The sequence below is a fragment of the Saimiri boliviensis genome, chromosome 2 (assembly GCF_048565385.1).
Source record: "Saimiri boliviensis isolate mSaiBol1 chromosome 2, mSaiBol1.pri, whole genome shotgun sequence".
In the NCBI taxonomy this organism is placed as follows: Eukaryota; Metazoa; Chordata; class Mammalia; order Primates; family Cebidae; genus Saimiri; species Saimiri boliviensis.
Window position 1 is genome coordinate 111,723,325 of NC_133450.1, and position 60,948 is coordinate 111,784,272.

General features: G+C 39.0%; 2 long non-coding RNA genes across 2 annotated transcripts; both read right to left on the reverse strand.

The window, feature by feature from the left end:
• Positions 1-27,614: 27,614 nt before the first annotated feature.
• Positions 27,615-30,365, reverse strand: LOC141582741 (uncharacterized). Its single transcript, XR_012515617.1, has 3 exons — positions 30,172-30,365; positions 28,883-29,028; positions 27,615-27,778 (listed from the first exon to the last, which is right to left on the reverse strand). It is a non-coding gene; the product is annotated as an uncharacterized LOC141582741 (long non-coding RNA).
• A 20,338-nt stretch (positions 30,366-50,703) lies between these two features.
• LOC141583644 (uncharacterized) lies at positions 50,704-60,679 on the reverse strand. Its single transcript, XR_012516403.1, has 5 exons — positions 59,352-60,679; positions 56,922-57,051; positions 52,922-53,035; positions 52,502-52,620; positions 50,704-50,803 (listed from the first exon to the last, which is right to left on the reverse strand). It is a non-coding gene; the product is annotated as an uncharacterized LOC141583644 (long non-coding RNA).
• Between the last annotated feature and the right edge of the window lie 269 nt (positions 60,680-60,948).

Consider the following 60,948-nt stretch of genomic DNA (forward strand, 5'->3'; position numbering starts at 1 on the left):
GTATTTGCATTATTTTCCAAGATACAGCTAAGGGTTGTATTGGTATTTTTGAAAATAACATAGCTTCGGGGTGTATTTGTTTTTTTTTTCCAAGATACAGCTAAGGATATTACTTGTATTTTGGAAAACATCACAGCTTCGGGGTTTATTTGTATTATTTTCAAAGATACAGCTAAGGGTCATATTTGTATTTTTGAAAATAACACAGCTTGGGGGTGTATTTGTATCATTTTCAAAGATACAGGTAATAGTTGTATTTGTATTTTTGAAAATAACACAGCTTGGGGGTGTATTTGCATTGTTTTCCAAGGTACAGCTTAGGGTTGTATTTGTATTTTTGAAAATAAAACAGCTTGGGGGTGTATTTGTATTATTTTCCAAGATACAGCTATGGGTTGTATTTGTATTCTTGAAAATAACACAGCTTGTGGGTGTATACGTATTATTTTCCAAGATACAGCTAAGGGTTTTATTTGTATTTTTGAAAATAACACAGCTAGGAGGTGTATTTGTATTATTTTCCAAGATACAGCTACAGACTATATCTGTGTTTTTGACAATTACACAGCTTTGGGGTGTATTTGTATTACTTTCCAAGATACAGCTAAGAGTTGTATATGTATTTTTGAAAATAACACAGCATTGGGTTGTATTTGTATTACTTTCCAAGATACAGCTAAGGATTGTATTTGCATTTTTGAAAATAAGTCGGCTTGGGGGTGTATTTGTATTACTTTCCAAGATACAGCTAAGGGTTGTATTTGTATTTTTGACAATAAGGCAGCTGGGGGGTGTATTTGTATTATTTTCCAAGATACAGCTACGGGTTTGGTTTGTATTTTTGAAACTAACACAGGTTGGGGGTGTATTTGTATTATTTTCCAAGATACAGCGAAGGGTTTTATTTGTATTTTTGAAAATAACACAGCTTGGGGTTGTATTTGCATTATTTTCCAAGATAAAGGTAAGGGTTGTATTGGTATTTTTGAAAATAACATAGCCTGGGGGTGTATTTTATTTTTTCCAAGATACAGCTAAGATTTGTACTTATATTTTGGAAAATAACACGGCTTGCGGGTGTAATTGTTTTATATTCCAAGATATAGCTAAGTGTCGTATTTGTATTCTTGAAAATAACACAGCTTGGGGGTGTATTTGTATTATTTTCCAAGATACAGCTAAGGGTCGTATTTGTATTTTTGAAAATAACACAGCTTTGGAGTGTATTTGTATCCTTTTCAAAGATACAGATAAGCATTGTATTTGTATTTTTGAAAATAACACAGCTTGGGGTTGTATTTGTATTATTTTCCAAGAAGCAGCTAAGGGTTGTATTTGTATTTTTTAATACAACACAGATTGGGGGTGTATTTGTATTATTTTCCAAGATACAGTGAAGGGTTGTATTTGTATTTTTGAAAATAACACAGCTTTGGGGTGTATTTTGTATTATTTTCCAAGACACAGTTAAGGGTTTTATTTGTATTTATGACAATAACACAGCATGTGAGTGTATTTGTATTATTTTCCAAGATACAGCTAAGTGTTGTATTTCAATTTTTGAGAATAACACAGCTTGGGTGTGTTTTTGCATTATTTTCAAAGATACAGCTAAGGTTTCTATTTGTATTTTTAAAATAACACGGCTTGTGGTTGTATTTGTATTATTTTCCAAGATACAGCTAAGTGTTGTATTTCAATTTTTGAGAATAACACAGCTTGGGTGTGTATTTGCATTATTTTCGAAGATACAGCTAAGGTTTCTATTTGTATTTTTGAAAATAACACAGCTTGTGGGTGTATTTGTATTATTTTCCAATATACAGCTAAGGGTTGTATTTGTATTTTTGAAAATAACACAGCTTGTGGGTGAGTTTGTATTATTTTCCAAAATAGAGCTAAGGGTTGTATTTGTATTCTTGAAAATAACACAGGTTGGAGGTGTATTTGTATTATTTTCCAAGATACAGCTAAGGGTTGTATTTGTATTTTTGAAAATAACACAACTTGGGGGTGTATTTCTATTATTTTCCAAAATACAGCTAAGGGTTGTGTATGTATTTTTGAAAATAACGCAGCTTGGCGGTGTATTTTTATTATTTTCCAAGATAGAGCTAAGTGTTGAATTTGTATTTTTGAAAATAACACAGCTTGGGTGTGTATTTGTATTATTTTCCAAGATAGAGGTAAGGGTTGTATTTGTATTTCTGAAAATAACACAGCTTGGTGGTGTATTTGTATTATTTTCCAAGATACAGCTAAGGGTTGTATTTGAGTTTTTGAAAATATCAAAGCTTGGGTGTGTATTTGAAATATTTTCCAAGATACAGCTATGGTTTGTATTTGTATTTTTGAAAATAACACAGCTTGGGGGTGTATTTGCATTATTTTACAAGATACGGCTAAGTGTTGTATTGGTATTTTTGAAAATAACACAGCTTTGGGGTTTATTTGTGTTATTTTTCAAGATACAGCTAACGGTTGTATTTGTATTTTTGACAATAACAGAGCTTGGGGGTTATTTGTATTATTTTCCAAGATGCAGCTAAGGGTTGTATTTTTATTTTTGACAATAATACAGCTTGGGTTTGTGTTTGTGTTATTTTCAAAGATACAGCTAAAGGTTTGTATTTGTATTTTGACAATAACACAGCTTGGGGTTGTATTTGTATTATGTTCAAAGATACAGCTAAGGGTTGTATTTGTATTTTTAAAAATAACACAGCTTGGTGGTGTATTTGTATTATATTCCAAGATACAGCTAATGGTTCTATACGTATTTTGGAAAATAACACAGCTTGTCGGTATATTTGTATTATTTTCCGAGATACAGCTAAGGGTTGTATTTGTATTTTTGAAAATAACACAGGAGGGGGCGTATTTGTATTATTTTCCAAGATACATCTAAGGGTTGTATTTGTATTTTTGAAAATAACACAGCTTGGGGGTGTATTTGTATTATTTTCCGAGATAAAGCTAAGGGTTTTATTTGTATTTTTGAAAATAACACAGCTTGGGGGTGTATTTGTATTATTTTCCAAGATACAGCTAACGGTTGTATTTGTGTTTTTGAAAATAACACAGGTTGGGGGTGTATTTGTATTATTTTTCGAGATAAAGCTAAGGGTTGTATTTGTCTTTTTGAAAATAACACAGCTTGGGGGTGTATTTGTATTATATTCCAAGATACAGCTAAGGGTTGTATTTGTGTTTTTGAAAATAACACAGCTTGGGGTTGTATTTGTATTATTTTACAAGATACAGCAAAGGGTTGTATTTGTATTTTTGAAAATAACACAGCTTACTGGTGTATTTGTATTATTTACAAAGACACAGCTAAGGGTGGTATCTGTAGTTTTGAAAATAATACAGCTTGGCGGTGTATTTGTATTATTTTCCAAGATACAGCTAAGGGTTGTATTTGTATTTTTCAAAATAACACAGCTTGAGTGTGTATTTGTATTATTTTCCGAGATACAGCTAAGGGTTGTATTTGTATTTTTGAAAATAACACAGCTTGGGGGTGTATTTGTATTATTTTCGGAGATAAAGCTAAGGGTTGTATTTGTATTTTTGAAAATAACACTGCTTGGGGGTGTATTTGTACTATTTTCCAAGATACAGCTAAGGGTGATATTTGTATTTTGGAAAATAACACAGCTTGGGGTTGTATTTGTATTATTTTCTGAGATACTGCGTTATTTTCAAAAATACAAATAAAACCCTTAGCTGTATCTTGGAAAATAATACAAATACCCCCCCCAGCTGTGCTTTTTTTCAAAAAGACAAATACAACCCTTAGCTGTATCTCAGAAAATAATACAAATACACGACCAAGCTGTGTTATTTTCAAAAATACAAATACAACCGTTAGCTGTAACTTGAAAAATAATACAAATACACCCCCAAGCTGTGTTATTCTAAAGAATACAAATACAACCCTTAGCTTTTTCTCGGAAAATAATACAAATACAATGCCAAGCTGTGTTATTTTCAAAAATACAAATACAACCCTTAGCTGTATCTTGGAAAATAATGCAAATACACCCGCAAGCTGTGTTATTTTCAAAAATACAAATACAACCCTTAGCTCTATCTTTGAAAATAACACAAATACACCCACAAGCTGTGTTATTTTCAAAAATACAAATAAAACCCTTAGCTGTATCTTTGAAAATAATACAAATACACCCCGAAATTGTGTTATTTTCAAAAATACAAATACAACACTTAGCTGTATCTTGGAATATAATACAAAAACACCCACAAGCTGTGTTGTTGTCAAAAATGCAAATACAACCCTTAGCTGTGTCTTCGAAAATAATACAAATACACCACAAAGCTGTGTTATTTTCCAAAATACCAATACAACCCTTAGCTCTATCTTGGAAAATAACACAAATACACCCACAAACTGTGTTATTTTCAAAAATACCAATACATCACTTAGCTCTGTCTTGTAAAATAATACAAACTCAGACACAAGCTGTATTATTTTCAAAACTACAAATACAACCCTTAGCTGTATCTTGGAAAATAATACAAATACACCCCCAAGCTGTGTTATTTTAAAAAATAAAGATACAACCCTTAGCTGTATCTTTGAAGATAACACAAATAAACCCACAATTTGTGTTATTGTCAAAAATACAAATACAACCCTTAGCTGTATCTTGGAAAATAAGACATATACAACCCCAAGCTGTGTTATCATTAAAAATACAAATACAACCCTTATTTCTATCTTGGAAAATAATACAAATACACCCCCAAGCTTTGTTATTGTCAAAAATACAAATACAACCCTTAGCTGTATTTTGGAAAATAATACAAATACACCCAAAAGCTGTGTTATTTTCAAAAATAAAAATACAACCCTTCGCAGTATGTTGGAAAATAATACAAATATATCCCCAAGCAGTGTTATTGTCAAAAATACAAATAAAACCCTTAGCTGTATCTTGGAAAATAATACAAATACATCCCCAAATTGTGTTATTTTCAAAAATACAAATACAACTCTTAGCTGTATCTTGGAAAATAATACAAAAACACCCACAAGCTGTGTTGTTTTAAAAAATACAAATGCAACTTTTAGCTGTATCTTGGAAAATAACACAAATACAACCCCAAGCTGTGTTATTTTCAAAAATACCAATACATCCTTTAGCTCTATCTTGGAAAATCATACAATTACAGGTGCAACCTGTGTTATTTTCAAAAATACAAATACAACCCTTAGCTGTATCTTGGAAAATAATACAAATACACCCCCAAGTTGTGTTATTTAGAAAAAGACAAATAAAACCCTAAGCTGTATCTTTGAAAATAATACAAATAAACCCCCAAGTTGTGTCATTTTCCAAAATACAAATACAACCCTTAGCTCTATCTTTGAAAATAATAAAAATACATCCCCAAGCTGTGTTATTGCCAAAATACAAATACAACCCTTAGCTGTATCTTTTAAAATAATACAAATACACCCCCAAGCTGTGTTATTGTCAAAAATACAAATACAACCCTTAGCTGTATCTTGGGAAATAATACAAATACACCCGCAAGCTGTGTTAATTTCAAAAATACTAATACAACCCTTAGCTGTATCTTTGAAAATAACACAAATACACACACAAGCCGTGTTTTTGTCAAAAATACAAATACAACCCTTACGTGTATGTTGAAAAATAATACAAATACACCCCCAAGCTGTGTTATTGTCAAAAATTCAAATACAACCCTTAGCTGTATCTTGGAAAATAATACAAATCCACCACCAAGCTGTGTTATTTTCAAAAATACAAATACATCTCTTAGCTGAATCTTGGAAAATAATTCATATACACGCCCAACACTGTTATTTTCAAAAATACAAATAAAACCCTTAGCTATATCTTGAAAAATAATACAAATACTACCCCAAGCTGTGTTATTTTCAAAAATACAAATACAACCCTTAGCTGAATCTTGGAGAATAGTACAAATACACCCCCAAGCTGTGTTATTTTTAAAAAGACAATTACAACCCTTAGCTTTATCTTGGAAAATAGTACAAATACACCCCCAATCTGTGTTATTTGCAAAAATACAAATACAAACCTTAGCTGTATCTTGGAAAATAATACAAATACACCCCCAAGCTGTGTTTTTTTTTTCAAAAAGACAAATACAACCCTTAGCTGTATCTCAGAAAATAATACAAATACACACACAAGCTGTGTTATTTTCAAAAATACAAATACAACCCTTAGCAGTATATTGGAAAATAATACAAATACACCCCAAGCTGTGATATTGTCAAAAATACAAATACAACCCTTAGCTGTATCTTGGGAAATAATACAAATACACCCCCAAGCTGTGTTATTTTCAAGAATACATATACAACACTTAGGTGTATCTTCGAAACTAATACAAATACACACCCAAGATGTGTGATTTTCAAAAATAAAAGTACAACCCGTAGATGTATCTTGGAAAATAATACAAATACACTCCCAAGCTGTGTTATTTTCAAAAATACAAATACAACCCTTAGCTGTATTTTGAAAATAATTCAAATAAAAGCCCAAGCTGTGTTATTGTCAAAAATTCAAATACAAACCTTAGCTGTATCTTTGAAAATAACAAAAAACACCCACAAGCTGTGTTACTGTCAAAAATACAAATACAATGCTTAGTTGTATCTTTGATAATAATACAAATACACCCCCAAGCTGTGTTATTGTCAAAAATACAAATACAACCCTTAGCAGTATCTTGGAAAATAATACAAATACACCCGCAAGCTGTGTTAATATCAAAAATACAAGTACAACCCTTAGCTGTATCTTTGAAAATAACACAAATACACACACAAGTTGTGTTATTGTCAAAAATACAAATAAAACCCTTAGGTGTATGTTGGAAAATAATACAAATACACCCCAAAGCTGTGTTATTGTCAAAAATTCAAATACAACCCTGAGCTGTATCTTGGAAAATAATACAAATACACCCCCAAGCTGTGTTATTTTCAAAAATACAAATACAACCCTTAGCTGTATCTTGGAAAATAATACAAATACACCCTTAAGCTCTGTTATTTTCAAAAATACAAATACATCCCTTAGCTGTATCTTGGTAAATAATACATATACTCCCCCAACTGTGTTATTTTCAAAAATACAACACTTATCTGTATCTTGGAAAATAATACAAATACACCCCAAAGCTGTGTTATTTTCAAAAATACAAATACAACCCTTAGCCGTATCTTTGAAAATGATACAAATACACCCCCAAGCTGTGTTATTTTCAAAAATAAAAATACAACCCTTCGCTGTATCTAGAAAAATGATACAAATACACCCACAAGCTGTGTTATTTTCAAAAATACAAATACGACCCTTAGCTGTATCTTGTAAAATAATACAAATACACCCCCAAGGTGTGTTATTTTAAAAAATACAAATACAACCCTTAGCTGTATCTTGGAAAATAATACAAATACACCCCAAAGCTGTGTTATTTTCCAAAATACCAATACAACCCTTAGCTGTATCTTTTAAAATAATACAAATACATCCCCAAGCTGTGTTATTTTCAAAAATACCAATACATCCCTTAGCTGTATCTAGGAAAATAACACAAATACACCCCCAAGCTGTGTTATTTTCAAAAATACAAATACCACCCTTAACTGTATCTTGGAAAATAATAGAAATACCACCCCAAACTGTGTTATTTTCAAAAATACAAATACAAACCTTGGCTGTATCTTGGAAAATAATACAAATACACCCCCAATCTGTGTTGTTTTCAAGAATACAAATACAAACCTTAGCTTTATCTTGGAAAATAATACAAATACACTACCAAGCTGTTTTATTTTCAAAAATACAAATACAACCCTTAGCTGTATTTTGGAAAATAATACAAGTACACCCCCAAGCTGTGTTATTTTCAAAAATACAGATACAACCCTTAGCTGTATCTTTGAAAATAACACAAATACATCCCCAAGCTGTGTTATTTTCAAAAATACATATACCACCCTTAGCTGTATCTTGGAAAATAATACAAATACTCCCCCAAGATGTGTTATTTTCAAAAATACAAATACAACTCTTAGTTTTATTTTTGAATATAATACAAATACACCCCCAAGTTGTGTTATTTTCAAAAATACAAATACGACTCTTAGTTGTGTTTTTGAATATAATACAAATACACCCCCAAGCTGTGAAATTTTCAAAAATACAAATACTAAATCACTTTAATCGGGGACCGTTTTAGCTGTTTATTCTGAAAAACTTGTCTAGCATTCAAAGCACGGACAATTTTAGCTGTGTATTTTCTTTTTTTTTTTTTTTTTTTTTTTTTATTGCATTTTAGGTTTTGGGGTACATGTGATGAACATGCAAGATTGTTGCATAGGTACACACATGGCAGTGTGCTTTGCTGCCTTTTGTCCCCTCACCTGTATCTGTCATTTCTCCCCATGCTATCTCTTCCCACCTCCCCACTCCCCGCCCCTCCCCCATTTCCCCCCAACAGACCCCAGTGTGTAGTGCTCCCCTCCCTGTGTCCATGTGTTCTCATTGTTCAACACCCGCCTATGAGCGAGAATATACGGTGTTTGATTTTCTGCTCTTGTGTCAGTTTGCTCATAGCTCTTGAAGTCAAAACGAGTGATCTGTGTCCCCTTGAGTTGAGCATTCTTTTCGTAAGAAAGGATTAAGTTCTATTTGAATTCTGGAAAACTGCTTCTCATCCTGTCAATCAACTGTCAGTTTTGTGTGTTAATTTCCAGGAGAGGTAATAGAGTCAATCCAAAATCAAAGGTGTATTCAACTCCAGATTGACAAGTCAAATCAAGAAAGCAGGCACTGAGTCAGAAGAGGTATCTTTTCCCAGTAGGCCTTAAGGCCCACATAAATCCCTGTGAAGGAATCGGGAAACAGAGACAGAAAGGGACTCACCTAAGGCTTGTCACTTGAAAGGGCCTGGCAGACTGACTGGCAGAGGGCTGGAAATCAAATCCAAATCTTCGGACGTGTAATTCCAAAGGGTGCAACGCCTCCCCCAGGCCCAGTGTGACACTTCAATGGCTTAACGAGAGCTTGAAGTGATGGATGTCAACATGAAGAGACATTTGATTCCATCGGACCTGTCTTTGGCTCATTGTCTCTAAGGAGAATGTGCCTGGTTCAAATTCTCACTTTGCTTCTCACCTGAGAGATGTGGCCTCAGTGGTCAATGGGAAATGAGCTGGTTTCAGTCACCACCCTCTCACTCATCATCAAGAAAATTTTCTTCAACCATACATGCATTGTGTTTTCAGGAGTGCTGGGCTTCATCCACAGTTCTGAGTAACATGCTAAAAGAGGAAAAAAGATTTGCTGCTCAGGAATGGAGACAGAAACACAGACACACAGACCCTCAGACAGACAGACAGACACACACACACACACACACACACACACACAGTGACACAAAAAACACCCAAACACAGGCCGCACAAACCACTTCTCGTGTTCAGCAAAATACTTAGTGGTTTGAGATGGGCTTTGAACCAGTCCATGCTCCAAAAAAACACACACCTTTCGCTATTTCAGCCATCTATTCTCGTAGGAAATGTGAATAATTCTTTCAGACACGGCTCATGATGACTGTGACCACTCTCATTTCACACTCAGAGGCAGACAAAAGGACTGCAAAGGACTCAGGTGTCGTCCCTGCTGACTGAAGAGGACTCCCATTTCCCCTCGAACCCAAAGTCACAGAAAAAGTAGCTTTCTCTTTGAAGAGCACGCCACTTTTAAAAATACACAGCAGTATTCTGAAAAACTTGTCTAGCATTCAAAGTACGGACAGTTTTAGCTGTGTATTTTCAAAAAGTTGTCTCTACCTGCCATAGCTCATGAATTCAAAACGAGTGATCTCTCTGCCCTTGAATTGAGCATTCTTTTATTAAGAAAGGATTAAGTTCAATTTGAATTCTGGAAAACTGCTTCTCATCTTGTCAATCAGCTCTCAGTTTTGTGTGTTAATTTCTAGGAGAGGTAATAGAGTCAATCCAAAACCAAAGGTGTATTCAGTCCAGATTGACAAATCAAATCAAGAAAGCAGGCACTAAGCCGGAAGAGGGATCTTTTCTTAGTGGGCCTTAAGGCCCACATAAATCCCTGTGAAAGAATTTGGAATCAGAGACAGAAATGGACTCGTCTAAGGCTTGTCGCTTGAAAGTGCCTGGCAGACTGACTGGCAGAGGGCTGGAAATCAAATCCAAATCTTCGGACTTGTAATTCCACAGTGTGCACCGCCTCCCCCAGACCCAATGTGACACTTCAATGGCTTAACGAGAGCTTGATGTGATTGATGTCAACATGAAAAGGCATTATATTCCATCGGACCTGTCTTTGGCCCATTGTCTCTAAGGAGAATGTGCCTGGTTCAAATTCTCACTTTGCTTCTCACCTGAGAGATGTGGCCTCAGTGGTCAATGGGAAATGAGCTGGTTTCAGTCACCACCCTCTCACTCATCATCCCATTTCCCCTCAAAGCCAAAGTCACAGCAAAAGTAGCTTTCTCTTTGAAGAGCACACAACTTTTTCAAAATACAGAGCTAAAGCTGGGACCGTTTTTGCTGTGTATTCTGAAAATCTTGTCTAGCATTCAAAGCACGGACAGTTTTAGCTCTGTATTTTCAAAAAGTTGTCTCTACCTCCCATAGCTCATGCAGTCAAAACGAGTGATCTGTGTCCCCTTGAGTTGAGCATTCTTTGAGTAAGTAAAGATCACGTTCTATTTTAATTCTAGAAAACTGCTTATCATCTTTTCAATGCACTGTCAATTTTGTGTGTCAATTTCCAGTTCAGGTAATAAAATTAGTTCAAAACCATAGGTTTATGAAAGTTCCGATTGATAAATTTACTCAACAATCCAGGCGCTGAGCTGGAAATGTGGTTAGACAAAATTCTGACTAGAATAACCAGCTTAGAGAAGAACATAAAAGACTTAATGGAGCTGAAAAACACAGCAGGAGAACTTCACAAAGCACACGCCAATTTTAGTAGTTTAATCAATTAAGTGGAAGGAGGAATATCAGAAATTGAAGATCAACTCTATGAAATAAAATGAGAAGGCCACATTAGAGGAAAAAAAAAGAGTGAACAAAAATGAATAAAGACTACAAGACCTATGGGATTATGTGAAGAAACCAAATCTATGCACGATCGACGTACCTGAATGTGACAGGGAGAATGAATCCGAGCTGGAAAACACACTTCAGAATATTACCCAAGAGAACTTCCCTAACCTCGCAAGGCAAGCTGACATTCAAATTCTGGAAATACAGAGAACACCACAAAGATATTTCTCAAAAAGTGCAACCCCAAGGCACATAATCATCAGACTGACCGGGGTTGAAATGAAGGAAAAAATGTTAAGGGCAGCTAGAAAGAGAAAGGTTGGGTCATCAACAAACGGAAGCCCATTAGACTTACAGTGGATCTCTCAGCAGAAACCCTACAGGCCGGAAGAGAGTGGGGGTCAATATTCAACACCCTTAAAGAAAAGAACTTTCAACACAGAATTTCATATCCAGTCAAACTAAGCTTCATAAGTGAAGGAGAAATAAAATCCTTTACAGACAAGCGACTGCTGAGAGATTTTATCACCACCAGACCTGCCTTACAAGAGTTCCTGAAAGACGCACTAAACACGGAAAGGAACAACCACTACCAGCCACTACAAAAACGTATCAAAAGGTAAAGACCGAGGACATAACGAATAAACTGCATCGACTAACGGGCAAAACCACCAACCAGTGACAAAATGGCAGGATAAAATTGGCATGTATCAATATTAATGTTACATATAAATGGTCTAAATGCACCCATTGAAAGACACAGACAAACTGGATAAAAAGTCAAGATCCTTTGTTGTTCTGTATTCAGGAGACCCATCTCATGTGCAAATATACACATGGACTCAAAATAAAGGGATGGAAGAAGATTTACCAAGCAAATGGAGAGCAAAAAGAAGCAGGGGTTGCAATCCTGGTCTGATAAAATGGACTTTCAACCAACAAAGATCAAAAGAGACAAGGTCTTTTACATAACGGTAAAAGGATCAATGCAAGAAGAGCTAAGTATCCTAAATATGTATGCACCCAATACAGAAGCACCCAGATACGTAAAGCATATCACTCCTTCTAAAACTCTTTGAAACAATACAAAAAGAAGGAATACTCCCTTTTTTTAAATTGCATTTTAGGTTTTGGGGTACATGTGAAGAACATGCAAGATTGTTGCATAGCTACAACATGGCAGTGTGATTTGCTGCCTTCTTCCCCTTCACCTGTATCTGGCATTTCTCCCCATGCTATCTCTCCCCAACTACCCACCCCCTGCTGTCCCTCCCCTGTTTCTCCCCGACAGACCCCAGTGCGTAGTGCTCCCCTCCCTGTGTCCATGTGTTCTCACTGTTCAACACCCGCCTATGCGTGAGAACATGCGGTGTTTTCAAAGACCCACAGAGAGACTTAGACTCCCAAACAATAATAGTGGGAGACTAACATTCCACTGTCACTATTTGACAGATCAACAAGACAGAAAATCAACAAGGATATCCGGGACTTGAACGCAGATCTGGACCAAGTGGACCTAACAGACATCTACAGAAATCTCCACCCCAAATCCACAGAATATATATTCCTCTCAGCACTGCATGATACCTAGTCTAAAACTGACCACATAATTGGAAGTAAGTCGCTCCTCAGCAAATGCAAAAGAACGAAAATCCTAACAATCTCTCAGAACACTGTGAAATCAAATTAGAACTCAGGATTAAGAAAGTCACTCAAAACGACACGAGTACGTGGAACCGGGACAATTTGCTCCAGAACAGCAACAGGATAAACAATGAAATGAAGGCAGAAATAAAGATGTTCTTCGAAACCAATGAGAACAAAGACACGACATACCAAAATTTCTGAGACACATTTAAAGCAGTGACTACGAGAAAAATTATAGCAATAAATGCCCACATTGGAAGTGAGGAAAGATGTAAAATCGTCACCCTATCATCAAAATGGAAAGAGCTAGAGAAGCAAGATCAAAAAAAGTTCAAAACCTAGCAGAAGACAGGAAGTAACTAAGATGAGAGCAGAAGTGGAGATAGAGGCAAAGAAAAACTCTTCAAGAAATCGGTAAATCAAGCAGCTGGTTTTTTGAAAAGGTCAACAAAATAGACAAGATAGCCATACTAATGACATAGAAAAGAGAGAAGACTCAAATGGATGCAATACAAAATGATAAAAAGGGTATCACCACCAATTCCAAAGAAATACAAACTACCATCAGAGATTACTACAAACAACTCTATGCATATAAACCAGTAAATCTGGAAGAAATGGATAAACTCCTGGACACTTACACCTTCCCAAGACTAAATCAAGAAGGAGTTAATCCCTTAATAGACCAACAATAAGGACTGACGTTGAGGCAGTAATTAATAGCCTACCAACCAAGATATTCCAGGCCCAGATGGATTTACAGCAGAATTCTACCAGATGTACAAAGAGGAGTTCATATCACTCCTTCTAAAACGCTTCGAAACAATACAAAAAGAAGGAATACTCCCTAACATATTTTACGAGACCATCATCATCCTCAGACAAAACCTGGCAGACATACAACTAAAAGAAAAAAATTCAGGCCAATAGCCATGATGAACATTGATGCAAAAATCTTCAATAAAATACTGGCAAACTGAATCCAACAGCACATCAAGACGCTTATCCATCACAATCAAGTAGGCTTCACCGCGGGGATGCAAGCCTGGTTCAGCATACGTAAATCTATAAATGTAATCCATCACATAAACAAAGAAAAAAAAAAACACATCATCTCAAAGGATGCAGAGAAGGCCTTCAACAAACTTCTACAGCCCTTGATGCAAAAAAAAAAAAAAAAAAAAACTCTCAATAAACTAGGTATCAATGGAACACATTTCAAAATAAAAAAAGCTATTTATGACAAACCCACAGCCAACATCTAACTTAATGAGCAAAAACTGGAAGCATTCCCTTTGAAAACTGGCACTAGGCAAAGGTGCTCTATCTCACCCTTTCTATTCAACATAGTATTGGAAGTTCTAGCTAGAGCAATCAGGCAAGAAAACGTCATAAAGGGTATTCGATTAGGAAAAAAAGAAGTTAAATTGTCTCTATTTGCAGATGACATGATTGTATATTTAGAAGATCCCATTGTCTCGGCCCAAAATCTCCGTAAGCTGCTAAGCAACTTCAGCAAAGTCTCACAATACAAAATCGATGTGCAAAAATCACAAGCATTCCTATACACCAGTAAAAGACAGAGAGCCAAATAATGAGTAAATTCCCATTTACGATTGCCACAAAGAAAATAAAATGCCTAGGAATACAACTAGCAAAGGCTGTGAAGGACCTCTTCAAGGAGGATTACAAACCACTACTCAAGGAAATAAGGGAGGACACAAACAGATGGAAAAACATTCCATGCTTATGGTCAGGAAAAATCGGTATGGTTAAAATGGCCCTACTTTCCAAAGTAATTTATAGATTCAGTGCTATCCCCATCAATCTACCACTGACCTTCTTCACAGAACTAGGAAAAAAAAAAAAAAAAAAAAAAAAAAACACTTTAAACTTCATATATAACCAAAAAAAAGAGCCCATAAAACGACAATCATAAGCAAAATAAACAAAGCTGGAAGCATCACGCTACCTGACTTCAAACCATTCTCAAAGCTACAGTAATCAAAACAGCATGGTACTGGTACCAAAAATGAGATATAGAGCAATGGAACAGAACCAAGACCTCAGAAGTAATGCCACACATCTACAACCATCTAATCTTTGACAAACTTGACAAAAACAAGCAATGGGGAAAGGATTCCATGTTTAATGAATGGTGTTGGGAAAACTGGCTAGCCATGTGCAGAAAACTGAAACTGGACCCCTTCCTTACACCTAATACAAAAATTAACTCCAGTTAGATTAAAGATTTAAACATAAGACCTAACACCATAAAAACCCTAAAAGAAAGCCTAAGCAAAGCCACTCAGGACATAGGCACAGGCAAGGACTTCATGACTAAGACATCAGAAGTACTGGCAACAAAAGCCAAAATAGACAAATGGGATCTAATTAAACTGAAGCGTTTCTGCATAGCAAAAGAAACAATCACTAGGGTGAACTGGCAACCAACAGAATGGGAAAGGAATTTTGCAACCTACCCATCTGACAAAGGACTGCTATCCAGAATCTACAAAGAACTAAAACAGGTTTACAAGAAAAAACGAACCTATTCAAAAGTGGACAAAGGATATAAACAGACACCTTTCAAAAGAAGACATAGATGAGACTAATAAATACCTGAAAAAATGCTCATCATCTCTGGTCATTAGAGAAATGCAAATCAAAACTACACTGAGATACCATTTCAGGCCAGTTAGAATGGTGATCATTAAAAAATCTGGAGACAACAGATCCTGGAGAGGATGTGGAGAAATAGGAACACTTTTACACTGTTGGTGGGAGTGTAAATTCGTTCAACCGTTGTAGAAAACAGTATGGCGATTCCTTAAGGATCTAGAAATCGAAATTCATTTTGACCCAGCAATCCCATTATTGAGTATATGCCCAAAGGATTATAAATCATTCTATTATAAATACCCATGCACACATACGTTCATGGATGAATCTGGAAACCATCATTCTCAGCAAACTGACACAAGAACAGAAAACCAAACACCCCATGTTCTCGCTCACAGGTGGGTGATGAACAATAAGCACACATGGGCACAGGAGGGGAACATCACACACTGGGTTCTGTTGGGGGGTGCAGAGTTAGGGGAGGGACAGCAGGGAGTGGGGAGGCTGGGTAGGCATAACATTGGGAGAAATGCCAGATGTGGGTGATGGGGGGATGGGGGCAGCAAACCACCATGGCACGTGTGCACCTTTACAACAATCCTGCAAGATCTGTACGTGTATCCCAGAACTTAAAGTACAATAAAATTAATAAATAAATAAAACAGGGATCAATGCAGAGCAAAAAAGACTTGTTTTCAAAGGTAAAACACATTTTTTATAGAAAAGATAGAAACCAAACACTGATTTGGCACATAATTCAGACATGTTATTGATCGATAAATATCTGAAAAATAAGGTACAAAAAAGTGAGTTACAGGGAACATTAAAATCTGAAAATTATTGTGCATTTAGCAATAGGACAGTACCACAGGGGCAAAGGAATCTCAAAGGCCCCCTATAATCTAACATAAGCTAGCTGAGTTCATCTTGTTCTCAAATTGGACCTTCGACTCCAGCTTATGTGGCCCACTTCCCTACACTCTGAATACAGCTTGCTCATTCATACGTCTTTGCCTTTGGTGACACCTTTTGATGTTCATGGAAAAATCCTCTAATTCCTAAATCATATGCCTCCGTTAAAATCCCTCCCTAGATACACCTTTTCCTCACAGTGTTCCCTAGATGACAATACTATTCTTGCAGAATTGAGAGAGGTCTCACTTAGATAAGATCAAGAAACAGTCCCGGACCTGCCACGTTCTCACACAAATATGTGTTACCATGAAATGACTCTCTCACTGTACCACACTTGTTTATTGTGCCCTGCCAAATTAGATCATAAACTATTCTGGAGGAAGAATGGTGTCCATTGTTCTCTTTGTTCCAAATCACCTGGTTGAATAAGAGGTTAATAAATGCTCATATACTTGCTATTTTAGACCTAAAAAAATTCTTCCTAAAAAAAAACAAAGTACTTAAAACAATTACTACAAAAGCAAGAGAAGAGGTTAATCTTCCTAATGTCTTTAATTTCAGTGGCCTAGGTAATGACTATTCTCTTCAAGTTTAAGTGCGATTCTTCGGAAGAGGTCGGAGGAAAGACGAGTGAGGAGAATGCAATTTTTTAATGTTCTAAGTACTACTCAAGAAGCAAAGAAGCAGATGTCCTTCGTTTCCATACAGACCAGAAATATGTGATGTAATAGGCTTCACACAGACCGAGAGAAAATTTGTTTATACGTGGGGAAGAATTTTTCACTGCACAGCTAACCACTGAAGCAAGCTTCTTAAAGGAAATTTCAAAAACCACGTAGACAACGATGTCTTTCCATTCGTTGGAACATTTTACTACTATAGGAACAATCGCTTTCTTGACTCTCCTCCCCCTGCCCTAGATCCATCATGAACAAGTGTCTTTGGAAAAATCTTACATTTAGAAAGTTGGATAGTCTTACTGGAGTGAAAGAAATAGTTCTTACCATTTTTATCCACAAATAACATAAAAATGTAACAATGATTGCAAGTAGGTACTGAAGAAATAGAGATTACACTGCAGGTTTATAGAAGACACAAAGTCAAAGCAAAAGCAAGCAAAACGTCATCAAATGGAGAAGAAATTGTTCAGCCTTTCTCTTTTCTTGATCTGTACTCTGAAGCTGGCATAAACCCTCATGTTTATTAGAAATGTCCTCAACAGGGAATCTTGAAGTAGGGATGTGTATCCTAGTCACTAATGGGATTATTTAATCTCCCTGAACCTCTGTTTTTCCGCCATTCATAAGATGAGAATGAGAATACTTATCTACCTATATAGGTGCGACCAGATGCTGTCATGAATATGAACATATTTGCTAAAGTAAAGTGAGCTATTACTGAAATGTATGATTATTATGGGAAATTTGGTGGGGAAAGTAGAATATGATTAGAATAGTATTTTACTCTATTATTATTATTTTACCACAGCACAATTGCCGATTTTCCGTTTAATACTTGTTGAGTACCAGGTTTCCAGGGTAGAGAAATAACAAAACAAATACTCCTGCAGTGATTGAAGGAAAGCAAACTCTTGTCAAATACATGTTTGTGCCTCAGTACAATACAGCTAACATTTCCTGAGTGCCGGCTAGACAACAAGTGCATGAATATTTTCATATAAACACTCAGAGCTCAATCATTTTGCTTAAACTATTTTCTGACATGGAAAGAGCCCAGGTTTTCTTTTAAAAAGATAGAAAATTTAGAATGCTCAGTAAAAGTTATGACATCAAATTAATAGAAATTGACTCAGTTTTTACAACTTAAATTTTACGGTGCTTGAACTAAATCAATATCGATTGAATTCTTTTGAGAAAACTTCAACCCTTACTAGTGTTGCTTCCTTCAGGTTGTTTCAACAGAACTTTAATCCACCCAAATCATATGTGCTGCGCCTGGATGTGCCTCTGGAGAGCATCGAACTCTCCCTGTACATGAACAGTTTTTCACTCAACTTTTAAATCCCACTTCAATATCATAGAATTTTAGAATTACAAAAGGAACTTAGAGGTTAAAATCTTCCACTCATTCTAGGAGTCTTACAAAATATTCATGGACAATTTTGACCTGTCTAAAAGCTAGACTCCCTTCTATTATGTAAACATCTAAAAAAAAAAAAAGGCATCATAGTCTTTCATTAGGTAGCCCAAACGATTATATCATTGGTAAAATATTAAGACAAAGTCCGTATTTCTGGAACACATTTAATGCCTCAATTTTGGGAAAAAAAAAAAGTCATTATTGTCCTCCATCAAAATTAGGTAGAACTGGAAAATTGTTTACATTATTAGCTGGACATAATGTATTTTTAGACCCTCAGAATAAAATACGTACATACTTGCTTTTTAACGCCTGAAATTATCATTAATGTTAGTAGTCTCCTCATCTCTTACATTATGTTAATACAGTATTTACTAATTAATTTACTCAAATATTTTACATTCTTAGTATGTGTCATGTAGATTACCAGTCCATGAAAAAGATCAAAATTCAATTCTTTATCGTAATTTTTATGTGTTACACAGGGGTGACTCTCTTGCCTCTTCTGTAGCATCTCAGAGGCAATTCTCCATGCCCAACAATCTTCCCTCTCCTTCCATATGTTACCCCAGACATATTTGAGGTTCATAAGTGGAGGACCACAACCCCTGGGCTACCTAAAATAAGCCCCTTACATGCACAGAAACGTTGGCCTGCAGGTTCGGTAGAATGTCCTTCTACCAGAGGACCCTGGATTCCAAAGGTGTTAAGCCATCTCCTGATGCACCTGGTAGAATTCTTTGCTGGCACTACAATTGTCTTTGGCTCTGACCTTCCTGAGCAGGGGTTCCTAACTCCCCAGGCCGTGGACTGAGACTGGTCTGCGGCCTGCTAGGAACTGGGCTGTACAGCAGGAGGTCAGTGGCAGGCAAGTGAGCATTACCACCTGAAACCTGCCTCCTGTTACATCAGCCAGCATTAGATTCTGACAGGAGCGTAAACTCTGTCATCAACTGCACATGTGAGGGATCTAGCTTGTGCACTCCATATGAGAATCTAACTATTGCCTGATGATCTGAAGTGGAACAGTTTCATCCAAAAACCATCCCAACTGGTTTTGGGGTAAAGCTGCCCAAGACGGAAACCAGTCTCTGTTGTCAAAAAGATTAGGGACAGCTCTTCCCAAGGATGGGACTTCCCAGTTGTGTTAGTCCATTCTGAAAAACTTGTCTAGCATTCAAAGCACGGACAGTTTTAGCTGTGTATTTTCAAAAAGTTGTCTCGGACTTTCAAGATGGCCGCCTAAGAACAGCTCAGGACTTCAGCTCCCAGTGAAAGTGCAGAGGGTGAGTGGACGCCGCATTTCCAGACGAACTCTTATTGCCCACAGACCAGGAGATACCCAGGCAGAGGGGTCGCCAGCGTCGCAGTCCCAGCCGGTGCGGCTGTTTTGGCCCCCGCGGGGCTGATTCCGCCCGCGCGGCTGCTGTGACCACTCCCTGTTGCTGCGGTTCTCCGTACAAAAGCCACTGGTCTGGGAGCCCTCTTAGCTGGCGAGCAGAGCCTTGAGATGGCAGAATAGCCCATTCGTCTGAAATAGCGAGCCAGGCCAGGAGATTCCTAGGCAAAAAATCCGCCAGGAGCCGGCGCCGCGGTTCGAGCCGACTCCGTGAGTCGCAGCACGGGAGATCCCGGCGCCTTTTCAACAAGCGACCGGAACGCGGGGTCGTTCAACTTAAAAGAAAAGACTCTGAGTCAGGGAGCCAGGTGATCAGGCTCGGTTGGTCCCACCCCTCCACCCCCAACAACAACGAAAACAAAAACAGTAATTGGAAACCCTCTGGGTTGAGCCCTTCAAACCAAGCACAGCTGAACCGGGATGGTCCGGCTCCGTGGGGGAGGGGCTTCCACCATTACTGAGACTCTCCACCACTACGGAGGCAGGCTGCCGTTGCCGAGGCAACCCGCCGTTGCCGAGGCAACCTGCCACAACAGAGAGAGTCCGCCATAACAGAGGCGGGGCCACCATTGCCCAGACAGTTCTAACTACGCCCATATAAAAAGGACTACAGGGAAGAGCTCAGGGCAGCTGGGCGGAGCCCACAGCAGCTCAGCAAAGCCCCTGCGGGCAGGCAGAGGCTAGGCGTGCTGCTAGCTGGGCGGGTCCGACCCGAAAAAAAAAAAAAAAATCAAAAAAGGCAGTAGTGCAACGGAAACTCATAAAGCTCCAACTCCCTGGGACAGAGACAGACAACAGGTGGATAAACCCACAAAAATGGGTAGAAACCAGCGTAAAAAGGAGGAAAACTCCAGAAACCAGAACACCTCTCCTCCTAAAAGTGATCACAACTCCTCACCAGCAAGGGAACCAGACCGGATGGAGAAGGAGGGTGATGAAATGACAGAATCAGACTTCAGAAGATGGGTAGTAAGAAACTACAATGAGCTAAAAGAACATGTTCTAACCCATCGCAAAGAAAATAGGAACCTTGAAAAAAGATTGGACAAACTGCTGACGAGAATGGACAGCATAGAGAGGAGAATAAGTGAATTGATGGAGCTGAAAAACGCAACACGAGAACTTCGTGAAGCATGCACAAGCTTCAACAGCCGAATTGACCAAGCAGAAGAAAGGATATCAGAGGTCGAAGACCAACTCAATGAAATAAAAAGAGAAGGCAAGAACAGAGAAAAAAGCGCAAAAAGGAATGAACAAAATCTTCAAGAAATGTGGGACTATGTGAAAAGACCTAATCTATGTCTGATAGGTGTACCTGAATGTGATGAAGAGAATGAATCCAAGCTGGAAAATACTCTTCAGGATATTATCCAGGAAAACTTCCCCAACCTAGCAAGGCAGACCAATATTCAAATCCAGGAAATACAGAGAACACCACAGAGATATTCCTCAAGAAGAGCAACCCCAAGGCACATAATCGTCAGATTCACCAGGGTTGAAATGAAAGAGAAAATGCTAAGGGCAGCCAGAGAGAAAGGTCGGGTTACCCACAAAGGGAAGCCCATTAGACTCACAGCAGATCTCTCAGCAGAAACCCTACAAGCCAGAAGAGACTGGGGGCCAATATTCAACATCCTTAAAGAAAAGAACTTTCAACCCAGAATCTCCTATCCAGCCAAACTCAGCTTCATAAGTGAAGGAAAAATAAAATCCTTTGTGAACAAGCAAGCACTCAGAGATTTCATCACCACCAAACCTGCTCTACAAGAACTCCTGAAAGAGGCTCTACACATATAAAGGAACAACCAGTACCAGCCACTCCAAAAACACACCAAATGGTAAAAAAGCAGCAACACAATCAAGAATCTGCATCAACTAACCAACAAAACAGCCAGGTAGCATCAAAATGACAGCATCAAATTCACACATAACAATACTATCCCTAAATGTCAATGGACTAAATGCCCCAATCAAAAGACACAGACTGGCAAATTGGATAAAAAGCCAAAACCCATCAGTGTGCTGTATCCAGGAAACCCATCTTACATGCAAGGATACACAAAGGCTCAAAATAAAGGGATGGAGGAAGATCTACCAAGCAAATGGAGAGCAAAAAAAGGCAGGAGTTGCAATTCTCATCTCTGATAAAATAGACTTTAAAGCAACAAAGATCAAAAGAGACAAAGAAGGACATTACATAATGGTAAAAGGATCACTGCAACAAGAAGAGCTAACGATCCTAAATATATATGCACCCAATACAGGAGCACCCAGATACATAAGGCAAGTTCTTAATGACTTACAAAGAGACTTAGACTCCCACACAATAATAGTGGGAGACTTTAACACCCCATTGTCAATATTAGACAGATCAACCAGACAGAAAATCAACAAGGATATCCAGGACCTGAACACAGACCTGGAACGAGCAAACCTAATAGACATTTACAGAACTCTCCACCCCAAATCCACAGAATATACATTCTTCTCAGCACCACATCACACCTACTCTAAAATTGACCACATAATTGGCAATAAATCACTCCTCAGCAAATGCAAAAGAACAGAAATCATAACAAACAGTCTCTCAGACCACAGTGCAATCGAGTTAGAACTCAGAATGCAGAAACTAACTCAGAACCGCACAGCTTCATGGAAACTGAACAACTTGCTCTTGAATGTTGACTGGATAAACAATGAAATGAAGGCAGAAATAAAGATGTTCTTCGAAACCAATGAGAACGAAGACACAACATACCAGAATCTCTGGGACACATTTAAAGCAGTCTCTAGAGGAAAATATATAGCAATGAGTGCCCACATGAGAAGAAAGGAGAGATCTAAAATTGACACCCTATCATCAAAATTGAAAGAGCTAGAGGAGCAAGATCAAAAAAACTCAAAACCTAGCAGAAGACAGGAAATAACTAAGATCAGAGCAGAACTGAAGGAAATAGAGACACAAAAAACTCTTCAAAAAATCAATAAATCCAGGAGCTGGTTTTTTGAAAAGATCAACAAAATAGACAGACCACTAGCCAGATTAATAAAAAAGAAAAGAGAGAATAACCAAATTGATGCAATAAAAAACGATAAAGGGGATATCACCACAGATTCCACAGAAATCCAAACCATCATCAGAGATTATTACAAACAACTCTATGCACATAAACTAGTAAACCTGGAAGAAATGGATAAATTCCTGGACACCTGCAACCTCCCAAGCCTAAACCTGGAAGAAGCCGAAACCCTGAATAGACCAATAACATGGTCTGAAGTTGAGGCAGCAATAAAGAGCCTACCACCCAAAAAAAGCCCAGGTCCAGATGGGTTCACAGCTGAATTCTACCAGACATACAAGGAGGAGCTGATACCATTCCTTCTGAAACTATTCCAGACAATCCAAAAAGAGGGAATCCTTCCCAAATCATTTTACGAGACAAACATCATCCTGATACCAAAACCCGGCAGAGACTCAACAAGAAAAGAAAATTTCAGGCCAATATCCATGATGAACATAGATGCAAAAATCTTCAATAAAATACTGGCAAACCGATTGCAACAGCATATCAAAAAGCTCATCCACCATGATCAAGTAGGATTCATCCCGGGGATGCAAGGCTGGTTCAACATACGCAAGTCCATAAACGTAATTCACCACATAAACAGAACCAAAGACAAAAACCACATGATTATCTCGATTGATGCAGAGAAGGCTTTTGACAAAATTCAACAACCCTTTATGCTAAAAACCCTCAATAAACTAGGTATTGACGGAACGTATCTCAAAACAATAAAAGCTATTTACGACAAACCAACAGCCAATATCATACTGAATGGGCAAAAACTGGAAGCATTCCCTTTGAAATCTGGCACTAGACAAGGATGCCCTCTCTCACCACTCCTATTCAATATAGTACTGGAAGTTCTAGCCAGAGCAATCAGGCAAGAAAAAGAAATAAAGGGTATCCAAATTGGAAAGGAGGAAATCAAATTGTCTCTATTTGCAGATGACATGATTGTATATCTGGAAGACCCCATCATCTCAGCCCAAAATCTCCTGAAACTGATAAACAACTTCAGCAAAGTCTCAGGATACAAAATCAACGTGCAAAAATCACAAGCATTCCTATACACCAGTAATAGACTTCAAGAGAGCCAAATCAAGAATGAACTGCCATTCACAATTGCTACAAAGAGAATAAAGTACCTAGGAATACAACTAACAAGGAACGTAAAGGACCTCTTCAAGGAGAACTACAAGCCACTGCTCAACGAAATAAGAGAGGATACAAACAGATGGAGAAACATTCCATGTTCATGGTTAGGAAGAATCAATATCGTGAAAATGGCCATACTGCCCAAAGTAATTTACAGATTCAATGCTATTCCCATCAAGCTACCAATGACCTTCTTCACAGAACTGGAAAAAAACACCTTAAACTTCATATGGAACCAAAAGAGAGCCCGCATAGCCAAGTCAATTCTAAGCAAAAAGAACAAAGCAGGAGGCATCACACTACCGGACTTCAAACTATACTACAAGGCTACAGTAATCAAAACAGCATGGTACTGGTACCAAAACAGAGATATAGACCAATGGAACAGACCAGAGGCCTCACAGGAAATACAACATACCCACAACCATCTGATCTTCGACAAACCTGACAAAAACAAGCAATGGGGAAAGGACTCCCTGTTTAATAAATGGTGTTGGGAAAACTGGCTAGCCATGTGCAGAAAGCAGAAACAGGACCCCTTCCTGACACCTTACACCAAAATTAACTCCAGATGGATTAAAGACTTAAACATCAGACCTAATACCATAAAAACCTTAGAAGAAAATCTAGGCAAAACCATTCAGGACATAGGTGTAGGCAAGGACTTCATGACCAAAACGCCAAAAGCAATGGCAACAAAAGCCAAAATAGACAAATGGGACCTAATCAAACTCCACAGCTTCTGCACGGCAAAAGAAACAGTCAGTAGAGTGAATCGGCAACCAACAGAATGGGAAAAAATTTTTGCAGTCTACCCATCTGACAAGGGGCTGATATCCAGAATTTACAAAGAACTAAAGCAGATCTACAAGAAAAAAACAAACAAGCCCATTCAAAAATGGGCAAAGGATATGAACAGATACTTTACAAAAGAAGACATACAGGAGGCCAACAAACATATGAAAAAATGCTCATCATCACTGGTCATCAGAGAAATGCAAATCAAAACCACATTGAGATACCATCTCACACCAGTTAGAATGGCGATCATTAAAAAATCGGGAAACAACAGATGCTGGAGAGGATGTGGAGAAATAGGAACACTTTTACACTGTTGGTGGGAATGTAAATTAATTCAACCATTGTGGAAGACAGTGTGGCGATTCCTCAAGGACCTAAAGATAGAAATCCCATTTGACCCAGCAATCCCATTACTGGGTATATATCCAAAGGATTATAAATCATTCTACTACAAGGACACGTGCACACGAATGTTCATTGCCGCACTGTTTACAATAGCAAAGACCTGGAACCAACCCAAATGCCCAACGATGATAGACTGGATAGGGAAAATGTGGTACATATACACCATGGAATATTATGCAGCCATCAAAAACGATGAGTTCACGTCCTTTATAGGGACATGGATGAACCTGGAAACCATCATTCTCAGCAAACTGACACAAGAGCAGAAAATCAAACACCGTATATTCTCGCTCATAGGCGGGTGTTGAACAATGAGAACACATGGACACAGGGAGGGGAGCACTACACACTGGGGTCTGTTGGGGGGAAATGGGGGAGGGGCGGGGGGTGGGGAGGTGGGAAGAGATAGTATGGGGAGAAATGACAGATACAGGTGAGGGGACGGAAAACAGCAAAGCACACTGCCATGTGTGTACCTATGCAACAATCTTGCATGTTCATCACATGTACCCCAAAACCTAAAATGCAATAAAAAAAAAAGAAAAAAAAAAAAAAAGTTGTCTCTACCTGCCATAAATCATGAAGTCAAAACGAGTGATCTGTGTCCCCTTGAGTTGAGCATTCTTTTAGTAAGAAAGGATTAAGTTCAATTTGAATTCTGGAAAACTGCTTCTCATCTTGTCAATCAGCTGTCAGTTTTGTGTGTTAATTTCTAGGAGAGGTAATAGAGTCAATCCAAAACCAAAGGTGTATTCAAGTCCAGATTGACAAGTCAAACCAAGAAAGCAGGCACTGAGCTGGCAGAGGGATCTTTTCCCAGTGGGCCTTAAGGCCCACATAAATCCCTGTGAAGGAATCGGGAAACAGAGACAGAAAGGGACTCGCCTAAGGCTTGTCACATGAAAGTGCCTGGCAGACTGACTGGCAGAGGGCTGGAAATCAAATCCAAATCTTCGGACGTGTAATTTCACAGGGTGCACCGCCTCCCCCAGGCCCAATGTGACACTTCAATGGCTTAACGAGAGCTTCACGGGATGGATGTCAACATGAAAAGACATTAGATTCCATCGGACCTGTCTTTGGCCCATTGTCTCTAAGGAGAATGTGCCTGGTTCAAATTCTCACTTTGCTTCTCACCTGAGAGATGTGGCCTCAGTGGTCAATGGGAAATGAGCTGGTTTCAGTCACCAACCTCTCACTCATCACCAAGAAAAATTCCTTCAACCATACATGGATTGTGTTTTCAGGAGTGCTGGGCTTCATCCACAGTTCTGAGTAACATGCTAAAAGAGGAAAAAAGATTTGGTGCTCCGGAATGGAGACAGAAATACAGACACACACACACAGACACACACACACACACACACACACACGTGACACAAAAAACACCCAAAACACAGGCCGCACACACAACTGCTCGTGTTCAGCAAAATACTTAGAGGTATGAGGTGGGCTTTGAACCCGTCCATGCTCCAAAGGAAGACACACCTTTTGCTATTTCACCCGTCTATTCTCGTAGGGAATGTGAATAATTCTTTCAGACATGGCTCATGATGACAGGGACCACTCTCATTTCACCCTCAGAGGCAAACAAGAGGACTGCAAAGGACTCAGGTGTCGTCCCTGCTGACTGAAGAGGACTCCCATTTCCCCTCGAACCCAAAGGCATAGCAAAAGTAGCTTTCTCTTTGAAGAGCACACAACTTTTTCAAAGTACACAGCTAAAACGGTCCCCGCTTTAGCTGTGTATTCTGAAAAACTTGTCTAGCATTCAAAGCACAGACAGTTTTAGCTGTGTATTTTCAAAAAGTTGTCTCTACATGCCATAGTTCATGAAGTCAAAACGAGTGATCTGTGTCCTTTTGAGGTGAGCATTCTTTTAGTAAGAAAGTATTAAGTTCAATTTGAATTCTGGAAAACTGCTTCTCATCTTGTCAATCAGCTGTCAGTTTTGTGTGTTAATTTCTACGAGAGGTAATAGAGTCAATCCAAAACCAAAGGTGTATTCAAGTCCAGATTGACAAGTCAAACCAAGAAAGCAGGCACTGAGCTGGAAGAGGGATATTTTCCCAGTGGGCCTTAAGGCCCACCTAAATCCCTGTGAAGGAATCGGGAAACAGAGACAGAAAGGGACTCGCCTAAGGCTTGTCACATGAACGTGCATGGCAGACTGACTGGCAGAGGGCTGGAAATCAAATCCAAATCTTCGGACGTGTAATTTCACAGGGTGCACCGCCTCCACCAGGCCCAATGTGACACTTCAATGGCTTAACGAGAGCTTCACAGGATGGATGTCAACATGAAAAGACATTAGATTCCATCGGACCTGTCTTTGGCCCATTGTCTCTAAGGAGAATGTGCCTGGTTCAATTCTCACTTTGCTTCTCACCTGAGAGATGTGGCCTCAGTGGTCAATGGGAAATCAGCTGGTTTCAGTCACCAATCTCTCACTCATCACCAAGAAAAATTCCTTCAACCATACATGGATTGTGTTTTCAGGAGTTCTTTGCTTCATCCACAATTCTGAGTAACATGCTAAAAGAGGAAAAAAGATTTGCTGCTCAGGAATGGAGACAGAAATACAGACACACACACACACAGAAACACACACACACACACACACACGTGACACAAAAAACACCCAAACACAGGCCGCACACACAACTGCTTGTGTTCAGCAAAATACTTAGTGGTATGACGTGGGCTTTGAACCCGTCCATGCTCCAAAGGAAGACACACATTTCGCTATTTCACCCGTCTATTCTCGAAGGGAATGTGAATAATTCTTTCAGACATGGCTCATGATGACAGGGACCACTCTCATTTCACACTCAGAGGCAGACAAGCGGACTGCAAAGGACTCAGGTGTCGTCCCTGCTGACTGAAGAGGACTCCCATTTCCCCTCGAACCCAAAGGCCCAGAAAAGTAGCTTTCTCTTTGAAGAGCACACAACTTTGTCAAAATACACAGCTAAAACGGTCCCCGCTTTAACTGTGTATTCTGAAAAACTTGTCTAGCATTCAAAGCACGGACAGTTTTAGCTATGTATTTCCAAAAAGCTTTCTCTATCTGCCATAGCTCATGAAGTCAAAACGAGTGATCTGTGTCCCCTTGAGTTGAGCATTCTTTTAGTAAGAAAGGATTAAGTTCAATTTGAATTCTGGAAAACTGCTTCTCGTCTTGTCAATCAGCTGTCAGTTTTGTGTGTTAATTTCTAGGAGAGGTAATAGAGTCAATCCAAAACCAAAGGTGTATTCAAGTCCAGATTGACAAGTCAAACCAAGAAAGCAGGCACTGAGCTGGCAGAGGGATCTTTTCCCAGTGGGCCTTAAGGCCCACATAAATCCCTGTGAAGGAATCGGGAAACAGAGACAGAAAGGGACTCGCCTAAGGCTTGTCACATGAAAGTGCCTGGCAGACTGACTGGCAGAGGGCTGGAAATCAAATCCAAATCTTCGGACGTGTAATTTCACAGGGTGCACCGCCTCCCCCAGGCCCAATGTGACACTTCAATGGCTTAACGAGAGCTTCACGGGATGGATGTCAACATGAAAAGACATTAGATTCCATCGGACCTGTCTTTGGCCCATTGTCTCTAAGGAGAATGTGCCTGGTTCAATTCTCACTTTGCTTCTCACCTGAGAGATGTGGCCTCAGTGGTCAATGGGAAATCAGCTGGTTTCAGTCACCAACCTCTCACTCATCACCAAGAAAAATTCCTTCAACCATACATGGATTGTGTTTTCAGGAGTTCTTTGCTTCATCCACAATTCTGAGTAACATGCTAAAAGAGGAAAAAAGATTTGCTGCTCAGGAATGGAGACAGAAATACAGACACACACACACACAGAAACACACACACACACACACAAACACACAAGTGACACAGAAAACACTCAAACACAGGCCGCACACACAACTGCTCGTGTTCAGCAAAATACTTAGTGGTATGAGGTGATCTTCGAACCCGTCCATGCTCCAAAGGAAGACACACCTTTCGCTATTTCACCCATCTATTCTCGTAGGGAATGTGAATAATTCTTTCAGACATGGCTCATGATGACACAGACCACTCTCATTTCACCCTAAGAGGCAGACAAGAGGACTGCAAAGGACTCAGGTGTCGTCCCTGCTGACTGAAGAGGACTCCCATTTCCCCTCGAACCCAAAGGCACAGCAAAAGTAGCTTTCTCTTTGAAGAGCACACAACTTTTTCAAAATACACAGCTAAAACGGTCCCCGCTTTAAGTGCTAAAGCACTTAAAGCGGGGACCGTTTTAGCTGTGTATTCTGAAAAACTTGTCTAGCATTCAAAGCACGGACAGCTTTAGCTGTGTTTTTTCAAAATTTGTCTCTACCTGCCATAGCTCATGAAGTAAAAACGAGTGATCTGTGTCCCCTTGAGTTGAGCATTCTTTTAGTAAGAAAGGATTAAGTTCAATTTGAATTCTGGAAAACTGCTTCTCATCTTGTCAATCAGCTGTCAGTTTTGTGTGTTAATTTCTAGGAGAGGTAATGGAGTCAATCCAAAATCAAAGGTGTATTCAAGTCCAGATTGACAAGTCAAACCAAGAAAGCAGGCACTGAGCTGGCAGAGGGATCTTTTCCCAGTGGGCCTTAAGGCCCACATAAATCCCTGTGAAGGAATCGGGAAACAGAGACAGAAAGGGACTCGCCTAAGGCTTGTCACATGAAAGTGCCTGGCAGACTGACTGGCAGATGGCTGGAAATCAAATCCAAATCTTCGGACGTGTAATTTCACAGGGTGCACCGCCACCCCAGGCCCAATGTGACACTTCAATGGCTTAACGAGAGCTTGACGGGATGGATGTCAAAATGAAAAGACATTAGATTCCATCGGACCTGTCTTTGGCCCACTGTCTCTAAGGAGAATGTGCCTGGTTCAAATTCTCACTTTGCTTCTCACCTGAGAGATGTGGCCTCAGTGGTCAATGGGAAATCAGCTGGTTTCAGTCACCAAACTCTCACTCATCACCAAGAAAAATTCCTTCAACCATACATGGATTGTGTTTTCAGGAGTGCTGGGCTTCATCCACAGTTCTGAGTAACATGCTAAAAGAGGAATAAAGATTTGCTGCTCAGGAATGGAGACAGAAATACAGACACACACACACACAGACACACACACACACACACACGTGACACAAAAAACACCCAAAACACAGGCCGCACACACAACTGCTCGTGTTCAGCAAAATACTTAGTGGTATGAGGTGGGCTTTGAACCCGTCCATGCTCCAAAGGAAGACACACCTTTCGCTATTTCACCCGTATATTCTCGTAGGGAATGTGAATAATTCTTTCAGACATGGCTCAAGATAACAGGAACCACTCTCATTTCACCCTCAGAGGCAGACAAGAGGACTGCAAAGGACTCAGGTGTCGTCCCTGCTGACTGAAGAGGACTCCCATTTCCCCTCGAACCCAAAGGCACAGCAAAAGTAGCTTTCCCTTTGAATACAACCCTTAGCTTTATCTCGGAAAATAATACAAATACACACCCAAGCTGTGTTATTTTCAAAAATACAGATACAACCCTTAGCTGTATCTCGGAAAATAGTACAAATACACACACAAGCTGTGTTATTGCCAAAATACAAATACAACCCTGAGCCCTATCTTGGAAAACAATACAAATACACCCCCAAGCTCTGTTACAGTTAAAAATGCACATAAAACCCTTAGCTGTAACTCGGAAAATAATACAAATAAAACCAAAAGCTGTGTTATTGTCAAAAACACAGATACAACCCTTAGCTGTATCTCAGAAAATAATACAAATACACCCCTAAGCTGTGTTATTGTCAAAAATACAGATACAACCCTTAGCTGTATCTCAGAAAATAATACAAATACACCCCTAAGCTGTGTTATTGTTAAAAATACAGATACAACCCTTAGCTGTATCTTAGAAAATAACACAAAAACACCCCCAAGCTGTATTATTTTCAAAAATACAGATACAACCTTTAGGTGTAACTCGGAAAATAATATAAATACACCCCCAAGCTGTGTTATTTTCAAAAATACAAATAAAACAATTGCCTGTATCTTAGAAAGTAATACAAATACATCCCCAAGCTGTGTTATTTTCAAAAATACGAATACAACACTAAGCTGTGTCTTCGAAAATAATGCAAATACACCCGCAAACTGTGTTATTTACAAAAATACAAATACAACCCTTAGCTGTATCTAGGAAAATAATACAAATACACCCCCAAGCTGTTTTATTTTCAAAAATACAAATACAACCCTTAGCTGTAATTTGGAAAGTAATACAAATGCACCCCCAAGCTGTGTTATTGTCAAAAATACAAATACAACCCTTAGCTGTATCTTTGAAAATAATACAAATAAACCCCCAAGCTCTGTTATTGTCAAAAATACAAATACAACCCTTAGGTGTATCTTTGAAAATAATACAAATACACCCCAAGCTGTGATACAGTCAAAAATAGAAATAAAACCCTTAGCTTTATCTTTGAAAATAATACAAATACACCCCCAAGCTGTGTTATTGTCAAAAATACAAACACAACACTTAGCTGTATCTTTGAAAATAATACAAATTCACCCCCAAGCTGTGTTATTTTCAAAAATACAAATACAACACTTAGCTGTTTCTTGGAAAATAATACAAATACACCCACAAGCTGTGTTATTTTCAAAAATACAACGCAACCCTTAGGTGTATCTTAGAAAATAATAGAAATACACACCCAAGCTCTGTTATTGTCAAAAATACAAATACAACCCTTAGTTGTATCTTGGAAAATAATACAAATACAAACCAAATCTGTGTTATTGTCAAAAATGCAAATACAACGATTAGCTGTATCTTGGAAAATAATTCAAATTCACCCCCAAGCAGTGTTATTGTCAAAAATACAAATACAACCCTTAGGTGTATCTTGGAAAATAATACAAATACACCCCCAAGCTGTGTTATTGTCAAAAATACAAATACAATCCTTAGTTGTATCTTGGAAAATAATACAAATAGACACCCAAGCTGTGTTATTGTCAATAATACAAATACAACCCTTAGCTGTATCTTGGAAAATAATACAAATACATCCCCAAGCTTTGTTATTTTCAAAAATACAAAAACAACCCTTAGCTGTATCTTGTAAAATAATACAAATACACCCTCAAGCTGTGTTATTGTCAAAAATACAATTAAAACCCATAGCTGTATCCTGGAAAGTAATACAAATACACCCCCAAGATGTGTCATTTTCAAAAATACAAATACAACCCTTAACTGTATCTTGGAAAATAATACAAATGCACCCCAAAGCTGTGTTATTTTCAAAAACACAAAAATACAGCCCTTAGCTGTATCTTGGAAAATAATACAAATAAACCCCCAAACAGTGTTATTTTCAAAAATACAAAAATACAGCACTCAGCTGTATCTCAGAAAATAATACAAATACACCCCCAAGCTGTGTTATTTTCCAAAATACAAATAAAACCCTTAGCTGTATCTTGGAAAATAATATAAATACACCCTCAAGCTGTGTTATTTTCAAAAATACAAAAACAACCCATAGCTGTATCTTGGAAAATAATACAAATACACCCCCAAGCTGTGTTATTGTCAAAAACAACAAATACAACCCTTAGCTGTATCTTGGGAAATAATACCAATACACACCCAAGCTCTGTTATTTTCAAAAATACAAATAAAACCCTTGGCTGTATCTTAGAAAATATTACAAATACACCCCCAAGCTGTGTTATTTTCAAAAATACAAATAGAACCCTGAGAAGTATCATGGAAAATAATACAAATAGACCACGAAGCTGTGTTATTTTCAAAAATACAAATACAACCCTTAGCTTTATCTTGGAAAATAATACAAATACACCACCAAGGTGTGTTATTTTCAAAAATACAAATAAAAAAACTTAGCTGTATCTTGGAAAATAATAGAAATACACACCCAAGCTGTACTATTCTCAAAAATACAGATACAAGCCTTAGCTGAATCTCGGAAAATAATACAAATACACCCCAAAGCTGTGTTACTGTCAAAAATACAGGTAGAACCCTTAAATGTATCTCGAAAAATAATACAAATACACACGCAAGCTGTGTTATTGTCAAAAAAACAAATACAACCCTTAGCTGTACCTCGGAAAATAATACAAATGCACCCCCAAGCTGTGTTATTTTCAAAAATACAAATACAACCCTTAGCTGTATCTTGGAAAATAATACAAATACACCCCCAAGCTGTGTTATTGTCAGAAATACAAATACAAACCTTAGCTGTTCTTGGAAAATAATACAAATACACCACCAAGCTGTGTTATTTTCAAAAATACAAATGCAAACCTTAGCTGTGCCTCCGAAAATAATACAAATACACACCCAAGCTGTGTTATTTTCAAAAATACAAATACATTTCTTAGCTGTATCTCGGAAAATAAGACAAATACACCCCCAAGCTGTGTTATTTTCAAAAATACAAATACAACCCTTAGGTGTATCTTGGAAAATAATACAAATACACCCACGAGCTGTGTTATTTTCAAAAATACTAAAATACAGCCCTTAGCTGTATGTTGAAAAATAATACAAATACACCCCCAAGCTGTGTTGTTGTCAAAAATACAGATACAATACTTAGCTGTATCTCGGAAAATAATACAAATACACCCCCAAGCTGTGTTATTGTCAAAAATTCAGATACAACCCTTAGCTATACCTCGGAATATAATACAAATACACCCCCAAGATGTGTTATTTTCAAAAATACAATTACAATTCGTAACTCTGTCTTGGAAAACAATACGAATACACCCCCAAGCTATGTTATTGTCAAAAATACAAATACAACCCTTAGCTGTATCTTGGAAAATAATACAAATACACCCCCAAGCTGTGTTATTGTCAAAAATACAAATACAACCCTTAGCTCTATCTTCGAAAATAATACAAATACACCCCCAAGCTGTGTTATTTTCAAAAATACAAATACCACCCTTAGCTGTATCTTGGAAAATAATACAAAGACCCCACCAAGCTGTGTTATTGTCAAAAATACAAATAAAACCCTTAGCTGTATCTTGGAAAATAATACAAAGACCCCACCAAGCTGTGTAATTTTCAAAAGTACAAATACAACCCTTAGCTGTATCTTGGAAAATAATACAAATACACCCCCAAACTCTGTTATTTTCAAAAATACAAGTAAAACCCTTAGCTGTATCTTGGAAAATAATACAAACATACCCCCAAGCTGTGTTGTTTTCAAAAATACAAATACAACCCTTAGTTGTATCTCGGAAAATAATACAAATACACCACCAAGCTGTGTTATTTTCAAAAATACAAACACAGCCCTTAGCTGTATCTTGGAAAATAATAGAAATACACACCTAAGCTGTGTTATTGTCAAAAATACAGATACAACCCTTAGCTGTATCTTAGAAAATAATAGAAATACACCCCAAAGCTTTGTTATTGTCAAAAATACAAATACAACGATTAGCTGTATCTTGGAAAATAATTCAAATTCACCCCCAAGCAATGTTATTGTCAAAAATACAAATACAACCCTTAGCTGTATCTTGGAAAATAATACAAATACACTTCCAAGCTTTGTTATGGTCAAAAATACAAATACAACCCTTAGCTGTATCTTGGAAAATAATACAAATACACCCACAATCTGTGTTATTGTCAAAAAGACAGATATAACCCTTAGCTGTATCTCGTAAAATAATACAAATACACCGCCAAGCTGTGTTATTGTCGAAAATACAAATACAACCCTAAGCTGTATCTTGGAAAATAATACAAATACACCCCCAAGCTGTGTTATTGTTAAAAATATAGATACAACCCTTAGTTGTATCTCCGAAAATAGTACAAATACACGCCCAAGCTGTGTTATTGTCAAAAATACAAATAAAGCCCTGAGCTGTATCTTGGAAAATAATAAAAATACACACCCAAGCTGTGTTATTCTCAAAAATACAAATACAAAACTTAGCTGTTCTAGGAAAATAATACAAATACACCACCAAGCTGTGTTATTTTCAAAAATACAAATGGAAACCTTAGCTGTATCTCGGAAAATAATACAAACACACCCACAAGCTGTGTTATTTTCAAAAATACAAATACAACCCTTAGCTGTGTCATGGAAAATAACACAAATACACCCCCGAGCTGTCTTATTTTCAAAAATACAAAAATACAGCCCTTAACTGTATCTTTAAAAATAATACAAATACACACCCAAGCTGTGTTATTGTCAGAAATACAGATACAATACTTAGCTTTATATCAGAAAATAATACAAATACACTCCCCAGCTATGTTATTGTCAAAAATTCAGATACATCCCTTAGCTGTACCTCGGAAAATAATAGAAATACACCGCCAAGCTGTGTTTTTGTTAAAAATACAGATAAAACCCTTAGCTGTATCTCGGAAAATAATACAAATACACACCCAAGCTGTGTTATTGTCAAAAATACTGATACAACCCTTAGCTGTATCTCGGAAAATAATAGAAATACACCCACAACCTGTGTTATTGTCAAAAATACAGATACAACCCTTAGCTGTATCTCGGAAAATAATACAAATACACCCCCAAGCTGTGTTATTGTCAAAAATACAAATACAACCCTTAGCTGTATCTCAGAAAATAATACAAATACACCCCCAAGCTGTGTTATTTTCAAAAATAGAAAGATAACGCTTAGCTGTATCTTAGAAAATAATACAAATACACCCCCAAGCTGTGTTACTGTCAAGAATACAAAAACAACCCTTGGCTGTATCATGGAAAATATTACAAATACACCCCCAAGCTGTTTTATTTTCAACAATACAAATACAACCCTTAGCTGTATCTTGGAAAATAATACAAATAGACCCTTAAGCTGTGTTATTTTCAAAAATACAAATAAAACCCTTAACTTTATCTTGGAAAATAATACAATTACACCACCAAGCTGTGTTATTGTCAAAAATACAAATACACACCTTAGCTGTATCTCGGAAAATAATAGAAATACACCCCAAAGCTGTGTTACTGTCAAAAATACAGATACAACCCTTAGCTGTATCTCGTAAAATAATACAAATACACACCCAAGCTGTGTTACAGTCAAAAATACACAAAAAACCCTTAGCTGTAACTCGGAAAATAATACAAATTCAACACCAAGCTGTGTTATTGTCAAAAATACAGATGCAACACTTAGCTGTATCCCGGAAAATAATACAAATACACCTCCAAGCTGTGTTATTCTCAAAAATACAGATACAACCCTTAGCTATATCTCAGAAAATAATACAAATACACCCCCAAGCTGTTTTGTTGTCAAAAATACAGATAGAACCCTTAGCTGTATCTCGGAAAATAATACAAATACACCCCCAAGTTGTGTTATTGTCAAAAATACAAGATAACCCTTAGATGTATCTCGGAAAATAATATTAATACACCACCAAGCTGTGTTGTTGCCAAAAATACAAACAAAACCATTAGCTGTATCTTGGAAAATAATACAAATACACCCCCAAGCTTTGTTATTTTCAAAAATACAAATAAAACCCTTGGCTGTATCTTAGAAAATATTACAAATACACCCCCAAGATGTGTTATTTTCAAAAATACAAATACAACCCTTAGCAGTATCTTGGAAAATAATACAAATAGACCACGAAGCTGTGTTATTTTCAAAAATACAAATACAACCCTTAGCTTTATCTTGGAAAATAATACAAATACACCAACAAGGTGTGTTATTTTCAAAAATACAAATAAAAAAACTTAGCTGTATCTTGGAAAATAATAGAAATACACACCCAAGCTGTGCTATTGTGAAAAATACAGATACAAACCTTAGCTGTATCTCGGAAAATAATACAAATACACACCAAAGCTGTGTTACTGTCAAAAATACAGGTACAACCCTTAAATGTATCTCGGAAAATAATACAAATACACACCCAAGCTGTGTTATTGTCAAAAAAACAAATACAACCCTTAGCTGTACCTCGGAAAATAATACAAATACACCCCCAAGCTGTGTTATTTTCAAAAATACAAATAAAACCCTTAGCTGTATCTTGGAAAAAAATACAAATGCACCACTAAGCTGTGTTATTGTCAAAAATACAGAAACTACCCTTAGCTGTATCTTGGAAAATAACACAAATACACCCCCAAGCTGTGTTATTGTCAAAAATACACATACAACCCTTAGCTGTATCTTGGAAAATAATACAAATACACCCCCAAGTAGTGTAATTGTCAAAAATACAAATACAAAGTTTAGCTGTACCTCGGAAAATAATACAAATACACCCCAAAGCTGTGTTATTGTCAAAAATTCAGATACAACCCTTACCTATACCTCGGAAAATAATACAAATACACCCCCAAGATGTGTTATTTTCAAAAATACAATTACAATTCTTAGCTGTGTCTTGGAAAATAATACGAATACACCCCCAAGCTCTGTTATTGTCAAAAATACAAATATAACCCTTAGCTGTATCTTGGAAAATAATACAAATACACCCCCAAGCTGTGTTATTGTCAAAAATACAAATACAACCCTTAGCCCTATCTTCGAAAATAATACAAATACACCCCCAAGCTGTGTTATTTTCAAAAATACAAATACCCCCCTTAGCTGTATCTTGGAAAATAATACAAATACACCCCCAAGCTGCGTTATTTTCAAAAATACAAATACAACCCTTAGCTCTATCTTGAAAAATAATACAAATACACCCACAAGCTGCGTTATTTTCAAAAATACAAATACAACCCTTAGCTGTATCTTGGAAAATAATATAAATACACCACCAAGCTGTGTTATTTTCAAAAATACAAATACAACCCTTAGGTGTATCTTGGAAAATAATACAAATACACCCACGAGCTGTGTTATTTTCAAAAATACTAAAATACAGCCCTTAGCTGTATGTTGAAAAATAATACAAATACACCCCCAAGCTGTGTTGTTGTCAAAAATACAGATACAATACTTAGCTGTATCTCGGAAAATAATACAAATACACCCCCAAGCTGTGTTATTGTCAAAAATTCAGATACAACCCTTAGCTATACCTCGGAAAATAATACAAATACACACCCAAGATGTGTTATTTTCAAAAATACAATTACAATTCGTAGCTTTGTCTTGGAAAACAATACGAATACACCCCCAAGCTATGTTATTGTCAAAAATACAAATACAACCCTTAGCTGTATCTTGGAAAATAATACAAATACACCCCCAAGCTGTGTTATTGTCAGAAATACAAATACAACCCTTAGCTCTATCTTCGAAAATAATACAAATACACCCCCAAGCTGTGTTATTTTCAAAAATACAAATACCACCCTTAGCTGTATCTTGGAAAATAATACAAAGACCCCACCAAGCTGTGTTATTGTCAAAAATACAAATAAAACCCTTAGCTGTATCTTGGAAAATAATACAAAGACCCCACCAAGCTGTGTTATTTTCAAAAGTACAAATACAACCCTTAGCTGTATCTTGGAAAATAATACAAATACACCCCCAAACTCTGTTATTTTCAAAAATACAAGTAAAACCCTTAGCTGTATCTTGGAAAATAATACAAACACACCCCCAAGCTGTGTTGTTTTCAAAAATACAAATACAACCCTTAGTTGTATCTCGGAAAATAATACAAATACACCACCAAGCTGTGTTATTTTCAAAAATACAAACACAGCCCTTAGCTGTATCTTGGAAAATAATAGAAATACACACCCAAGCTGTGTTATTGTCAAAAATACAGATACAACCCTTAGCTGATCTTGGAAAATAATAGAAATACACCCCAAAGCTTTGTTATTGTCAAAAATACAAATACAACGATTAGCTGTATCTTGGAAAATAATTCAAATTCACCCCCAAGCAATGTTATTGTCAAAAATACAAATACAACCCTTAGCTGTATCTTGGAAAATAATACAAATACACTTCCAAGCTTTGTTATTGTCAGAAATACAAATACAACCCTTAGCTGTATCTCGGAAAATAATACAAATACACCCACAATCTATGTTATTGTCAAAAAGACAGATATAACCCTTAGCTGTATCTCGTAAAATAATACAAATACACCGCCACGCTGTGTTATTGTCAAAAATACAAATACAACCCTAAGCTGTATCTTGGAAAATAATACAAATACACCCCCAAGCTGTGTTATTGTTAAAAATATAGATACAACCCTTAGTTGTATCTCCGAAAATAGTACAAATACACGCCCAAGCTGTGTTATTGTCAAAAATACAAATAAAGCCCTGAGCTGTATCTTTGAAAATAATAGAAATACACACCCAAGCTGTGTTATTCTCAAAAATACAAATACAAAACTTAGCTGTTCTAGGAAAATAATACAAACACACCCACAAGCTGTGTTATTTTCAAAAATACAAATACAACCCTTAGCTGTATCATGGAAAATAACACAAATACACCCCCGAGCTGTCTTATTTTCAAAAATACAAAAATACAGCCCTTAACTGTATCTTGGAAAATAATACAAATACACCCCCAAGCTGTGTTATTGTCAAAAATACAAATACAACCCTTAGCTCTATCTTCGAAAATAATACAAATACACCCCCAAGCTGTGTTATTTTCAAAAATACAAATACCACCCTTAGCTGTATCTTGGAAAATAATACAAATACACCCCCAAGCTGCGTTATTTTCAAAAATACAAATACAACCCTTAGCTCTATCTTGGAAAATAATACAAATACACCCACAAGCTGCGTTATTTTCAAAAATAAAAATACAACCCTTAGCTGTATCTTGGAAAATAATATAAATACACCACCAAGCTGTGTTATTTTCAAAAATACAAACAAAGCCCTTAGCTGTATCTTGGAAAATAATAGAAATACACACACAAGCTGTGTTATTGTCAAAAATACAGATACATCCCTTAGCTGTATATTGGAAAATAATAGAAATACACCCCAAACCTTTTTTATTGTCAAATATACAAATACAACGATTAGCTGTATCTTGGAAAATAATTCAAATTCACCCCCAAGCAATGTTATTGTCAAAAATACAATTACAACCCTTAGCTGTATCTTGCAAAATAATACAAATACACTTCCATGCTGTGTTATTGTCAAAAATACAAATACAACCCTTAGCTGTATTCGGAAAATAATACAAATTCACCCCCAAGTTTCGTTATTGTCAAAAATACAGATACTACACTTAGCTGTATCTCGGAAAATAATACAAATTCACCCACAATCTGTGTTATTGTCAAATAGACAGATACAACCCTTAGCTATATCGTGGAAAATAATACAAATACACCGCCAAGCTGTGTTATTGTCAAAAATACAAATACAACCCTAAGCTGTATCTCGGAAAATAATACAAATACACCCCCAAGCTGTGTTATTGTCAAAAATATAGATACAACCCTTAGTTGTATCTCCGAAAATAGTACAAATACACACCCAAGCTGTGTTACTGTCAAAAATACAAATACAGCCCTGGGCTGTATCTTGGAAAATAATAAAAATACACCCCCTAGCTGTGTTATTGTCAAAAATACAAATACAAACCTTAGCTGTTCTTGGAAAATAATACAAATACACCACCAAGCTGTGTTATTTTCAAAAATACAAATACAAACCTTAGCTGTATCTCGGAAAATAATACAAATACACCCCCAAGCTGTGTTATTTTCAAAAATACAAATACAACCCTTATGTGTATCATGGAAAATAATACAAATGCAACCCCGTCCTGTGTTATTTTCAAAAATACAAAAATACAGCCCTTAGCTGTATCTTGAAAAATAATACAAATACACACCCAAGCTGTGTTATTGTCAAAAATACATATACAATACTTAGCTGTATATCGGAAAATAATACAAATACACCCCCAGCTATGTTATTGTCAAAAATTCAGATACAACCCTTAGCTGTACCTCGGAAAATAATTGAAATACACCGCCAAGCTGTGTTTTTGTTAATAATACAGATAAAACCCTTAGCTGTATCTCGGAAAATAATACAAATACACACCCAAGCTGTGTTATTGTCAAAAATACTGATACAACCCTTAGCTGTATCTTGGAAAATAATACAAATACACCCACAAGCTGTGTTATTGTCAAAAATACAGACACAACCCTTAGCTGTATCTCAGAAAATAATACAAATACACCCACAAGCTGTGTTATTGTGAAAAATAAAGATACAACCCTTAGCTCTATCTCGGAAAATAATAAAAATACAACCCCAAGCTGTGTTATTGTCAAAAATACAGATAGAACCCTTAGCTGTTTCTCGGAAAATAATAAAAATACACCCGCAAGCTGTGTTATTGTCAAAAATAGAAAGATAACCCTTAGATGTATCTCGGAAAATAATACAAATACACCCCCAAGCTTTGTTATTTTCAAAAATACAAAGACCACCCTTGGCTGTATCTTGGAAAATATTACAAATACACCCCCAAGCTGTTTTATTTTCAATAATACAATTGCAACCCTTAGCTGTATCTTGGAAAATAATACAAATAGACCCCAAGCTGTGTTATTTTCAAAAATACAAATACAACCCTTAACTTTATCTTGGAAAATAATACAATTACACCCCGAAGCTGTGTTATTGTCAAAAATACAAATACAAACCTTAGCTGTATCTCGGAAAATAATAGAAATACACCCCCAAGCTGTGCTATTGTCAAAAATACAGATACAACCCTTAGCTGTATCTTGGAAAATAATACAAATACACCCCAAAGCTGTGTTATTGTCAAAAATACAAATAAAACCCTTAGCTGTATCTTGGATAATAATACAAATACATCCACAAGCTGTGTTATTGTCAAAAATACAAATAAAACGATTAGATGTATCTTGGAAAATAATTCAAATTCACCCCCAAGCAGTGTTATTGTCAAAAATACAAATAAAACCCTTCGCTGTGTCTTGGAAAATAATACAAATACGCCCCCAAGTTGTGTTAGTGTCAAAAATACAAATACAACCCATAACTGTATCTTGGAAAATAATACAAAAACACCCCCAAAATGTGTTATTGTCAAAAAAACAAATACAACCCTTAGCTGTACCTGGGAAAATAATACAAATGCACCCACATGCTGTGTTATTGTGAAAAATACAGATACAACCCTTAGCTGTATCTCGGAAAATAATACAAATGCACCCGCAAGCTGTGTTATCGTCAAAAATACAGATACAACCCTTAGCTGTATCTCGGAAAATAATACAAATACACCCCAAAGCTGTGTTATTGTCAAAAATACAGATACAACCCTAAGCTGTATCTCGTAAAATAATACAAATACATCCCCAAGCTGTGTTATTGTCAAAAATACAGATACAATCCTTAGCTGTATCTCGGAAAATAATACAAATACACCCCCACGCTGTGTTATTGTCTAAAATACAGATACAACCATTAGCTGTATCTCGAAAAATAATACAAACAAACCCCCAAGCTCTGTTATTGTCAAAAATACAGATACAACCCTTAGCTATATCACGGAAAATAATATAAATACACACCCAATCTGTGTTATTGTCAAAAATACAGATACAACCCTTAGCTTTATCTCGGAAAATAATACTAATACACCCCCAAGCTGTGTTATTGTCAAAAACACACATACAACCCTTAGCTTTATCTCGGAAAATAATACAATTACACCCTCAAGCTGTGTTATTTTCAAAAATACAGAAAAAACCCTTAGCTATATCTTGGAAAATAATACAAATACACCCCCAAGCGGTGTTATAATCAAAAATACATATACAACCCTTAGCTGTAAATCGGAAAATAATACAAATACACCCCCAAGCTGTGTTATTGTCAAAAATACAAATACAACCCTTAGCTGTATCTTTGAAAATAATACAAATACAACCCAAAACTCTGCTATAATCAAAAATACAGATACAACCCTTAGCTGTAAATCGGAAAATAATACAAATACACCCCCAATATGTGTTATTGTCAGAAATACAAATACAACGCTTAGCTCTATCTTGCAAAATAATACAAATACACCCCCAACCTGTGTTATTGTCAAAAATGCAAATACAACCCTTAGCTGTATCGTGGAAAATAATGCAAATACACCCCCAAGCTGTGTTATTGTCAAAAATACAAATACAACCCTTAGGTGTATCTTTGAAAATAATACAAATACACCCCCAAGCTGTGTTATTGTCAGAATTACAAATACAACCCTTAGCTCTATCTTTGAAAATAATACAAATACACCCCTAAGCTGTGTTATTGTCATAAATACAAATACAATCCTTAGCTGTATCTTTGAAAATAATACAAATACACCCCCTAGCAGTGTTATTGTCGAAAATACAAATACAACCCTTAGCTTTATCTTTGAAAATAATACAAATACACCCCCATGCTGTGTTATTGTCAAAAATACAAAAACAACCCTTAGTTGTATCTTTTAAAATAATACAAATACACCCCCTAGATGTCTTATTGTCAAAAATACAAACACAACCCTTAGCCTTATCTTTGAAAATAATACAAATACACTACCAAGCAGTGTGATTCTCAAAAATAAAAATACAACCCTTAGCTGTATCTTTGAAAATAATACTAATACACTCCCAAACTCTCTTATTGTCAAAAATACAAACACAACCCTTAGCTGTATCTTTGATAATAATACAAATACACCACCAAGCTGTGTTTTTGTCAAAAATAAAAATACAACCCTTAGCTGTATCTTGGAAAATAATACAAATACACCACCAAGCTGTGTTATTTTCAAAAATACAAATACATCCCTTAGCTGTATCTTGGAAATTAATACAAATACACCCCCAAGCTGTGTTATTTTCAAAATGATAAATATAACCATTAGCTGTATCTTGGAAAATAATACAAATGCACCCCTAAGCTGTGTTATTCTCAAAAATACAAATACAACCCTTATCTGTATCTTTGAAAATAATACAAATACACCCCAAAGCTATGCTAATGTGAAAAATACAAATACAACCCTTAGCTGCATATTTTAAAATAATACAAATACACCCCCAAGCTTTGTTATTACCAAAAATACAAATACAACCCATAGCTGTATCTTTGAAAATAATACAAATACACCCCCAAGCTGTGTTATCGTCAAAAATACAAATACAACCCTTAGCTGTATCTTTGAAAATAATACAAATACACCCCAAAGCTGTGTTATTGTCAAAAATACAAATACAACCCTTAGCTGAATCCTTGAAAATAATACAAATACACCCCCAAGCTCTGTTATTCTATAAAATACAAATACAACCCTTAGCTGTGTCTTTGAAAATAATACAAATACACCCAGAAGCTGTGTTAATGTCAAAAATACAAATACAAACCTTAGCTGTATATATGAAAATAGTACAGATACACCCCCAAGCTGTGTTATTTTCAAAAATACAAATACAACACATAGCTGTATCTTTGAAAATAATACAAATACACCCCCAAGCTGTGTTATTGTCAAAAATACAAATACAACCCTTAGCTGTATCTTGGATAATAATAAAAATACACCCCCAAGCTGTGTTATTGTCAAAAATGCAAATACAACCCTTAGCTGTATCTTTGAAAATAATACAAATACACCCCAAATCTGTGTTATTGTCAAAAATTCAAATACAACCCTAGGCTGTATCTTTGAAAATAATACAAATACACACCCAAGCTATGTTAGTGTCAAAAATACAAATAGAACCCTTAGCTGTATCTTGGAAAATAATACAAATACATCCCCAAGCTGTGTTATTGTCAAAAATACAAATACAACCCTTAGCTGTATCTTTGAAAATAATACAAATACACTCCCAAGCTGTGTTATTGTCAAAAATACATATACAACCCTTAGCTGTATCCTTGAAAATAATACAAATACACCCACAAGCACTGTTATTCTCAAAAATACAAATAAAACCCTTACCTGTATCTTTGAAAATAATGCAAATACACACCCAAGCTGTGTAATGTCAAAAATACAAATACAACCCTTGGCTGTATCTTTGAAAATAATACAAATACACCCCAAACTGTGATATTGTCAAAAATACAAATACAACCCTAGGCTCTATCTTTGATAATAATACAAATACACCCCCAAGCTGTGTTATTGTCAAAAATACAAATACAACCCTTAGCTGTATCTTGGAAAATAATACAAATACACCCCCAAGCTGTGTTATTGTCAAAAATAAAAATACAATCCTTAGCTGTATCTTTGAAAGTAATGCAAATACACCCACAAGCTGTGTTATTGTTAAAAATACAAATACAACCCTTAGCTGTATCTTTGAAAATAAGACAAATACACCCCAAAGCTGGGTTATTGTCAAAAATACAAATACAACCCTTAGCTGTATCTTTGAAAATCATACAAATACACCCCCAAGCTCTGTTATTGTCAAAAATACAAATACTACCCTTAGCTCTATCTTTGAAAATAATACAAATACACTCCCAAGCTGTGTTATTGTCAAAAATACAAACACAACCCTTAGCTGTATCTTTGAAAATAGTACAAATACACCCCCAAGCTATGTTATTGTCAAAAATAAAAATACAACCCCTAGCTGTATCTTGGAAAATAATACAAACACACCCCCAAGCTGTGTTATTTTCAAAAATACAAATACAACCCTTAGCTGTATCTTGGAAAATAATACAAATACACCCCCAGGCTGCGTTATTTTCAAAATGACAAATATAACCCTTAGCTCTATCTTGGAAAATAATACAAATGCACCCCCAAGCTCTGTTATTCTCAAAAATACAAATACAACCCTTAGCTGTATCTTGGAAAATAATACAAATACACCCCAAAGCTGTGTTAATGTCAAAAATACAAATACAACCCTTAGCTTTATATTTTAAAATAATACAAATACTCCCCCAAGCTGTGTTATTGCCAAAAATACCAATACAACCCATAGCTGTATCTTTCAAAATAATACAAATACACCCCCAAGCTGTGTTATTGTCAAAAATACAAATACAACCCTTAGCTGTATCTTTGAAAATAATACAAATACACCCCAAATCTGTGTTAATGTCAAAAATACAATTACAACCCTTAGCTGTATCCTTGAAAATAATACAAATACACCCCCACGTTCTGTTATTCTCAAAAATACAAATACAAACCTTAGCTGTATCTTTGAAAATAATACAAATACACCCCCAAGCTGTGTTATTGTCAAAAATACAAATACAACCCTTAGCTGTATCTTTCAAAATAATACAAATACTCCCCCAAGGTGTGTTATTGTCAAAAATACAAATAAAACCCTTACCTTTATCTTGGAAAATAATACAAATACACACCCAAGCTGTGCTATTATAATCCCAGCTACTCAGGAGGCTAAGGTGGGAGGACTGCTTGATCCTGGTAGTAAGAGGCTGCTGTGGGCTATGATTATACCACTGCACTGTAGGCTGAACAACACAGGAAGTCCCTAGTCCCTATCTATCTCTTAAAAAAGAAACAAAAAAGAAAAAAAAAGGGCTGGAGTTTGAGTTTGTGTTTTTGTTGTTGTTACTGTTGTTGTTGTTGTTGTTGTTGTCGTCTTTTTTTTTAGTCGGAGTTTCGCTCTTGTTACCCAGGCTGTAGTGCAATGGCAGGATCTCGGGTCACCGCAACGTCCGCCTCCTGGGTTCAGGCAATTGTCCTGCCTCAACCTCCTCAGTAGCTGGTATTACAGGCATGTGCCACCATGCCCAGCTAATTTTTTGTATTTTTAGTAGAGACAGGGTTTCACCATGTTGACCAGGATGGTCTCGATCTCTCAACCTCGTGATCCACCCGCCTCGGCCTCCCAAAGTGCTGGGATTACAGGCTTGAGCCACTGCGCCCAGCTCACCATCTGTTTTTATACAGCTCATATCTGCCCAAGAATGTTTATTGGTTTTATATTTTTAAATACTTGAAAAAAATCAGACTGGGCACAGTGGCTCACACCTGCAATCCCAGCACTTTGGGAGGCTAAAGTGGGAGGATCACCTGAGATCAGGAGTTGGAGACCAGCCTGGCTAACATGGTGAAACCCCATCTCTACTAAAATACAAAAATTAGCCAGGCCTGGTGGCACACACCTGTAATTTCAGACTATAGTGCAGTGGTTCAGTCTTGGCTCACTGCAATCTCTGCCTCCTGGGTTCAAGTAGTTCTCCTGCCTCAGCCTCCCAAGTAGCTAGGACTACAGGTGTGTACCACCATGCCCACCTTTTTTTTTATATATATATATTATTAGTAGAGATGGAGTTTCACCATGTTGGGGAGGATGGTCTCGATCTCCTGACCTCATGATCTGCCCACCACAGCCTCCCAAAGTGATGGGATTACAGGCATGAGCCCCAGCTTTTTTTGTTGTTGTTTTTGTTTTGTTTTGAGAGAGGGTCTCGCTCTGTGAAGTTGCAGGCTGTGCTGAGTTCTGACTGTACTACTGCACCCAGGCTGGAGTGCAGAAGTGACATAATGGCTCACTGCAGCCTCCACCTTCCCTGGATTCAAACGATCCTCCCCCTTCAGCCTCGTGAGTAGCTGGCTACAAGAACATGCCACCATGCCTGGCTAATTTTTTTGTGTTTTTTGTAGAGACTGGGTCCCTCTATGTTATGCACGCTGGTCTCAAACACCTGGCTTCAAGCAGTCCCCCTGCCTTAGCCTCCCAAAGTCCGGAATTCTGGATATTACAGCGGTGAGCCACTGTACTCAGTCTGTATTATCCTTACAAACGAATTTTTTTTTTCTTTTTTGAAGACAGGGTCTCAGTCTGTCATCCAGGCTCACTGCATCCAGGTGTAATTGTGGCTCACTGCAGCCTCCACCTCTCAGGCTCAACCAGTCCTCCTGCTTCAGCCTCCCAGTAGCTGGGACCACAGGTGCACCACCATGTGAGACTAACTTATTTTTTGTAGAGATGGGCTTTCACCCTCCTACCTGGGCTGATCTCAAACAGCTGGACTCAAATGATCCTCCAGCCTCAGCCTCCCAAAGTGCTGGGATTACAGATGAGAGCTGCCAAACCCAACCTGTTTTATTGCTTATAGTAGTTGCCTGTATTAGAAGACATTCCAAGCCGGGCGCAGTGGCTCAAGCCTGTAATCCCAGCACTTTGGGAGGCTGAGGCGGGTGGATCACGAGGTCAAGAGATCGAGACCATTCTGGTCAGCATGGTGAAACCCCGTCTCTACTAAAAAATACAAAAAATTAGCTGGGCATGGTGGCACGTGCCTGTAATCCCAGCTACTCAGGAGGCTGAGGCAGGAGAATTGCCTGAACCCAGGAGGCAGAGGTTGCGGTGAGCTGAGATGGCGCCATTGCACTCCAGCCTGGGTAAACAAGAGCGAAAACTCTGTCTCAAAAAAAAAAAAAAGAAGACATTCCATTGTGTTCAAGCCCCTGGCTGACCAAAAACTCCACGGCCATCACTCTGAGCCTGCTTATAGAGAAGACTAGTAGGGGTTGCATTGCCTTTTCTTTTTTCTTTTGAGATGGAGTCTTCTCTGGCCCCAGGCTTAAGTGCAGTGGCGTGATCTAAGCTCACTGCTAGCTCCACCTTCGGGGTTCAAGTGATTCTCCTGCCTCGGTCTCCCAATTAGCTGGGATTACAGGCACATGCAACCATACCCGGTTCATTTTTGTATTTTTAGTAGAGCCAAGGTTTTGCCATGTTAGCCAGGCTGATCTTGAACTCCTGACCTCAAGTGATGTGCCCACCTCAGCCTCCCAAAGTGCTGGGATTACAGGCATGCACCCCCATGCGTGGCAGAAGGATCGGATTTTCTCATTTTATTTTTTAGATGGAGTCTCACTCTGTCACCCAGGCTGGAGTACAATGGTGTGGTTCGGCTCACTGCAACCTCCACCTCCTGGGATTCTCAGGCCTCAGCCTCTTGAGTAGCTGGGACTACAGGCATGTGCCACCACACCTGGCTAATTTCTGTATTTTTAGTAGAGATGGGGTTTCTATGTTGGCCGTGATGGCCTCGAACTCCTGACCTCTGGTGATCTTCTCACCTCCACCTTCTAAAGTGCTGAGATTACAGGTGTAAACCACCGTGCTGAGCCATGGGTTTTCTTGAACCAAGGCATATTCCTTGTCATGTTTAACAAAATTGTGCCCCAGCCCTGTACTTTCCTTGATTCATCCTCCTTTGAGTAGCGAACCTCTCAAAAGCTGTAAGGAATATGGAAGATCCACTGGCCGGGTGGGCTGGGGTCCCAAGCAGTTGCCACCGCCTTTCCCAGGATGTACACGGGGTCTCATGTACCTGTCCTGTTATCTCTTAGGTCAGCTCGTCGACACCGTCTGGGTGAAAAAAGGAGACCAGACCTTGTTTTCTTCCATGTTCACAGCCAGTATCACCATCCACAACATTGCTGTCAGTGCATGCCTGACCCACCAGTAGCCTGGAAATATTTAGACCTGGTTTATTAACCACACACCTGCCAGATCCAACCCAGCCAAAACAATAAATCGACCGAACGCAGTGACCCACACCTGTAATCCCATCACTTTGGGAGGCCAAGGCCGGTGGATCTCCTGAGGTCAGGAGTTTCAGACCAGCCTGGCCAACATGGTGAAATCCCATCTCTACTGAAAATATAAAAATGAGCCGGGTGTGGGGGTGCACACCTGTAATCCCAGCTACTTGGGAGGCTGAGGTGGGAGAATCACTTGAACACAGGAGGTGGAGTTGCAGTGAGCTGAGATTGAACCACCGCACTCCAGCCCGGGCAGAGCATGACACTCCATCTCAAAAAACAACAGTAACGAGGCTGGGCCCGGTGGCTCACGCCTGTAACCCCAGCACTTTGGGAAGCCAAGGCGGGTGGATCACGAGGTCAAGAGATTGAGACCATCCTGGTCAACATGGTGAAAACCCGTCTCTACTAAAAAATATAAAAAAATAGCTGGGCATGGTGGCACATGCCTGTAATCCCAGTTACTCAGGAGGCTGAGGCAGGACAATTGCCTGAACCCAGGAGGCGGACGTTGCGGTGAGCCGAGATCCTGCCATTGCACTATAGCCTGGGTAACAAGAGTGAAACTCCGACTAAAAAAAAAGACGACAACAACAACAACAACAACAGTAACAACAACAAAAACACAAACTCAAACTCCAGCCCTTTTTTCTTTTCTTTTTTAAGAGATAGATAGGGACTTCCTGTGTTGTTCAGCCTACAGTGCAGTCGTATAATCATAGCCCTCTGCAGCCTCTTACTCCCAGGATCAAGCAGTCCTCACACCTTAGCCTCCTGAGTAGCTGGGATTACAGGTGAATGCTACCATGCCCAACTAATATTTGTGTGTGTGTGTGTGGAGATGGGGCCTCACCATGTTGGCCAGGCTGGCCTCGAACTCTGAGCTTCAAGTGATCCTCCCATCTCAGCCTTCCAAAGTCCTGGGATTACAGGTATGAGCCTCTGCTCCTGGCCAAAACCTAATTACACATTTGTGAATGACAGAGAGCATGAGCTTCTGTGTCCTTTAACAATGAAATGCAAAATCCATCGGTATGCTGCATCCAGACCCATCTCACATGCAGGGATACACAAAGACTCAACATAAATGGATGGAGAAAGATTTACCAACCAACTTGAGAGCAAAAATAAGTTAATTAATAAAAAGCAGGAGTTGGAATTCTCGCCTCTGATAAAATAAACTTTAAAGCAACAAAGATCAAAAGAGGCAAAGAAGGACATTACATAATGGTCAAAGGATCAATGCAACGAGAAGAGCTAACGATCCTAAATATATACGCACCCAATACAGGAACACCCAGATTACGTAAGACTTATAAAGAGACAGACTCCCACACAATAATAGGGGGAGACTTCAACATCAATATTAGACAGATCAACGAGACAGAAAATTAACAAGGATATCCAGGACTTGAACTCACATCCGGAACAAGTAAACTTAATAAACATTTATAGAACTCTCCATTTTAAATACACAAAATATACACTCTTATCAGTACCACATCATACCTACTTACAGGTTTAAATGAATTATTGGTTGGCTGCTTGTTTGTTATTTTCTTTCCTCATTTTTTTCCTGTCTCCATTATTAAGCAAAACTACTGGCATAAAAGACGTTTTCAATACCCGTTTTTAGACTGCATTCTAGCCTGGGCAATAAAGCAACACTCCCGTTCTCTCTCCCTCTTCCTCTTTCTTCCTCTCCTTCATTCTTTTTAATTATTCTTTTTTCTTTCTTTCTTTCCTTTTTTTTTTTCCTTAAAAACAACAACAACGGCCGGGCGTGGTGTCTCAAGCCTGTAATCCCAGCACTTTGGGAGGCCGAGGCGGGTGGATCACGAGGTCAAGAGATCGAGACCATCCTGGTCAACATGGTGAAATCCCGTCTCTACTAAAAATACAAAAAATAAGCTGGGCATGGTGGTGCGTGCCTGTAATCCCAGCTACTCAGGAGGCTGAGGCAGGAGAATTGCCTGAACCCAGGAGGCGGAGGTTGCGGTGAGCCGAGATCGTGCCATTGCACTCCAGCCTGGGTAACAAGAGCGAAACTCCGTCTCAAAAACAACAACCACAGCAACAACAACAACAACAACAACAACAACAACAACAACAATGAAATGGATTATTCGTTGGATATAACTTTGCTGGGGATGCTGTAACAAAGTGCCACCAACTAAGTGGCTTAGAATAAGACAAATTTGTTGTCTCAGGCCAGATGCCGTGGCTCATGTCTGTAATCCCTGTACTTTGGGAGCATGAGTGAGAGGATAACTTCAGGTCAGGAGTTCAATACCAGCCAGGCCAACAGGATGAAACCCAACCTGTACTAAAAACAATACAGCCGGGAGTGGTGGCTCACACCTGTAATCCTAGCACTTTGGGAGGCTGAGGTTGGCAGATCAAGAGGTCAGGAGTTTGAGACCAGCATAGCCAACATGGTGAAACCCCATCTCTACTAAAAATATAAAAATTAGCTGGCTGTGGTGGTGCACGCCTGCCATCCTAGCTACTCAGGAGGCTGAGGCAGGAGAACTGCTTGAACCCAGAGCTGGAGTTTGCAGTGAGCTGAGATTGCACCACTGCACTCCAGACTGGAGGAAAGAGCAAGAATCCATCTCGGGAGAAAAAAAAAAAAAGCCAGGTATGGTTGCATGTACCTGTGTTCCCAAGCTACTCAGGAGGCTGAGGTTGGAGGATTGCTTGAGTCAGGGAGGATGAGGCTGCAGTGAGCTGAGATCACACCACTTCACTCCAGCCTGGGTGACAGAACAAGACCCTGTCTCAAGGAAAAAATATTTTATTCTTTCTTTTTTTTTCACAGGCAACAAATTTTTCTTTTAGTAAGGACAACAGTTATATAGCATCAGGGCCCCACCTTCATGACCCATTTTAACTTGATGACCTCTGTAATGACCCAGTCTCCAAATAAGGTCATGCTTGTAATTCCAGCACTTTGGAAGGCTGAAGCGGGAGGATTACTTGAGGCCAGAGCTCGAGACCAGCCTGGGCAACATAGTGAGACTTCACCTCTACAAAACCAATTAAAAAAAAAATTAGCTGGGTATAGGAATATGCACCTGTAGTCCCAGCTCCTTGGGAGGCAGGAGCACAGAGCCAGTCCAGGAGGTCGAGGCTGCAGTCATCTGTGATTGTGTCACTGTACACCAGCTTGGGCAGCAGCAAGACCTAGTCTGTCTCAAGAGGGAAAAAAAAAAAAAAAGTTTGCTGATCCAATTTGGGGTAATTTTTAAAAACTTTAACTCTGTATTTTTTCATATTGCTTAGCTTTTCTACATGAACTCTGTGATTATAACCAGAAAATAGCAGTCGCATTACTTTTTTTTGTTTGTTTTTTGAGATGGAGTTCTGATCTTGTTGCCCAAGCTGGACTGCAGTGGCGTGATCTCTGCTCACTGCAACCTCTGCCTCCTGGGTTAAGTGATTCTCCTGCCTCAGCCTCCTGAGTAGCTGGGACTGCAGGCGCACACCAGCCCACCTGGCTCATTTTTGTAGTTTTAGTAGAGAGGGGCATTCACCGTGTTGGTCAGGCTGGTCTCGAACTTCTGGCTTCAAGTGATGTTCCCGCCTCAGCCTCTCAAAGTGCTGGAATTACAGGCATGAGCCACTACCCCTGGCCATACTTATCTTTTTGTCCACAAAAATGACCAGCATTTCAATTTTTGTTTTGTTTTTCTTAGATGAAAAAAAACTGGTAGTTATAATTGGGGAGGACAATTTGCATTATGGGAATCTGGGCATCATGCCAAGTTCCATAATCTAAGTTGGTAAAAAGAAACTGGGGTTATGGGCTGGTGGGGTGGCACACGCCTATAATCCCAGCACTTTGGGAGGCCGAGGTGGATGGATTACGTGAGGTCAGGAGTTTGAGATCAGCCTGGCCAACATGGTGAAACCCCATCTGTACTAAAAATACATAAATTAGCTGGGCCTAGTTGTGGGTACCTTTAATCCCAGTTACTCATGAGACTGAGCAGGAGAATCACTCGAGCCTGGGAGTGGGAGTGAGACTCTGTTTCCAAAAACACAAACAAAAAAAAAAAAGCAAAAGTAAAATTGGGGTTATGAATCATTTGGTAAGGAATAATGGTCTTGTTCACAAACTTGTGATCCTTTTTTTGCAGGCTAGAAATCAACCCAGTTAGTAAAATAGTAGCAACAGCAGCCAAAAGGGAAGAGTATTTAAAATGCAGGAGGTGCTGGTCTAGGCACGTTCATGGATGACATTATTTAGCCTTGAGCATCATCTTACGAGTACATCCTCATATGGTTCCTATTCGACAGGTGGAAAAACTGAGGCACGGAGACCTATGTCATCTGTCCGGACTCACAGTGGTACTAAGTGGTAGTGCACGTGTCACCTGACATTATCTTGTGCACTATGCCTATCTAATTATTGTTTTTGAGACACAGTTTCCTTCTTCTCGTCCATGCAGGAGTGCAATCTTGGCTCACTGCAACCTCTGCTTCCCAGGTTCAAGCGATTCTCCTGCCTCAGCCTCCCAAGTAGTTGGGATTACAGGCATGTGCCATCATGCTTGGTGAATTTTATATGTTTATTAGAGATGGGGTTTCTGCATGTTGGTCAGGCTGGTCTTGAACTCCTGACCTCAGGTGATCCACCTTCCTCCGCCTCCCATAGTGCTGGGTTTACAGGCATGAGCCACCACATCTGGCTTTTTTTTTTTTTTTTTTTGAGATGGAGTCTCACTCTGTCGTCCAGACTGGAGTGCCGTGGGATGATCTCTGCTCACTACACCCTCCACCTCCCAGGTTCAAGCAATTCTCCTGCCTCAGCTTCCTGAGTAGCTGCGATTGTAGGCACGTGCCACCACGCTAGGCTAATTTTTGTAATTTTAGTGGAGTCAGGGTTTCACCATGGTGGCCAGGATGGTCTTGAACTCCGGACCTCAGGTGATCCACCTGCTTCAGGCTCCCAAAGTGCTGGGATTACAGGTATGAGCCACCTCACCTGGCCACTATGCCTATCTCATTGTGTTTCTAAAAGGAAAGGGGAAAAAAATTGTACTTCCATCCTCACAGTAACTCCATGAAGGAGATAATATCATCCACCTTTAACAAATGAGAAAACAAAAGCTCCAGTTTTTTTGTTTTGTTTTGTTTTGTTTTTTCCTCCTGAGACAGTGTCTCACTTTGAAGCCCAAGCTCGAGGGCAGTGGCATGATATTGGCTCACTGCAGTCTTGACCTCTGGGACTCAAGTGATCCTCCCACTTTAGCCTCCTGAATAGCTGGGACTACAGGGTGACACCACCACACCTGGATAATTTTTTGATTTTTTTTTTGTAGAGATGGGGTCTTGCTATGTTGCCCAGGCTGCTCTCAAACTCCTGGGCTCAAGCAATCCTCCCACCTCAACCTCCCAAAGTGCTGGGATTGCAGGCATGGTTGCTCCAGCTTCTTTGTTTCCCAGGGCCACACTAAGTTGTTAGTGACTGAGTCAAGAGAGTCCCGGGGGTCTACTTCAGCGTTTTTCCAGCTAGACTACAGCCACTGTAATACCTAGAAGTTGTCTGACAGTGAAGTAAGATCGATTATTTGGGTGTGGAGCACAAACAGAGGAACCATCTCTTAGAAACCTTAACTCTCACATTCTGATGCGGCCAGGATGTTTTGTAGGAAGAGATTCCATAGCTCCCATCCACGACCAGTGAATAGGAATTAGGTACAAGGCGTGGTGGCTCATGCCTGCAATCCCAGCACTATCAGAGGCCAAGGTGGGCAGATCACTAGGTCAGTTCAAGACCAGCCTGGCCACTATGGTGAAACCCCATCTCTGGGCCGGGCACGGTGGCTCAAGCCTGTAATCCCAGCACTTTGGGAGGCCGAGGCGGGCGGATCACAAAGTCAAGAGATCGAGGCCATCCTGGTCAACATGGTGAAACCCCGTCTCTACCAAAAATACAAAAAATTAGCTAAGCGTGGTGGCGCATGCCTGTAATCCCAGCTACTCGGGAGGCTGAGGCAGGACAATTGCCTGAACCCAGGAGGCGGAGGTTGTGGTGAGCTGAGATCATGCCATTGCACTCCAGCCTGGGTAACAAGAGAGAAACTCCGTCTCAAAGAAAAAGAAAAAAAGAAACCCCATCTCTACTAAAAATACAAAAATTAGCTGGGTGTGGTGGCAGGTGCCTCTAATCACAGATACTTGGGAGGCTGAGGCAGGAGAATCCCTTGAACCCATGAGGCAGAGGTTGCAGTGAGCTATCATGCCACTGCACTCTAGCCTAGGTGACAGAGCAAGATTCAGTCTCAAAAAAAAAAAAAAAAATTAGGCTACATGTAGTGGCTCCTGCCTGTGATCGCAGAGCTTTGGGAGGCCAATGCAGGAGGACCATCTGAGGCCAGGAGTTCAAGACCAGACTGGGTAAGACAGGGAAACCGAGTCTCTAGAAAAATAATTTAAAATTTTGACTGGGCACAGTGGCTCATGCCTATAATCCCAGCACTTTGGGAGGCCAAGGCGGGCAGATCACCTGAGGTCAGGATTTTAAGACTAGCCTGACCAACATGGTGAAACCGCATCTTTACGAAAATATAAAAATTAGCCAGACATGGTGGTGGGCTTCTTTCATCCCATCTACTTGGGAGGCTGAGGCAGAAGCATTGCTTGAGCCCAGGAGGCGGAGGTTGCAATGAGCCCATGTTGAGCCACTGCACTCCAGCCTGGACATCAGAGAAAGACTCTGTCTAAAGACAACAACAACAACAACAAAAAACCCATTAGCTGGCTGTGGTGGTGCATACCTGTAGTTCCACCTACTTGAGAGGCTGAGGCAGGAGGATCACTTGAGCCCCAGAGGTTGAGGTTTCAATGAGCTATGGTTGCAGCACTGTGCTCCAGCCTGGGTGACAGCATGAAACTCTGTCTCTTAAAATAATCATAATTTTTAAAACTAACAAAAATGTTAATAAAAGAATTATTTTGGCGAGGCACAGTGGCTCCTTCCTGCAAATCCCAGCACTTTGGTTCCAGGAGATTATCACCAGCCTGGGCAACACAGTAAGACCCCATCTCTACTAAAAATGTGAAAATTACCTGGGCATGGTGGTGTGCACCTGTAATCCCAGCTACTTGTGAGGCAGGAGAATGGCTTGAACCTGGGAGGCAGAGGTTGCAGTGTGCCGATTGTATCACTACACTCCAGCCTGGGCCACAGAGACTCCATCTCAAAAACAGAAAATAATAATAATTACCAAAGGATGAATGAAGCTGAAGAGTAGTTAGATCACAAGTTGTTGTCCTTATGACTGTGTTTCCTCCTTCCCCCAGCCCTCTCTCCTTCCCTTAATCTCTTCCTGCCCGCCCCCACCCCCAAGTTGAAGTCTTGCTCTGTCACCCAGGCTGGAGTGCAGTGGCGCAATCTTGGCTCACTGCAACCTTCACCTACCAGGTTCTCCTGCCTCAGCCTTCTGAGTAGCTGGGATTACAGGCGCCCACCACTACATGCAGCTTTTCTATTTTTTTTTTCTTTTTTATTGCATTTTAGGTTTTAGGGTGCATGTGAAGAATATGCAAGATTGTTGCATAGGTACACACATGGCAGTGTGGTTTTCTGCCTTCTGTCCCCTCGCCTGTATCTGTCATTTCACCCCATGCTATCTCTTCCCACCTCCCCACCCCCTGGTCCCTCCCCCATTTCCCCCCAACAGACCCCAGTGTGTAGTGCTCCCAACTTTTCTATTTTTAATAGAACTGGGGTTTTACCATGTTGACCAGGCTGCTCTCAAACTCCTGACCTCATGATTTCACCCGCCTTGGCCTCCCAAAGTGTTGAGATTACAGGTGTGAGGCAGGCACCTGGCCCTTTCTCTTTCTTTCTTTCTTCTCTCTACCTTCTTTAAGTCTGCATCATGAAATAAAATTTAAATCTCCAAAAAAACAATTAGAATGACTGAATCTCAGAAATCAGTTAGTTTGCAGACCAATCCATGTGGTGGGAGGTGGCCCTGATTCTCAGGAGCCCAGAGATTGTGGAAATACCCATTGCACGGGGCAGCCTTTCAGCTTTTGATTCCAGAAGTGCCTTGTGAATATCCAGGCACTTCTCATGCATCCTGAATTCCACATTGGGAGGTGCAATGTATGTGATCCTAACTGTTTACACCAATGTTCAATGCACTCTTTTTTAAAAAGGCAAATTCAAGCTGGGCATGGTACCACCCTCAGGAGGCTAAGGCTTCTGTCTCAAGAGGCTAAGGCTGGAGGGTTGCTTGAGGCCAAGAGTTCAAGACCAGCCTGGAAACATAGACCCATTTCTAAAATTTAAAAAAAAAAAAATGCTGAGTGGCTGGCTGCGGTGGCTCATGCCTGCAATCCCAGTACTTCGTGAGGCTGAGGTGGGCAAATCACCTGAGGCGAGGAATTCAAGTCTAGCCTGGTCAACATGGTGAAACCCCGTCTCTACTAAAACAATACAAGAATTAGCCAGGCATGTTGGCGGGTGCCTGTAATTCCAGCTACTCAAGAGGCTGGGGCAGCAGAATCACGTGAACTCAGGAGATAGAGGTTGCAGCGAGCTGAGACCACACCGCTGCACTCTAGCCTGGGTGACAACACAACAGTTAGTCTAAAAAAAAAAAAAAAATGCTAGCATTGGCCAGGTGTGGTGCCATGGCTCACACCTGTAATCCCAGCACTTGGGGAGGCTGTGGCAGGCAGATTACTAGAGGTCAGGAGTTTCAGACCAGCCTAACCAACATGGTGAAAGCCCATTTCTACTAAAAATATGAAAATTAGCTGGGTGCTGTGGCAGGTGCCTATAATTTCACCTACTTGGAGTGCTGAGGCAAGAGAATTGCATTAACCTGGGAGGCGGAGCTTGCAACTAGCTGAGATCACGCCAAGGCACTCCAGCCTGGGTGACAGAATGAGACTTCATCTCAAAAAAGAAAAAAAAAAAAGTTGGGTGTGGTGGCGTGTGGTCTCAGCTACTCAGGAGGCTGAAGTGCGCAGATCGCTTGAGCCCAGGAGTTTGAGGCTTTAGGGAGTTATGGTGGAGTCACTGCACTTCAGCCTGGGTGACAAAATGAGATCCCTATTTCTAAAAAATGAATTTAAAAAAGTAACAAAATAAGAGAGACAATAGGATAATATCCATCACCAATAAGAGATCAATCACATCACCCACTGAATCTTGCCAACACGATCAAACTCTAATCTGATGGGGTGATAATTAATCCAGCTGCAAATATGCTACAAATACAAAAGACAGAGAATGGGTTCACATGCACCAGGGAAATCCAGACTTTAAGAAATGCTACAGACCCAACAGTGTGGAGTCTTCCAAAATCCATAGAAAGGAAAAGGGATAGGCCAGGCAAGGAGGCTCACGCCTGTAATCCCAACACATTGGGAGGCCGAGGTGGGTGGATCCCGAGGTCAGAAGTTTGAGATCAGCCTGACCAACATGGAGAAATCCTATCTCTATCAAAAATACAAAAATCAGCCAGGTGTGGTAGCACATACCTGTAATTCCAGCTACTCAGGAGGCTGAAACAAGAGAATCACTTGAACCTTGGGAGACGGAGGTTGCAGTGGGCTGAGATTGTGACATTGCACTCCAGCCTGGGTGACAGAGCATGACTGTCTGTAAATAAATAAAATACATACATACATACATACATACATACATACATACATACATACATAAAAAAGGAAAAGAGATAGAGGAGAAACTTGTAGATTGTGTCTTTTTTAAAATTTTAGTTTTTGGCCGGGCACTGTTGTTCACACCTGTGATCCCAATCTTTGCACTTTGGGAGACTGACGTGGGCAGATCACCTGAAGTCAGGAGTTTGAGAACTGCCAGGCCAACATGGCAAAACCCCGGCTCTACTAAAATTACAAAAATTAGCTGCGCATGGTCCCATGTGCCTGTAATCCCAGCTACATGGGAGGATGAGGCAGAAGAATGGCTTGAACCCAGGAGGCAAAGGTTGCAGTGAGCTGAGATTGCACCACTGCATTGCAGCCTGAGTGGAGTGAAAAAGAAAAAATTAGTTTTTGTAGAGACAAGAGTCTCCTGTGTTGTCTCAAACCTCTGAACTTAAATGATCCTCTCACATCAGGATTACAGGAGTGAGCACTCACCCAGCCAACAAACTTGGAGATTGAAAGAGGCTTAAAAGACAAAACAATGCTGGGTAACAGTTATACGTTAGAGATGCATACTAGGGCAGCTCTACTCTAAAGAAACAGAAAGAGGCCAGGTGTGGTGGCTCACACCTGTAACACCCAACACTTTGGGAGGCTGAGAAGGGAGATCGCTTGTGCCCAGGAGTTTGGGACCAGCCTGGCAACATAGTAAGACCCTGTCTCTGGGGGGGGGGGGGGAGTTTTTTTTGTTTTGTTTTGTTTTGTTTTGTTTTTTAAATTAGCGGGGAAGGGTGGTGCACGACTATTGTCCTGCCTACTCAGCAGGCTGAGGGGAGAAGATCACTTGAGCTCAAGAAATCAAGGCTGCAGTGAGCCGTGATTGCACCACTGCTCTCCAGCCTGGGTGACAGAGCAAGAACCTGCCTCAAAAAAGGAGAAAGGAACAGAAAGAAGCAATTACTGTGAATGTCAGGATTGGGAATACTTCTGGAGAGAAGAGAGGGGCTGGATTGTGCCCATCCCCAGCCCTTTCTGGAAGTACAGAGTCTAGTGGGGAAGACAGCGGCACAAGTGGAGATTCAGGCCGCAGCACCAGGAAGTTCCCTTCCACCTTCCCGCCTCCCTGCCCTTTCCTTTGGGGAATGGGAGCATGATTTTCTTTCTTATTTGCATTTCTAACTAGATTGAGTTTCTGATGGGAGAATTCACATACAGGATGTATAGCATCAACATCCACAGCCAGCCGGAATTGACGGCTTTGTTGATACCCCAGCGAGACACATCCCTGATTCCTCTGCTAAGTACATCTGGATGTTGCTGCTGCCCAGGATTCTCAGCCACATGCTGAGTGCCCACTCGCAGATCCTGGAAATCCCCTGGCATTGCCCCCAAAAGGAGAGACACTCACTCACAGTTCTGCATAGAAACTGTCTCTATGTGTCATTTTTTTTTTTTTGAGACAGAGTCA